Source organism: Diospyros lotus, chromosome 7, assembly GCF_014633365.1.
Source record: "Diospyros lotus cultivar Yz01 chromosome 7, ASM1463336v1, whole genome shotgun sequence".
NCBI lineage: Eukaryota > Viridiplantae > Streptophyta > Magnoliopsida > Ericales > Ebenaceae > Diospyros > Diospyros lotus.
In genome coordinates this window covers 27,666,898-27,738,986 of record NC_068344.1, presented here as the reverse complement: position 1 = coordinate 27,738,986, position 72,089 = coordinate 27,666,898, and the positions used below count along the sequence as shown (strand labels likewise).

General features: G+C 36.9%; 5 protein-coding genes across 7 annotated transcripts in view; 3 read left to right on the top strand and 2 right to left on the bottom strand.

Annotated features, from left to right (window-relative positions):
* Positions 1 to 6,724: 6,724 nt before the first annotated feature.
* On the top strand, positions 6,725 to 11,419 carry LOC127806684 (probable receptor-like serine/threonine-protein kinase At5g57670). The gene is made up of 7 exons (XM_052344123.1): positions 6,725 to 7,076; positions 7,253 to 7,507; positions 7,614 to 7,771; positions 7,925 to 8,004; positions 8,080 to 8,215; positions 8,429 to 8,578; positions 10,911 to 11,419. The coding sequence occupies exons 1-7, from the start codon at positions 6,866 to 6,868 to the stop codon at positions 11,079 to 11,081; spliced, it is 1,161 nt and encodes a 386-aa protein (XP_052200083.1). The 5' UTR covers positions 6,725 to 6,865; the 3' UTR covers positions 11,082 to 11,419.
* A 6,175-nt stretch (positions 11,420 to 17,594) lies between these two features.
* LOC127806683 (uncharacterized) lies at positions 17,595 to 20,818 on the bottom strand. Of its 2 annotated transcripts, none has more exons than XM_052344122.1 (4): positions 20,270 to 20,818; positions 19,693 to 19,796; positions 18,045 to 18,114; positions 17,595 to 17,932 (listed from the first exon to the last, which is right to left on the bottom strand). In XM_052344122.1, exons 1-3 carry the CDS (start codon positions 20,517 to 20,519, stop codon positions 18,061 to 18,063), a joined length of 408 nt encoding a protein of 135 aa, XP_052200082.1. In that variant the 5' UTR covers positions 20,520 to 20,818; the 3' UTR covers positions 17,595 to 17,932; positions 18,045 to 18,060. The 2 variants fall into 2 exon arrangements, with proteins under 2 accessions (XP_052200082.1, XP_052200081.1); XM_052344121.1 differs by having other exon boundaries at positions 18,049 to 18,114; positions 20,270 to 20,817.
* Positions 20,819 to 32,787: 11,969 nt separating this feature from the next.
* On the bottom strand, positions 32,788 to 51,309 carry LOC127806410 (adagio protein 1-like). Its single transcript, XM_052343676.1, has 2 exons — positions 50,731 to 51,309; positions 32,788 to 35,061 (listed from the first exon to the last, which is right to left on the bottom strand). The coding sequence occupies exons 1-2, from the start codon at positions 50,967 to 50,969 to the stop codon at positions 33,453 to 33,455; spliced, it is 1,848 nt and encodes a 615-aa protein (XP_052199636.1). The 5' UTR covers positions 50,970 to 51,309; the 3' UTR covers positions 32,788 to 33,452.
* Positions 51,310 to 55,869: 4,560 nt separating this feature from the next.
* LOC127807005 (pentatricopeptide repeat-containing protein At2g18940, chloroplastic) lies at positions 55,870 to 58,759 on the top strand. Its single transcript, XM_052344665.1, has one exon. The coding sequence runs from the start codon at positions 55,989 to 55,991 to the stop codon at positions 58,467 to 58,469; it is 2,481 nt and encodes an 826-aa protein (XP_052200625.1). The 5' UTR covers positions 55,870 to 55,988; the 3' UTR covers positions 58,470 to 58,759.
* A 10,781-nt stretch (positions 58,760 to 69,540) lies between these two features.
* The window catches only part of LOC127806407 (lysine--tRNA ligase), an 11,457-nt gene continuing 8,908 nt past the window's right edge, over positions 69,541 to 72,089 (top strand). The window contains exons 1-2 of one of the 2 annotated variants that reach the window (XM_052343672.1): positions 69,541 to 69,697; positions 69,797 to 69,872. In XM_052343672.1, the coding sequence (XP_052199632.1) occupies positions 69,618 to 69,697; positions 69,797 to 69,872 (156 nt within the window). In that variant the 5' untranslated portion in view covers positions 69,541 to 69,617. The remainder of the gene's footprint in view (positions 69,698 to 69,796; positions 69,873 to 72,089) is intronic. The other variant, XM_052343673.1, reaches the window with a different exon arrangement.

Genomic DNA, 72,089 nt, shown 5'->3' with positions numbered 1-72,089 from the left:
TTCCTAAACTAATCTAAATTGAATTAATCAAAATTAATTAATTTAATTTGAAAATTTTAGTTTTAACCAAATAATTTTCATCCATAATCAAGCAAGGTTCATTTTGTCACACTTTAACCATCATTAATATCTATATACAACACCTCTCTCAGCTCTCTCTGCATAGCAAACCAACACAACTCTCTCTACTCTCTCTGCACTGCAAACCAAACTACTCGCTCTACTCTTTGCACAACAAACTCAATCTCCCTTCTCAACAAATCAAAATCTGCAGACAACAACCTTGAGAACTAAAGAATTCTGCACAACAGAAAACTCCATGCATAAAACCCAAATTCGAACACACAATCCCAACAACTCTTTCTCTCTATCTCCCTCCCTCTCTCTCTTGTTTCAATTATGCACGTCAAAAAGACAAGGTTGAATTCAATTGGATCGGCATTTGATTTTCTGCACTTGTTCTCCACCACAGTTAGGAACAGTAGTTGGGTGGAAGTAGAGGAATTAGGAGTAGTGATGCTGCTGCTGACAATTGGAGTTGGGACTCTAGATTCTACACAATTGAAATCCACTTTTATGCCATTCTCAAAATTTACAAAACAATATTTATTGAAAAAATTACTAAAAAAATTTGATTTGGGAAAGAGACAATTTTTAGTCAAAAAGGTCAGACTTAGACTGTAGAATTACTTCTTAGAAGTACTTCAATACCCAAACCATGTGAAATTTTACAAGCAAACATTAAATTGGGAAATCATTTTTATACCATTCTTGAGCGCGTAATCAACACGGTCTGGGCAGGGAGGTGTGTGGAGCGACGAATGGCGATTGTGACGATGGGCTAGGTAGCTTCGTTGTAGAGCAGTGAGGGGATAATTTGGCTTCGAGAGATAGGGCTGTGAGGAAAGAAAAATAGAGAAGTCAGCTTCGAAGCAGCGAAGTCGTGACAGAGAAGTGTGCAAGAGAAAGTGAAGAAGAAGGAAGAAGCTATGAGGGAGGAGTGGGCTAGAGAGAGTGAAGAAGAGGGAAAATGAGAGAAGAAGCCACGAGGGAGGAATGGGCTCTGGAGTGTAACATGGGGTTTTTAGCTCAAAACAATATCGTTTGGTTTAGCACTTTCGCTTAAAGACTATTATTAAGACAAAATGAGTTTCAAAATGTTAGGGGTTATTTACTTGTGTAGAATATTTTTTATTTTCTATTTCCAATTTTTATTTTTATCTCTAAATTTTTTTTATACAAAAAATTAGAGAAAAATAAAAAATACCATTTATTTTTATCAAATATAAAATTAGTTTTAGTCTTTAGAAAATGAGAAAATGTGTTTAAAATCAATAAATTCTCTACTTGAAAACATTAATTGAAAATAAACTAATATTGATTTATCTTTAACTTTTATTTTTCTATCCATTTTGCAAAGTGTTTATTGTATTTTTATTAAGTAAACAATAACTCTAATTGGTTCAAAATTGTTTTTCTAAAAAATTCTGGCAATAATTTCATGAATTATATGTGTTTTTCACAAAATAAATCATCAATACAAATCAAAATTAAGTTCAAACAAATCAAAATTTATTTTGTGTTTTTTAAAAAATAAATTATCAATACAAATTGCAAATTGTTTATTTTCTTTCATGAATTAGGCGACGGGTCTGCAACTCACGATGATGGACAACAACAATGGAGGACATTGAAGTTGAAGGGGAAAGCTTGGCGACTCATAGTGGTGACAAATTTGCAACGATTGATGAAGGATCTGCGACAATTGGTAGCAATGAGTCTATGAAGCTAAAAAGGAATTGTAGCTAAAGGAAGTTGAAGGGCTGGCAACTAGTAGTGACGGTCAGTGGCTCACAATGAGGGATCTGCGACGAATGGGGGCAAAGGACCAGCAAATCTGAAGAAGAAAGGTTGATGGAAGAAGAGGAGAGGATGGTGATGGTGTCAGTGGCCAATAAAGACAGAAGCAATGGTCAACGATGCTCGACTTAACGATGGTGGACGTGAAGAAGATCACTGCAAAGAGAAGAAGAAGACTTTTATGTAAGACATTTTCCCTTTGATCTCGAGACAATCCAATTCGACCGTTAAATATTGTGAAGCTAGTTCAATCTCGAGACAATTCCTTGAAAAAACTTTGGAAAACATAGCAAATTTTAACAAAAGAAACATCAAAAACCATCATTTCAATACAATTTTGGAAAACAAAAAACTTGTTTTCTGATTTTGAAAAAATATATATATATATATTTTGAACACAATTTTTAATTTCTATTCATGTGAAAAAAATTTCTGAAAAAATACTCCATTTTTTTGCAACCGAACAGCCCCTCAATTTTTTCAGTTCGTTAGTTAAGCTTTAAAGAAATTTTTATACCTCCACTATGGGCCAAGTTGTTTATTGGGCCTCTTCATGATCTCCTATTTGAAATCTAATTCTCCACAGAACCAACTCTTAGGAAAACCTACTCTGTTGAACTATATTTAAATATATTGAAAGAAATACTTATTTATAGATAATTGATGATGGATCGTACCGACCTAAATCAACTCAGCTCTATCTTGGCCCACGAACTAATTAAGCTCCATCTTGGGTTGATCTCGACCCCCGGCCCAATCTTGGCCCACGAACTATTTATCTTGGATGCAGAATGGCATTTCAGAGAAGTGTGCGATGGACTGGAGGTGGTGGATGCACATGGGGGGGGGGATAAGAGTAGGAAATGAATAACACGTGATGTGTCACTGTACAGGGTTACAAGGAAACATGAAGCAGTTAAAAAGCAAGGAAGGGCAGGCCGTGAGGCTATTCAATGGGGGGGTTGTTTCGTAGCCCTCCCTTCTTAACTCTCTCTCACTGACTCCACGGCTCCACCAACCAACACCACCAGTCCACCACCACCACCACCTCCACCACTACTACTACTGCTAATGCCATCTGCCTTTGTCCTTTTAACACTTCTTCTAAGTTTCCAGCAATTCTCATTGACATGTCCTGTTTTTCCCTAAGTTGAGGGCATTTGATTAACATAACTCAAACCCGTCATCTTAAGGTGATGTTATAACTATACAAGGAGGTTTCGTGTCTCTATCGCATGCACAATTTTAAGACCCACAATCTCACTTTTGTTCACACAAACACAATAAGGCCTCTCCCAGCTCGTCAGTGTCAAACACTGTGGCTGGTTGGAAAACATCTCATTCGGGAGTAGTTGCAAGCTGTTATGAATGAGATGACATACACCTCTCAATTTGTTCACCAAAAAGTATACAATATACAGCAAAGGACCCCCTGATTAATTAATTTGGTTCCTTATTAGCCAACTAATTAAATATGCCGACTGCCTATATTTTAAGTTGCCTATAATAAAAAAGAAAAGAGCGAGTGCACATCGATTCGTATTATTTGTCGAGAGACAGAGGAGGTGGTATGAGGTGGGATGACATACAACAAAAATGTAACAGAGCTTCTTCTCCAACTTGCAAGTTAGAAGGTGAAAAAATGTTAGGAATCAAAGTGACCATTACTAGGTGTAATTCTCAACTAACAAGGTGATTGGGTCGTGCCAAATGAAGATCGCAACCAGGAGGATGGTAGCCGCAGGCGACATTCCAAAAATCTACCATTACGGAGTAGTGGGTTGCCAACCGAATACGAATTAAATTGAAAATCCAACCCCCAAAACATAAGAGTTGTCTAAGTGAAAGATCCAAATTATAGGGGATGCAAGAATAATTTGCTCTTTTTGTATCAATAAAGATAAAAGTGTAATTAATCTTGGAATTATCGCTCTTGTGCGATCCCCCACTGCTCGTATCCTCGATTTTAATAGAGTAGATAAATCGCAAGTAAATGATTTATCTCACTACGTATGATAAGGAATCGAACACATGATCTATTAGTGCGAATCTAGCTTATCATGGTTCAACCACTTAACTTGCGTCCTATAAATAAAGTATAATTAATCCTCAACATTAGACAACTAATTACTCTCTTATTTAAATAACATTGATTATTATTAAATGGTGACCCCCTAATACTTGTTATAGATATTTTTCGAATCCCTTTTTATCTTATCGGTTGAACTCGACCCAGTAGGCCGGCTCAATCTCTTGAAGCCTAACGAGCTCAAGATCGAGCTCGTCAAAACAAGGTCACACTTTGCTGAGGCTCGAATTCAGACTGCGGGAACCAAACGAGCTCCCAATGATGTTCTAGCTTGTTGACCTAGCCGAGCGAGCTCCCATAGATGCTTTTAACTCGCTGGACGAACTATTCAGCTTGCATAGCAAGAAGGCCACGAAATAACAAGAGAGCATGGACTAGGCGTTATTCTAGTTGGGCTGTCTAGGCCCAATCTGGCTCCCCCTCTCAGTCAATTTCTTGGCCCATGACGGTCTCATCTTGGCCCTATATCAGCCTGCAAACAACATCATTGTAGTCTTTTTTGCGAATCCTCGTGCCCACCTCAAATCTCATCTTTATTAATGGCGAATCTCATTCATATTAAAGAGGGTCTCATTTGCACCTTGTTGTCACCTGGATACCTTCATCGACGCCAGATATTCAGTCTCATCACCTGCAGACACACGACGCAGATGTATGGAGGGACATCTCATTCTCTTATTCCAGAGCGAAGATATGTTTTTTCTTTCGGCCAACTTACTGATCCACAAGTTTTCCTCACTCCCTTACTTACTTGAACGTCGGAGTACTTATAGGGACGGACCGATGGGAGGAACGCATACCGAATCACACAACATTCCTTGGAGTGCCTTCTCATCTTCCCTCTTGTGTTCATTTTCTCGGTGCGGCCCAATGAATCACGGTCGAATAATTCTCAACGTCGACAATACTTTAGTCAAATCATTGCTCTGAAAATCTTGGTTACTAAAGTATTAATTATTACCAAAAATCTATGCTTAAAAATGAACAAAGTTACTGAGTTTCCCTAATTCATCCACGTGTTAAGTATTTGATTAATTAGATTTAACATTTAATATTTCATTTTTAACAAGTCAATTAAAAATTTGAACGCATCACGTGAATTTCAAAATAATACTCAATTTTGTGATTGAAATAATTTCCGAAAGCATTTGAATTGGAGAGGGCACGAGTGGTGGGTGATGCATGCCAGCCATGCCTTTTAACTTGCGGTGGTATGCATGAGCCCAATCCTCATTTGAGCAACTTTCTTTTTGTTAAAACGATATACAAAATCTGTTGTCAAAATCAAACCGCTGGCATTGCAGCTACCGCTGCCACCGCTGCTGGCATGTGTGTAGCAGTTGCAGCAGCAGCCTCTGGGGGTGACCGGAAAGTGGTCAAAGGAAGCATAAAAAGCATCAAATAGTGTCATCGGAAAACATGAAAGCCCCTTTGTTTGTTTGGTCTGCTCTTAAATCTTAAAAAAATAAAAAAAAACAAAGCCAATGAGGGGATTGGCTGCTCTCCCTTCAATCCTGCTTCATTCAATTTTTTTTTTTATAACCTAAGGTTCAAATTTCGTTCAATTAATTTTGAAGACGGTGGCTTTATTTCTCTATTTATTCGTTAAGTAAGTTCAAATGCAATCATAATTTATATACACAGAACAAGACATTTAGTTCAGATTTCTATACGGAATAAATTATTACCACAAAAATTTAATTCTCGATACTTTTTATGAAATTTTACATATTTTATCATTGAACCATACCTATAAGGACTTTCAAATTCTTAATCCTCGCATTCAACTCCAACAATAATCAATTAATTAGGACAAGCTCAAGTTAAATTATCGTTCTTATATATTATATAAGTATTATAATTAAATATATTCCATGTTGCTAAATTGAACTTAGTATATAAAACTAAGTCTAAATATAAAGGCTTGTGACGTCATGCAACCTTTATTGAAGATTCAAACCCTCTGCCAATTGGCTGTGTTCGGTCAGAATTAAAGAAAAATAGAAACAAAAAAAAGGTACAAAGCTACCAGAAAACAACATTTCTCATTTAAAAGCTTGACCATATATAATTAAAAGTATTACTTTACCAATCTAAAGAATCGACCGTTTCAATCTAAATTTTACTAAAACTTACACTGACGCTAAAATAATTTTGCCTAAAAATTTAAAATTACAATTATAAAAATTCAAGTTTATAAAATTCCAAATAAGAGATATTGCGATCTATCAGGAATTAGAGATCTTAAATTCAAACGAGACTTGAATAATTATTTTTTGGCCGTTATACTTAAATGGCGCTTAAGATAGAAAGAAAGAAAAAATTAATGATAGTATTGGCGCTAAGTTAATAAAGATTATCCTAATTGATCCAAAATGAGTAATTGTGTATTGCGTGTTGGGTGTGAATTTGATGGGGGTAAGATTCAAATGAAGCAATTTTGCACAAACAAGTACTGAGAATTCCTTCAAACTGAGCTAAGGGATAAAAAATGGAATTAAGAGGAGGGAAAGGAATTTGCAATAGTAGTAGTGTACAATGATTGGCAGGCTTGACGTTGGGTTAAGAAATCATTGCCCAATCAAATCCCACCATCATATGTTCATATATATGACAATGAACAAGGGTACAGGACAGGCCCATGGCCCCCTTGCCCCCATGTTACAAAAGTAAGAATATGAAACTCAATCTCTGCTAAAATTATATATATGCAAACAACCTTTTCATGTGTGTGTATATATACACACACATTTAGGAACCTATTTGACTCTTTCTCTAAGCAACCCCCCCACCCCCCTACGAGAGAGAGAGAGAGAGAGAGAGAGGCATGTACTTTGTTCTGTTCTGAGCATTGTTCTTCTTCCGTGGCGTTCCATACCCATTGGGCATTCTTTGGGTTTGGTGCTCTGGCGGAGAATGAAGTATATTCGAACGGGCAGTCTCAAACGGCTGTTCTCGATCAAACGCCGAAGCTTTGATGAACTCATTCCGAACGAAACCGATTCTCCCGAGGAAGGCAAAGGTGGGATCCCAAACACTTCTCCTGGAACAGAGCCTTTCCAGAGACCCACTTGGAAATGCTTCTCTTACCAAGAAATCTTTGACGCCACCGATAGCTTTCGCTCAGGTTTCCTGGAAAATCTCTAGATTTTCTCGGCTTCTTCTCTCCCGCACAACCTCTGTTTTCTTTATTCTCTCTGTGATTTAGTGTCGAAATAACCACTTCCGCTTATGAACTTCGATTTTTCTTTCCCATTTTTGTGTTTCGGAGTTGTGATTTATGCTCTTCCGTTTGGGAATCAGATAATTTGGTGGGAAAAGGAGGATATGCTGAGGTTTACAAAGGAATTATGGAAGATGGGCAGGCAATCGCCGTGAAGAGGCTGACGACAGCGTCCACCGACGAGAGGAAGGAGAAGGAGTTTCTGACGGAGATCGGAACACTCGGCCATGTCCGCCACCCAAACGTGTCGTCACTGCTCGGCTGCTGCATCGACAATGGCCTCTATCTCATCTTCCAGTTCTCTTTCGGCGGCTCTGTTGCTTCTCTTCTCCATGGTACCAACATATCAAACCTTCATCTCGTTTTCTATGGTTGGCCACTTTAAATTCTGAAACTACTAATTATTTTTTATCTATAACCTTTTTCTTAATGTCTTTGCAGATGAGAATGTGCTGACACTGGATTGGAAAACAAGGTACAAGATAGCAGTAGGAACAGCAAAGGGCTTGCACTATTTGCACAAGGGTTGTCGGAGAAGAATCATTCATAGGGACATCAAGGCTTCCAATATACTGCTGACGGCCGATTATGAACCACAGGTAAGGACCATCGGAAATCAGTTCGTTCCGTACGTCTTAATGATGTGAATTTATTTGCTTCCAATATCCTGCTATACAGAATTCTTCATAATACTTTTGTGAGAAATTGGTCATCGTGTTGAATTTGACAACATTTTTGGTTGAATGTCGAAGATATCTGATTTCGGACTGGCGAAGTGGCTTCCATCTCAGTGGACGCATCATTCGATCATTCCAATCGAAGGAACATTTGGGTATGTGACAATTTTGTGTGATTGGAATTGCTGTAATGCCATGGTTAACCCATGAAAATTGTGCATATCTTTTAGGCATTTGGCACCGGAATATTTTACTCACGGTGTTGTCGACGAGAAGACGGATGTGTTCGCTTTCGGGGTCTTCTTGCTGGAGATCATCTCTGGCAAGAAACCAGTTGACGGGTCTCACCAAAGCTTGCATAGTTGGGTAAGAAGTGCGACCGTTGACATAGTTTAAACAAAACAAAGGTTCTCATTTATGTAAGAAACTCCTATTTGTGGTCGAATCCTAATCACAAAAGAGATCACTACTTATGACCTCTTTATCATCACAACCTTTAATGGTCTCATGTATGGTCTCTAAATAAGCTCTTTCTTGTGCTTTTTTGACGAAATTCTATGCTTATTTTGGTATGGATAGGCTAAACCCATATTGAAACAAGGGGAGATTGAGAAGTTGGTAGACCCTAGGCTTGGAGGGGCCTATGATAGTGCCCAACTTGACCGGCTCTCCTTTGCGGCATCTCTTTGCATTCGGGCATCGTCAGTTTGGCGTCCCACCATGAGCGAGGTGAATATTTCTCCTTTTTTTCAAGAAAAACTTACTTTAAGAGCTTCTAGACGTCATCTGAGCTATAATAATTTTATAAAAGATATGATCATACGTGAAAATTGATTGTTAAAATAAAACTTGTATGATTAACTCAATTAATGACACTAAAAGTTGAAATAGGTTACTGCTGATGCTAAATAAGTCACACTAGGTAATGCACCTATAAAACACCCATTTTTTTCTCACCTCACGAAGCATCTTGAAAAGGACAGAATATGATATTTTGTATGGCGTGTCAATGATTCCAAGATTAACTTGCAAGGAAGTGTGCTCGTGAAGCGAATAGAACCCTTTAATTAGTTGACCTAAGCCCAATTGAAAAAAGACAATTTGAGGTAACATAACCTTTATTTAGAATATTGTTTGGTGTCTAATGTAAAGTACTGTATTGTGTCATTTGTCATCTTCTGCATGGTGGTTGATTTTTCTTAGGATTACTCCTTAAGAGCACATTTGAATTGGTTGTTGTTTTCTGTATTATTTTTATTATTTTAAAAATAAAAAATAGAGAAGGCTTAACAATTTATGTTTTCAAAAAATTAAAATAAAAATCGAATCTGTTCAAAGTATAAAGGCTAGAAAATAGTGTTGTCAGTTATTTCTAAAATAATTTTGTTATTTTTATAATATCTGGTATCATAGTATTATGATGATCTTATTATGCCATTTTTGTTATACAAAGTAATATCATGTCATTACTAATACTATTATAATATTAAAGTATCTATAATTATACTATTAACATGATATATAGTAGGAATTTTTAATATTATAATATCAATAACTTCAATTAACAATAACATCATTGATATTACTGTCATAGTGTGTGTATGTGTGTGTGTGTGTGTGTGTATAATTTATATTATTTTTATAGGACCATTTATATTATTTTTATAGTAGGATCATTTATTTTTAATATTAGACAATTTTAAAATCCATGTTTTATAATTTGAATACAACCAATAACTTGGTAATTAAAAATATTTATAATGGTATCATAGATATTAATTCATTCACTCATTATCTTTCAAAAAAAACTATGTTAACAAGTTACACTTGAAATTACTTTAGATGAAAAATATTAGGTGAATTATTACACATATATATAATCAATATATAAAATAAGATTTTTTTTTTATCAATCTTGTTCTTGGTTTTGTTCAAAATTTTATTAGAAATTTGAATGTAAAAACTGACAACAAATTAAAAATAAACATAAAAAACTGACCACAAATTTAAACGAGTCCTAGGATTTGTTGTTTTGTGGTGGCATAGCTAGTGAGGATTTGGGTTTTATCTCATGTAATCTTGCAATTGTAATTAAGTCAGCTGATGTTCTAGCTCACCTAAACCCAAATCTTTATATTATGCTAAAGAGACAGCATGCACAGGGGCCCCTTTCCCATGTGCTTAGAGGATTAGATCAATGATGGAACATTTAACATAAACTATACATATGAGCATGGGAAAATATGTTTGTTTACTCTACATATTGCTGTCTCTGCTGCAGTACAAGAAAAATGCTCACTGGCACTGATAAAATCATAAAAATAGAGCGATTGATACACCAAATCATCTGCTCCATCCCCGCAAGATTACAAACCTATTGAGATGTAGAGATCAGTTTTCTTGTCCTAAATCAATGATTACAACTTACAGCTTATTTAATATCAGAGACTCTCTAAACACTAAGCTCCTTATTAGAAAAGTTTTCAAATTCAAACTAGATGATGGGGTAAACTCATTCGTAAATAATCTTATATTGAATAAAGAGAGGGGTATGGTAATAGACTTAATTTTTATAGTCGTCTCCTCGAGTAAAGGACAGTGTATGTGCCACAACTCTTTTAAGGGCAGAGGTTTTGTAGGGCCTCCATCTCTTAAAATTTTTTTCATGTATGTTATGGTTTTTATGTGATATTTAGAATTTATTTACAATGTGTGATAAGTGTGATAGTTTTGTAAAAACAAAGAGCTACATATACTTTATGTTATGTTTTTACCATAGTCATTGTATATATTTTGGTTGAGTTTATGCTAATATGCACCAACACTTGTAATATTACTCCCTCAACAATAAAGGTCGACCTCCGCCCACCTCCTGCATCTCAGTAAGATTAATTGCGAACGTTTATAGTTTCATCAATTGTATGTTTGTTGATTGACTAACCTCATCCAATTCTATTATTATAAATCATGAGCATAGGTCTGTTAATTAAGACTGAGCCACACCCACATTAAATTTCAATATGTTTTCTTTCTTAATTTGATCGCGACACTCTGGTGTCAGGTACTAGAGGCAATGCTTGGAGGGGAAATGGGGAGGGACAAGTGGAAGATGCCGGAGGAAGAAGAGGAGGAGGAAGAGTTGTGGGGGTTTGAAGACCTTGAATGTGAATGGGAATGCGAGGAAAGGTCCTCCTCAACCTCTCCACAAGGCTCCACCAGGAGTAGTTCCTAGAGCCAAACTGGCCCGCGCCTGTGTGTGTGTATATATATATATAGACATGCAATGCAAGTGGTGACCAATGCGAAGCCTAGATGATTACAAGCTTTTTGTGAATGGTCAGTCGACTTTGGCAGGCCTGCAGCCAGCTCATTGAATGAATGATCATCCCATCCATCCCCATCCCCATCCCAATCCAACGGGACAAACCAAAGGCCAAGTCCATATATAATGTGTGAGTGTATTGTGTGACAATGCCTTGGGGAAACGTCGGATTTGTTTGGAGGATCTGTAATAATTTTGATGCGTCCTATAATCTATATATATAAATCAATTATAAAATTAAAGTACCATGCGTTGTCTTGCTGGCCCGGCCGGCTATGATCACCCTAGTACTAGTGGCAGTACTATCTTGTTGCATCACATACTGATGAAGAAAGGAACTCCAACTTAACACTCAGTCACAGCTCTCTCTCTCTCTCTCTCTCTCTCTCTGTATTTACATATATATTGAGAGAGGGAGGGGAGTGAGAGAGAGAGATGCGATGAATTAATGAATGCATGTCGATGATGAATAGGAGGGGAGGGGGGGATAGGGCTTCCATGTGGGCGGACTACAGCTGGCACATTAACAAGGATGACAAGGCTATCTCAACCAACCCATCCTAATTACTGAATGACTCCTCTCCTCCCCATGGAAGGGCTGCGGGCACGGTCGCCTTTCTACCTAGCTGTACAGTTGGAAACTAGCAAACTTTGTCCACCCCGTGACTAACGAGCTCGACCCAAGATCAAATGTTTTAGTTCATAATGTCAATTTTAGTGCTAGTTTCCCATGTTTAACTAGTATTTAAAGGCATTTAAGGGCTACTTCACAGTGACCTAGACATTACAATCATGCCTAATTACATGCAACGTGAGAATCAAATTAACCCTGTAAACCTCATAGGTGGAGTAAGAGTGGGACAAGCCTCGTTTTGTACATAAATGTTCCTTGACATTGATTGGAAATTGGAATCTTTAGCTACCGTGGCCTTTACTAAGTACACTTTATCTTAGCTATATTAAAGTTGATAGTATGATAATTGACTTTTAAAAGTTGGGCACTATAAATTCATGTGAGAATAATATAACAATTTATGTTAAATGTTTTTTTTTTTTACGCAACCCTCTAAAAAATAATAAAATAAGGTTTTAGTACTATCTTTATATAAAAAAAAAATTAATGAAGTGAGACCATAAATGAATATAATTTAAGTGATCATGTTCCTATCACACAATTAATATTATATAAAACCAACTTATACGTACAATATGGGCTAAAGAAAAAGACTTTCTTTGGAGGACCATCAGAAAAGCAAAGAAGCCTCCCAGAGTGTCTTTCTTTGCCTACATGGCTTTACACAAGTCTATCCTTAACATTTGTATGTAGGCCAAGGAAGACATGTTACGGCCAACTGGCCTTGGCATTGGCATTTTCTCTATAATAGAGGAGGAGGATCAATGGACCACTTCTTCTGGCAAGCTTGGACCTTTATTAGTTATTGAAGTACAGGGATTCTAGATTCTGGGCAACTGCGGCATGAAACCACCATCAAAACAAAATAATTGACGTGAAGTGGCGGTTGATGATGAACAGGTAGGCTAGGCTATGACATAATGGGGGTTGGCACATTATTCATGCACCAGATGCCACTCTTTTTGTGATCATATGTATATAAAAGTGTGTGGGTGTGCGCGCGCCCCATAAATTGTGTTAGGTGAACTCTGATCAAACCCCTCTCCCATATATATTACCACATAGTTACGATTTATATATGTATATACATGTTTGTATATAGAAAGGAAGGAACAATTGAATTAAAGATGGTAATAATTAACAATCAGTACTGTGTGATTGTGAAGGAGATGGTGAGGCTTTTATGGGTTCAGCACAACAAAGACTAGATGGTTTTGGTGAGCAGATAAAGCTAGCTAGTAGATATGCTTTTCACTTAATTTGCTTCTCATTTTTAATTAGTCAATCCTTCTGCTCTCTTCAATCCAAAATGGGCTCTAGGAAGCCTGCAGATAGGATCATCTGACCACATTATAATATTAATGGGCGCTGCTGCGCGCGTTGTCTATTTAATTACTTATTGAGCTGATGGATTACGGCCATGAATCAGCATGCATGCTTCCTGGACCTAGTTTAGTATCAGTACAATTCTGATAATCATGCTTAAATATGGCTGGTCAAGTGCACACACCCCGGTGGTTCAATACTATGTTGGCACCACATAGGTACATAAAATTTTACGTCAAATGTCTCTTCATAAAGAACGCCCAGCTTTTAATGTTTCTGCTGTGATCACGAACAAATTTGAAATGGAACCGAGCAAGACAAGAACAAATCAACTACCCGAAGAAGACATCACCATCAAAATCCGTATGGAGGCTCGCCGGCGAGTTTAAACCCAAGGTGACAGTCTCGCCGAAAGGATCACAGCTTCTGATCGTTGGGAGCCATACCCAATGAAGGGCTTGTTTGGCTATGCGATTTGACTGCTTATAAATTAGCTACGTAGCTTATAAACTACATAGCATTTTTTTCTTACCCAACAACTCTAAGTTATGTAACTTAAATGTTAGTATAACAGCGTTTAAGAAAAGTTTCTGATCTATAACTTTTTCAAAAAAAGCTATCAACAACTTATTGCGTTGACTGAATCATTTACTATTTTACCCTCCAATATTTTTAATATTTATACCCTTATTCCTACTATCTCTTCTCCCATCTATCCTTTGCATCTGCCATTATCGCCATCGCCCCTCCTCCATTACCATTGTGGTTGTCGCCCAGCTTAGTCGTCGCAAGTCTCCTTCTTCACCGCCATCGCTACCACAAGTCGCCTAGCGTCGTTGTGTCTCATGTCTCCTACTTCACCTCCTCTTGTCATCGCCTTCTACGCTGTTCCCTCCTGCATCGTCGCCCATCTCCTCCTTTGTTGCTGGCCTTTTTCTTCACTTCTTCACTCTATATATGTATATATATATAACATGTAATAATATATATTAATTTTAATAAAACATTATATTAGTATATATTTTAATAATTATACTAATACAATATTAATTTATAATAGTAAAATTGACATATATATTTTTTAACACTAAAAATTTATCAATTAAATATTAATTTATAAACATATAATTGTAAGTATTTTAACAATTAGATATCAATTTAAATTTTTTTATTAAAAAATATATTTTTTAAATTTTATTTATAATACTATGTCTATTTTAATTTTTTTATTAAATTATAACGATTTATCAATTTTTATAAACCAAATATATAATTTTTAACTAATAACTTAAAAACACATTTATTCAAACATATTTTACTCAATATAAATATTATTACACAACTTAAACACTATTTAACTTAAAAACTCTAAAAAAAAAACCTAACCAAACTAAGTGGGAAGTTGGAACCAATCGGCCTGTTCACTGTCATTAGAGAGCCCGTTCGACTTCCTCACTAAAGTCAACAACCCACCCTACGGGTTTCATCCAAGTCCATTCCGTTCGCCACCATTGAAAACATTCAAAACAAGAGCGAACGCAATGGTGTTGGAATCCTCAATTGACAACGTCAAAACCCTTTTCCGACCTGTTTGCAGCCATCGTCGTGTTTGTCTACCACCATCGGAGCCCTAACCGCAACTAGAGCACCGATTCAGTGTTATCACTACTGTTGGATGTCCTTTGCTACTGCGAGTTCAAGCCACAATCTCGCCACAAGTCTGTCGCACCCTTCGCTGCCTGTTGCTGCACTGTGAGTCTACCCCTTTCTCAACTGAAACCCTAACCCAATTTGAGAACCCATTACCCATTGACCCGACTCATTTAACAAAACCCCAAAACTCACGACCCAATTACCCATTGACCTGAATCTTAATTTGGACCCTATAGCTTCCCAAACCCAGTAACCCAGCCCAACTACAACTACACAACCCACTTTGCCGTGAACCCAACCACTAACCGGTCCACAGGCCTACTATAAGAATAATTCCTTCTACGCAAAATTAAATTCAACCTTAGTTAAAGGTATATTCTTTACTTTGAAATTTTGATAGCCAACCAAAAAAAATTGAGAGAAATAAAAAAAAAATCCTTACCTTATTTGTTACATCTTGAGTATTATTATTTTTTTGTTATTGATATTTTCATTTAATTTAAAAAAATTTAGTCCTGCTTGTGCATTTTAATAGGTTTGTTGTTTGATTTAAGTTACAATCTAAATGTTCTCAATGTTCATTTAACCTGTTGCATCACTTCTTAACCTTCGTCGATTACTATTTGTTTACTTGTTCATGGCCTTTAAAAAACCCGAACAACCTTCCTCTACTACATTAACTAATCTCAGTTATTAACAATCTCATAACTCTTTTGAATATAGAGAAAACACTTACTGAATAAATGACACACACCCTGAAAATATTAATAAATTGAAAGATAAGAGATGATTTTATAGTCTCCCCCATTCTAATGAGCCTATACATGGCACACTCAATATTATGAGAATACACATTGTTTCTAATAAAATTTCTTACTTACATTATCTTCATTTACATAAGATTCCTCACTTACATGAGACACTACCTTTTTTCGAACATTGACAATCCCATGATAAAAATTCAAGTCATGAAGCACCTAGATATAACTATACGTGTCTAAACTTTGAAGAATCTATAGATGGCAATTCTAGAGTCGACGCACATTATGAAAGGAATCTTAAAAGAGAATATACACAATTACCTCCAGACCATATGGATAGACAAGAAGACAATAAAAAAAATAATTGGAATGTGAAAAATGGATGTTCAAGAGTATGATGGTAATGTGTTTTTCGATTGGTTGGATGACATGGAAGATTATTTCACTTGGTATAACATGACTAATATTGTGAGACTTCGTTTTGCCAAAATGAAATTGAGTGATTTTACAGAAGAAATATTAGCAAAATATTCTTAGGTAAGCCTCCCAACACCCAATGAGTCATTATGAAGCAAAAGTTTTCTGCCCTCCTTCCATAAGGGTTAGTTACATCAATAACTTCTAAATCTGAAATAATCAAATTTAAGTGTATTGAATATTAACTTAATTTAAAAATCTTTTCATTCAATGTAATTTAAACAAGTATTCTTTCTTTTCAATGCAAAAGTTTATAAATAGATTGAGGGTGGGCATCCGGAAAGAAATTATGTTGCACTCTCCCAAGACTGTAGAGGAAGCCTATTATAAAGCCTCGTAGATAGAAAAACACCTTAAAAGACCCAGTTGTTCGTAAAGTGTCTACACAATTATCTGACTCCCATCTATTAAGGTCCTTTTTTTTTTCTGGCTTCCCCTAGAGATACTAATATGAGTTAGGCAGTCTCTTATTCAGCCTCTAAGGATAGCATTGCTAGGAATATAAATTTTTCCTCTAATAATTCCCAACCTAGTACTTCCCATCCTCATAATCCTTCCATTCAATGCCACCATTGTGGTAAGAAACGTTACATGGCTTCTAGGTGACACCAATGTTTAGTTTCACCACTTAGATACCTGGTATGGCTAATAAGCCAGAAGGTTTAAAGCAATCTCAGCTCCTGAGATCATGAATACAACCAACCATTCCTTCGGTGTCACCTAGTTTGATCTCAACTTGTTCTCATCACAAGCTTTGAGCAAGGATAAGATCGTTGCGTTGATGTTTAGATTGATTCCGAGTGAGACTTGCATTCACCTTGTGTTTATTTCAGCAAACTTTCATATAAATGGTGAGGCTGGCTTCAAGTGCCTAAAGGAGGGTTCTTGGGCGCCGGGATCTCTGCTCCTCCTTCCAGCACTTTCACCACACACAACACTCAGCAGGAGCCTATCCTCTGGCCAGTACTCAAAGCACTTCAAAGAAACCAAACCATCAACACCCTCCTTGCTCTCGCTTTCTTCTTATCTCCAGTATTGCGATTTGCAAATTACCATCACCTCGGAAAGCTCTCCCTTCTCTTCTGGTAAACCACACCTATCTGGAACTGAAATTTAATTTATAGTATAGCTTCATCTCCTTCCCAGAATCCCAAATAGAAACATCTCAAAGCTGTAAAACACCACATATTGCTGATTACAGGAAATGACATCGACACTTTGGAGAGCAGCATACCCGGGAGCAGAATAATGTTTTGGGGTTTTATGTCAATAATATGGACTATCCTCTGGTAGCCAATTAATTCAGGGAACTTTCTCCATGTACTGTTGTCCTTTTCAAAGCAAAACCCATATATTTGAACAAGATTAATATGGTGTATACTCCCCATAGTGCTTGCTTAACATTCAACATATCAACCTCATCAACTCAGATACAGACCGCACAGATTATCAATTAGGAACTATATGAATATGATGCTGTTCAGCTGCTTTTACTTAGCAAGAAAGATAATATTTATCGTGGGAAAATCATATCCTCCTATACGTAAAAACTATAAAGGACCGTGAAGCATATATTATATACTGCTTGTAATTAATATAAAGTCTCAAATACATTATCCATTCAAGACAGGAAGTCCACCACTCTCTGGTAGTCACACTGACCTAATTGTGAACAGAGGACATGAACAAAATGCTCCACAGAAACTAAAGGACCAGAAAAAAGGGGCTAACTTTATAGCCATTACAAGACTAGAATCCTATGACACAGAAAAGCTTCAGATGTTACAACATAATTTGGAGAGAGAATCAACAGCCAGATACCAAAGAAAGCTGGGGAAACGTCCTCGTCAGACATAAATGAATACTTCTCTCAGTATTTCAGCATATATACAAAAGATTCTGCTGGCCACCTGACAAAATTCGTGCATCCCAGTAATTTAGATTTTGAGGACTCCATCACTAACATTGCAGAAAAACCAAAATAAATAAAGGTAGAGGAAAAGGAAGAAATTATGCTTTTACTTGCCCAATATGCATATTACACGTTTTGTACTTTGCCAGATATATTTTTGGCCTTAGCATCCACCTGTTCCTGTAGTCAGCAAAAATTTGAGAGATGTCCATTAATTTTGAAGGAGTCATGAAAATCTAGTTGCATGTGCCACAATCAACACCAAGAAACCAATTCGGGAAAATGATGATCAGGTTTCTAATACCAAGCAGAACATGAAAAGCCAACACAGTTGAGAAGCTTGCATCAGGAAATGCATCATATGTGTGCTGCGATCCATTGTGAAGCGACATCGTTTTTTTCACAATGCAAGCCTTAATCCCACTAGGTGGGGTTTCCTTTCATTTTTCCCCTTCTTTCAACAAAAAGGAAAAAAATAATAATATTGCCTTCAATGAATTAGAGTGAAGAAGGGTTGAAGTGAAATTCCGAGGAAAATGAGAAAGGAGGAGACGGGCGTGCAGTAAAAAACTCTACACTTGGACACACACAAAAGGGATCAACACTCTCACTTTGACAGGAACAGTGAGGTGGCGCTCAATTCATGCCCACTCAAACCCAATGCTAAGGCCTGCTGACAGGTGGTTCACTCTCAAGCTGCAAAAATCCCGACACGCTCTTCAAAGCATGACCACGATCAATTTCATTTAATCCCACCTCCATTGTTGACTCTAGCTTTTCCCTCCCTCCCTCCCATCCATTTTTACTACTATCTCAAGACATCTTTTTATCTTTGATCACAAGCCATGGTGTTTGTGTCTCTTTTTCCCATCCATATACATCAGTGATCAAACGCAGTGCAGAGCCTTCAATTGATGTTTTTGTCTCCTCTTCCATATTGCTTCTATCAGATCAGAGGACTTGTGGGCTTAGTTTCCATGGGGCAGAGTCTTGGGCAAATCAACTCCTAAAGGAGGACGCAGAATAGCTAGAAAGAAAAAACTTGGCAATTACTGCAGCATATAACCACGCTGGTATCCCCAGTTATCACATTCTCCACTTATGGACTTGTGTGTTTTCCCACCTTTTATTGGGTTATCATCTTAGCATTGTTAATGGACGGGAGATGATGTCTCGTTATTAGGGAAGGGCACGGCATGCAATGAGGTCTTGATGAGAAAGGATTTGATGGCATTTACAGAGGGAACGGTCTAAGATGATTTCCATAAACAATAAATAACTAGAGTTGAAAGTAAGAAGGGAATCACTGACTCTATACTCATTTCTGCTACTCTTTAGTTTATCAATTATGCATACAAAACAATGAAAGTAAAAAATGTTTACAACTATGAAATTGACAGTCGAGCAATCTAAAGTAAATCATTGATAAACTAAAAGACAGGAGATGAAATGTGAAGCTTTAATAGGAAGGATAATTAGGTAGAAGGAATAGCTGACAGGCAATTGCTTATAAGCTAAATCAGTTGTTCCTTGAAGAAAACATCACAGATACAATTATGCCCCATTATCACCTCACCAAACAATGAAAATGAGCTAAACCAACAAGATCCACCATCAATTATTCTCAAACCAGAGACAAAAAGCATTTCAAAAATGATAAATGAGAAACCCAAAACCAGGATAACACAGTCAAGACTCTAAATGCAAACATTTTAACGGGAGCAAAATCTTAAGAAGCTGATCGGGTTGAAAGCTCACCGATCCCTTGTTTCCCTGCTCGTAAGAATCATCCAAAGCCCACTGGTACTTTGATTTATTCAACCCGAACCAATGTGCCACGAATTCATCCAAACTCGAATGAGCTATGTTAAAAATCCATAACGAATGAGCAAGTATTGTGGAAACAGAAAAGGGGGCAAAGTAAAAACTTAACCCCTATAAGTTGAAGAAAAAGAAGAAGAAGAACTAGAAACAAACATAGGATTGATCAAGTAAACCAAAAGGGGAGAAAAAGTAAATTTTTGTGGCATGCATCTACCAAGCCAAGAAATAAAAAGCAACAAAAAAGAAAAGGAATTTGTGGACATGCATATTGCCTCCTCTTCTCGTTTTCAATTTCTTCCCTGTCTGTCTCCCAATCTCTCTCGTCTTGTAACTCCGTGGAAACAAGAAACAATTTAATTTCAATCTCTCCATTTTCGTTTGCGTTTTACAAATCCTAGTTCCAAAGACAGTTTTTAGTTTTCCGAGTGTATCCTTTCGTAGAAAAAGACGGCAAAAGGGAGAGTTAGGGAGCATGCAGCCAAATAGATAGAAAGACGACGGCTTTACACACCCTTCTGGACTTCGGCGAAGGCGTTGCGGAAGAACCCCAACCCCAATGCCGAGGCGTGGGGCAGAGAACCGGGTTTCTTAAACTGCTGAGGCGGAGGCTGAACCGGCGGGGCGGGAGGCTGAGGCGGCGCAGGAGGCGGGGGATTAGGAGCGGCGGTGGGGGTGGAGGGAGGAGTGATGAAGACTGTGTAAGGCCCGATCTTGCCGATGATGGGCGGAGGCGTCGATTCTTTGCTTCTTTTGATCGCCATTACTAGAGGGAGAGGGAGAGGGAGAGGGAGAGAGAGAGAGAGAGGGGGAGAGGAGGGGGGTGGGGGTAGCTAAATCCCTTATAGACCAATGGCAATGGGTATCCAAAAGCGGGAAGAGAGTTGAAAGTAAGAAGATTACTGCCTTTCCATGGGAATCGCAGAGAGAAAGAGAAAGAGAGAGAGAGAGAGAGATTAATTTGGCTGTAATGTAAATGATGAGTTTAGAAAATTCTCAAATTTAAGTTTCCAATTTCCATGCAGATGCTGCTGCCTGCCTGCCTGCTGCTCCATCTCTGTCTTCTCTCTTACCTTTTTCCTTTTTTCAAGAATAATATATAGATATATTATTCCCTCATGTTTATTTACCGTTGGCCAACTCCATCCCAAGTCTCTTCCATTTCTTTCTTTGATCCCTCTGCTATTATTAATATATAGATATATATATCAGCAATAAGTGTAAGGGCCCACTCCCGAATGTGCCCGCTAGCATAGGACATTCGAAAGGAGGTCATCACAAGGATGATATAGAACAATACCTCATAATAAACACACACATTTATCTATTTTCACGCAGCGGAATATCAATAACTTTCGTTACAAACCAATGTTGATACATCTAGGCTCTTAGGCCATACAAACCGAATATGAGGCTCTAATGTAAAACAACAATTTAAAATCTCATCAATCTACCTCACCAAAACGCAACTAGGATCTCCGAGTTGAGTGCCTTTGTACACCACTACCCTTGGGTTGTAGTCCCACTGGACTCGCCCTTAATGACTGCTTTACCTTTACCTGGAATGGCATAAGAAGATCAAGTGAGCCACAAGGCTCAGCAAGTTCTAGTACAAAGGAGCAGTATGAAGAAAGAGAAATCATGATGACACCGAGAGGAGTGTACAACGACTTCATATCAATATTCAATTATATGAGTCGGAAATCATATCTCATAGAATTATAAATTTCAAATTTTTGTTCATGTATAATCATACAAGTGCATACATCATAAGTATAAATCCCATAGGCTCATAAGCCACGATGCAAAATATGCGTTAATCATCATATCAGTAAATCAACACATAACGTATTGGGCACAATCTACCGGGCTATGGCCACCTCGTCCCGCGTCAGGCGCTCCTAGGGTACCCTTTATTTCCGCGTAAAATAATAAGTGCGCTAAGAACATATATATATGAGCATCATGTACATGTATGCATCATGTATGCATTTACCAGCAATGTAAAATTTAAATTCTCGTTCTCAATATACATTTAATACCATTGAAGAATGTTATGGCAAAAATTGTTATTTTTCCACCATACAATCGCTCTAATACATTAAGTAAATGTTTAATTAATATTAATAAAAATTTTCGGATGGGTACTGTAGCGGGGTACTATACGGATACGGTATGGTACTGTAGTAAGATACTGTATGTATACTGTACGAATACGATATCATACTATAGCGAGATACTATATGGTATTGTATCGAGATACTGTATAGGTACTGTATGGTACTGTATCGAGATACTGTATTGAGATACTATATAGGTACTGTATGGTACTGTATTGAGATACTGTATAGGTACTGTATCAAGATACTGTATAGGTACTATATTGAGATACTGTATAGGTACTGTATGATACTGTATTGAGATACTGTATATGTACTGTATTGAGATACTGTATAGGTACTATATGGTACTGTAGCATCCGAATTTTTTCACACATTAACTTGATATTTTTCCACAATTTCATGGGACATTCGGGTAGAGACATTAATTATCCAGACATCATTCACATATAAGATATACCAATAAATACACTACAATGAGCAATGAAGGTGAACAAACTCCCATCATAATGGAGGTGAAAAATGCCATTCACAGAATAATATTGGGGTGAATCAAACCCCTTTTGAGACATCAAATAGACTCACAATATTTAGGAATTTTATACTATGTAGATAGAAAAAATTTAATAGAGATACTACACATGGAAGGGGAGAAAAATAAAAGAAGAAGAAGAAAGGATACTTGCCTGAGGATGAATAAATCAAGATGAAGCACCCGCACAGAAGCTCCAATTGCCACGGAAAATTTAACAGAATAGAAGCAGTAGAGAAGAAAAAGAATGCGTATCAGATGAGGAAGAAGAAGAAGAAGAATAGAATAAGAAGAAGAAGAAGAAGAAGTCGGGAGGGAGAAGAAGAAAAGGAGATAAAGAGGAAGAAAAAGAAGGTGTAAAAAAAAGAAGTGAAAGAAGAAAGTAGGAGTAAAAGGAAAAAGAAGAAGTAAAAGGAGGAGTGAAAGAAGAAAGGAGAAGTAAAAGAGGGAGTGAAAAACAATAAAGAAGAAGTGAAAGAAAATGTGAAAGAAGAAAAAGAAATGGGGGTTGGGAAGTAATGATGCGTAGATGGTGGATGTTTTTTTTTTTTTTTTTTTTTTTTTTTTGTATTGGGCTTAAGCCCAAATAAATGGCCCATCTTCTATTTCCTTAAAGGCCCAAGCCCAACTCTTAGCCCATTTGCCTTAAATAAATTGAAGCCCAACTCATTATCCCATCCATTTAATTTAAACCCATACATACAAGCCCATAGATCTATTTCAACATTAAGAATCAAATTTGCTCAACTTATATAATAACTAAAATAAGTTAATATATCATTCTAAAATTCTAAACCCAATAATGGGTCGTTACAGTTTCTCCCCCCCTTCAAAGAATTTGGTCCCCAAATTCCTGTCTGGTCACTCGAATAGCTGGGGGAAAAGACACCTCATCTCCTCCTCGCGCTCCCAGGTAGCCTCATCTAAAGAGTGACGCTACCACTGAATTTTAACAAATGGAATCGATCGATTTCGTAGCACTTTCTCTTTCCGCTCCAAAATACTAACAGGTTTCTCCTCGTATGTGACATCCTCCTTGACTTCTATAGTCTGATAGTCGATGATATGCTGGGGATCCGGCACGTACTTCCTTAACATGGACACATGGAAGACATTATGAACGCCAGCTAACTGTGGTGGCAAGGCCAACCTATAGGCCAAAGGGCCAACTCATTCCAAGATTTCAAACGGTCCAATATAGCGAGGACTAAGCTTCCCCGACACCCCAAATCTGCGTACGCCCTTTATGGGCATCACTCTCAGCCATACGTGGTCCCCAGCTGAGAACTCCAAGTCTCGATGTCTTTTATCCGCATAGCTCTTTTGTCGGTCCTGTGCGACCTTCATTCTAGCCCTGATAATCCGAATCTTTTCTGATGTCTGCTCAACAATCTCTGGCCCCAATAATGCTCTGTCTCCAATCTCCTCCCAACAAATGGGTGATCTACACGGCCTGCCGTAAAGTGCCTCATAAGGCGACATACCAATACTAGAGTGGTGACTGTTGTTGTAAGCGAATTCTACTAGTGGCAGATGATCATCCCAACTACCATGGAAATCCAACACACATGCCCTCAACATGTCCTCTAATGTCTGGATAGTCCTCTCTGACTGTCCATCTGTCTAAGGGTGGAACGCGGTACTAAACTTTAGCTTCGTCCCCAAAGCATCTTGCAACGCTCCCCAAAAGTGTGAAGTAAATCGAGGGTCCCGATCCGACACGATACTAGAGGGAACTCCATGTAATCTCACCACTTCCTCCACATATAACTTCGCAAGGTGGTTCAAACGGTAAGTCTTCTTAATCGGTAGGAAATGGGCTGATTTCGTCAAACGGTCTACTATCACCCAAATAGCATCGCACCCCTTCGTTGTCCTTGGTAGCCCTGACACGAAGTCCATGGATATGTTATCCCACTTCCACTCTGGAATGGGCAACGACCGTAGGAGACCTGCTGGTTTTTGATGTTCTGCCTTAACCTGCTGGCACACTGCACACTGGGATACATATCTTGCCACATCTCTCTTCAGACCATCCCACCAAAACTGCCTCCGTAGATTCTGATACATCTTCGTCGTGCCGGGGTGAATCGTATAGCGGGACTTATGAGCCTCTGCCAAAATCTCATTCCTGATCTCCGCATCATCTGGTACACAAATCCGATCTTGGAATAGTAGCATCCCATCGCCCCTTTGGCTGAAACCCACTGGGGAAAACTTCCCCACATCTGCCAAGATCTGGGCCAACTTCACATCGTGTGATTGTTGCACCCTAATCTGTTCCATCACATCAGGTTGTATCCTTAGGTACGAACAATACCCCGTAGGTCTCTCTTAGGGTCCAGAGATAGATAACTCCCCCATCTGACTCAAAAGCATCCATTCCTGGGTCTTCATAGCCGCCATATAAGCCCCTCGGCGACTCAATGCGTCGGCCACCACGTTGGCCTTCCCCGGATGGTACAAGATCTCACAATCATAGTCCTTCAAAAGCTCCATCCACCTACGTTGCCTCATGTTCAACTCTTTCTGGGAGAAAAGGTACTTTAAACTTTTATGGTCAGTATAAATCTCCACCTTCTCTCCATAAAGGTAATGCCTCCAAATCTTGAGAGCAAACACTACTGCCGCTAACTCCAAGTCATGGGTAGGGTAGTTCACCTCATGTTTCTTCAATTGTCTTGAGGCATAGGCATTCACTCGTCCATCCTGCATCAATACACATCCGAGACCTGAGTGTGACGCATCACTGAAGATGGAAAATGTCTCTCCACTCCTAGGAATAGCCAATACTGGTGCTGAGGTTAGCCTCTTCTTCAACTCCTCAAAGCTACGCTCACAAGCCTCGTTCCATTCGTACTTGACTCCCTTCCGAGTCAACTTTGTCATAGGAGATGAAAGCCTAGAGAAACCCTCAATGAATCTTCTGTAGTAACCTGCTAGCCCCAAAAAGCTCCTGATGCCGGTCACTGTAGTCGGTTGTGGCCACTCAATCACTGCCTTCACTTTTTTAGGGTCTACTGAAATACCCTCACCAGATACTACGTGTCCCAAGAAGCCAACCTGTCGCTGCCAAAAATCACACTTACTGAACTTGGCATACAACTGCCTCTCCCTCAGCCTCTGCAATGCCAGCCTAAGGTGGGTTTCATGGTCCTCCAAACTCGGCGAGTAGATGAGTATGTCATCAATGAACACTATAACAAAGCTATCCAAATACTCTCTAAACACCCTGTTCATCAAATCCATGAAGACTGCCGGGGCATTAGTCAACCCAAATGGCATGACCACAAACTCGTAATGGCCGTACCTAGTGCGAAAAGCAGTCTTCTTTACATCTTCTTCTCTGACCCTCACCTGATGGTATCCAGACCTCAAGTCAATCTTCGAAAAGACGGATGCTCCACGTAACTGGTCCAACAAGTCATCAACACGGGGGAGGGGATACTTGTTCTTCAACGTCACCTGATTCAACTGCCGGTAGTCAATGCATAATCTCATGGATCCATCCTTCTTCCTCACGAATAAAACTGGAGCACCCCAAGATGAGGCACTCGGGAGGATGAATCCCTTCTCAATCAATTCCTCCAACTGCACCTTTAGCTCTTTCAATTCATTTGGAGCCATTCTGTAAGGAGCCCTAGAAACTGGCTGCGTACCTGGTACTAAGTCAATAGAGAACTCAACCTCCCTCGATGGCGGCAATCCTGGCAACTCTTCAGGAAATACATCGGGAAATTCACAGACCACCGGAATATCTGGCAATTCCATCTTGTCCTCATTACCAGTCGTCACTAAAGCCAAATATGCCTCGCAACCATGTCGCATTAATTTCTCCGCCTTCATCACCGAAATCAAGGGTGTGGAGCTCATTGGTTTAATGCCTCTATACACAACAATTGGCTGATGAGGCAACTCAAAATGAATTACCTTGTGCCGACAATCAACCTTAGCATAGTGTTGGGATAGCCAGTCCATGCCCAAAATAAGATCAAAATCTTTTATGTCTAGCACCACCAAATTCCCCGGAAACTCCTTATCGTGCACTATGATTTTACAATCCCTATACACCTCACTACCCACCATTTTCGTATCTCCCGGAGTAGTTACAATCAAATAATATGGTAACAATGTACTGGAAATTGGAATATGACATACCACCCGAGGTGCAACAAAAGAGTGTGTGGATCCCGTATCAAATAAAACACAAACATCAATATCATATAAGGATAAGATACCTTGCACTGTGTCCTTCCCTTGCTCTGCTTCAGCTGTAGTCAAGGCGAACACTCGCCCCTGGATGTGGGGTCTATCAGCATCTGCGGTGCTCTGTCCTGATGGTAGTGCCAATGATGGTGCCATCCCCTGAAGTCTAGGCACTGACTGCCTCTGCCCAGATCTATCACTCTGATACCCCGGCCTTTGGCCTCCTCGCTGGGGTGGCACTGAACAAACGTTGGCCTTATGGCCCTTGCGCCCACATTTAAAACATGTCACCTCCTGGCTGCCTGCTCTACCTGACCCCTGAGGGCAGTCCCTCTGTACGTGCCCCGCCTGACCACAAGTGTAACATGTCACCCCTATGTCGTAGCGGCATGGGTCACGATGCCTCTTTCCACATGTCTTGCATGGGGGGATGTCTGGCGTGCCTCTCGAAGGCCCTGGTGCACCCTTCCTCTTCCTGTCATTGCCCTGTCCCTGGGCTGAGCCTGACCCCCTAGTAGCTGTCAGGGCTGCTCTCAGCTCGCTCCTCTCCCTCTCAATGATGTATGCCCGATGTACCAGTGTAGAATAGTCAGTGAACTGTGCACCTGCCAGCTGAAATCGAATCTCCACTCGCAACCCTTTCAAGAACTTGGTCGCTTTCTTCTCATCAGTGTCTACTAACTCGGGGGGCAAAGCGTGCTAGGGAGGTGAACTCCTCCTCATACTGAGCCACTGACATGTTGCCCTGGGTCAACTCGATGAACTCGTATGTCTTCTGGCTACGAACCCAGGCTGAAAAATAATTGGCGTTGAAGAGCTCCCTAAATTCAGCCCAAGATGACTCCCTGTTCCTAAATCGCAGTCTGGCCGTCTCCCACCACCTCTCAGCTGCTCCTCGAAGTAGGTATGTGGCCAGCTGTACCTTCTGTGCATCAGTGCATCCTATGGTCCGCAGATGTTTCTCTATTGCCATCAACCACTCTTCTGCAACCAGAACGTCATTTCCCCCTCTAAATTCCGATGGCCTGAGTGCCATGAAGTTCCTCACCAACTGACTGCCAGCATTACCATCCATACCCTGAGGCTCGACCTCCTGCTGCACTGGGTTCGACGTCTGACCACTAACATTTTCTTGTAAGACTGGCTCATTCCCTGCTACCGGCAGCGCCTGTCCTGGCCTGCCCTGATGGGCCATGAATTCCTCGAAATGCCTCAACATGGAAGCCATCGTGCCCCTCAACTCACTAACCTCTTGGCGCAACTCTGCCACTGAATCTGTAGGAGTAGGCGATGCTGGGGGTGGTGTAGGGTTAGGTACAGGTGCAGGCTACGGAATGGGATCAGGACCTGGAGCAAGAATTGCCCGGTTGCCTTGGGCGCGTGTCGGCGGCCTTCCTCGACGTCCACTCATTTCCTATACAACCAAAAGACCTTTTAGTACTCCATCTTAACTTAGTCTCACTAGACTACTAAACACACATCTACTCTACCCACCAATCCTAAGTGTACAGAGACTCTCCTCACTCCCATACCTAATCGCTCTGATACCAAAACTGTAAGGGCCCACTCCCGAATGTGCCCGCTAGCATAGGACATTCGAAAGGAGGTCATCACAAGGATGATATAGAACAATACCTCATAATAAACACACACATTTATCTATTTTCACGCAGCGGAATATCAATAACTTTCGTTACAAACCAATGTTGATACATCTAGGCTCTTAGGCCATACAAACCGAATATGAGGCTCTAATGTAAAACAACAATTTAAAATCTCATCAATCTACCTCACCAAAACGCAACTAGGATCTCCGAGTTGAGTGCCTTTGTACACCACTACCCTTGGGTTGTAGTCCCACTGGACTCGCCCTTAATGACTGCTTTACCTTTACCTGGAATGGCATAAGAAGATCAAGTGAGCCACAAGGCTCAGCAAGTTCTAGTACAAAGGAGCAGTATGAAGAAAGAGAAATCATGATGACACCGAGAGGAGTGTACAACGACTTCATATCAATATTCAATTATATGAGTCGGAAATCATATCTCATAGAATTATAAATTTCAAATTTTTGTTCATGTATAATCATACAAGTGCATACATCATAAGTATAAATCCCATAGGCTCATAAGCCACGATGCAAAATATGCGTTAATCATCATATCAGTAAATCAACACATAACGTATCGAGCACAATCTACCGGGCTATGGCCACCTCGTCCCTTGTCAGGCGCTCCTAGGGTACCCTTTATTTCCGCGCAAAATAATAAGTGTGCTAAGAACATATATATATGAGCATCATGTACATGTATGCATCATGTATGCATTTACCAGCAATGTAAAATTTAAATTCTCGTTCTCAATATACATTTAATACCATTGAAGAATGTTATGGCAAAAATTGTTATTTTTCCACCATACAATCGCTCTAATACATTAAGTAAATGTTTAATTAATATTAATAAAAATTTTCGGATAGGTACTGTAGCGGGGTACTATACGGATACGGTATGGTACTGTAGCAAGATACTGTATGTATACTGTACGAATACGGTATCATACTATAGCGAGATACTATATGGTATTGTATCGAGATACTGTATAGGTACTGTATGGTACTGTATCGAGATACTGTATCGAGATACTGTATAGGTACTGTATGGTACTGTATCGAGATACTGTATTGAGATACTATATAGGTACTGTATGGTACTGTATTGAGATACTGTATAGGTACTGTATCAAGATACTGTATAGGTACTATATTGAGATACTGTATAGGTACTGTATGATACTGTATTGAGATACTGTATAGGTACTGTATTGAGATACTGTATAGGTACTGTATTGAGATACTGTATAGGTACTATATGGTACTGTAGCATCCGAATTTTTTCACACATTAACTTGATATTTTTCCACAATTTCATGGGACATTCGGGTAGAGACATTAATTATCCAGACATCATTCACATATAAGATATACCAATAAATACACTACAATGAGCAATGAAGGTGAACAAACTCCCATCATAATGGAGGTGAAAAATGCCATTCACAGAATAATATTGGGGTGAATCAAACCCCTTTTGAGACATCAAATAGACTCACAATATTTAGGAATTTTATACTATGTAGATAGAAAAAATTTAATAGAGATACTACACATGGAAGGGGAGAAAAATAAAAGAAGAAGAAGAAAGGATACTTGCCTGAGGATGAATAAATCAAGATGAAGCACCCGCACAGAAGCTCCACTTGCCACGAAAAATTTAATAGAATAGAAGTAGTAGAGAAGAAAAAGAATGCGTATCAGATGAGGAAGAAGAAGAAGAAGAATAGAATAAGAAGAAGAAGAAGAAGTCGGGAGGGAGAAGAAGAAAATGAGATAAAGAGGAAGAAAAAGAAGGTGTAAAAAAAAGAAGTGAAAGAAGAAAGTAGGAGTAAAAGGAAAAAGAAGAAGTAAAAGGAGGAGTGAAAGAAGAAAGGAGAAGTAAAAGAGGGAGTGAAAAACAATAAAGAAGAAGTGAAAGAAAATGTGAAAGAAGAAAAAGAAATGGGGGTTGGGAAGTAATGATGCGTAGATGGTGGATGTTTTTTTTTTTTTTTGTATTGGGCTTAAGCCCAAATAAATGGCCCATCTTCTATTTCCTTAAAGGCCCAAGCCCAACTCTTAGCCCATTTGCCTTAAATAAATTGAAGCCCAACTCATTATCCCATCCATTTAATTTGAACCCATACATACAAGCCCATAGATCTATTTCAACATTAAGAATCAAATTTGCTCAACTTATATAATAACTAAAATAAGTTAATATATCATTCTAAAATTCTAAACCCAATAATGGGTCGTTACAATAAGACCCCCTTTTGTCCTTCCCAAATTTTAAGATTCCATATAGAAATCTTGATTTTTAATTTTACTAGTTATGTAAAGCTCACCTAAATAGTTAAAAGCAAAATTGTTTTGACAATTTCATCAAGTCAGCCCACCTAATTAGTCAACTTAGTAAAGTCAAATCTCAAATCATTATTCATACATATATACTTCATAACGCTTGCTGCTGCAATGATGCTTAAATCATAATTCATGTATTTTGTTGTTAAGATAAAATGTCTTTATTATATATTTTTTTAATTTTTAAATAATTATATGAATTGATTAAATAATTTAAAATACGATATATTTATCATCAATTAATAAAATTATCTATAAGTGTAAAAATATAATAAATATATATTATTTAAAAATAAAATACATTTATTATTAATAACATTAACATTACATATTCACATTAATGCAATACAAAATACAACACATTAATATATAAATGTTACAAGTAGTGTCATGTTTGTCCAAGTAGCATTTGTGTAATTCATTTCAAGTTGGAATCTTTGAGCATTCAAGTTGTTTAAGTCAAAATAATTATGAAAATTCATATTTTGAGTTAAAGAAATAAATTATTTGAATATTTACTGTAATAAACCCTAATTACCTATTTAAAATTAAAATTAATTTAAAATTTGTATATTAAAAATATAGATATAAAACATATTTTGAACAAGTATTAAATAGACATGCAAATGGGTAAATGAACACCCATTATCATCCCTAATTGTTTAGATTAAGTCTTAACAAAAAATAAATAAATAAATAAATCATCATGTTTCACCCTCCTTTAAAAGGGAAATTAAAAAAAATAAAAAATAAAAAGACAGAACAACCTCGTGTACTTAGGAGGGGCATGAGTAATACTACTTATATATCTAAGTTAACACCTATGTTGACATATTACCAATACACTTCTTATTAAATCATTCAAGTGAGAGGTATATTGATAATTCATTCAAATATTTGCATTTATTGCTTTAGTAAATTATCAATACACTCCTTATTAAATCATTCAAGTGAAGGGTATATTAATAATGAATTAATGAGATGTCAATATGATTACTTGGCACGGCAATATTATGATGAGCTCACTGAATGATTATTTTGTTGATTATTGGCGGTGTTAAATACTGAACTTGAAAGTAGCATGGAATGCTATTGCTACTAGGTAGGATATTAATATTAGAAGAACATTATTTGTTTACTAACAATTAATAAAATCTATTCATTGCTAACAATTGCGTTAAAATCCGAGGACTTGACTTCCCGCCCACGTGTATTCACAAAATTTAGATAAAAAGAAGCTTATATCAGAAAGAATTGCAAAGCCCTCTCTTGCAAAAAGATAAAAAGATAGAAGTGAAGTTGTCATTATCAGAACAACACGCAAATGGACCCCTAATAAAGAAAAGGAGTTGTGGACTGACTGGCACCCCCAGCCTAGAGAAGCTGCTTTAAAAGAAAGAAAGATGCTTTTTCTGTAAATGCTCTCTCTCCACTACAAGTGTTCAATGTACCCTTCTTCTAGCTGTCCTGTTTGAGCCTTCCCAACCACTCTACACCAATTTTGTGCCTTCCCAAAGACTACACCAAATTTGTCAACAGAGTTAGATAAATTAAGTTGAACAAATTCCTCCCCCTCCCCCCTCCATCCCTTAAAAAGACTTATAGTAAATATCACACCATCGAATGAAAGAGAATATGTGTGTGTGTGGTCTTGCCTGATACACATCTAACAGCTATTGCTTTTAAGTTCCCACAAACCGAAGCATGGCTTCAAATCCAACGTCCACGTGCTTCTGCTACTGTGGATACATATAGCTCATCCACAAAGTCAAGTCCATTGCTAAGTCATAAATCACATAACAGTTGGAAAAGTCTCCAAATTTATGCGAAGATAATCAATCATAACTAACAGAATTCAGCGGCCATGCAATGCAATAAAGTGCGTAGGTTACGTTGATAAGAAACATTAAGTCTTAACAGATAAACAGACTGAACATTGGAGCACGGCCGCCCTTGGCAAACAACACGCAGCAACTGCAAGACAAGAAAGCAAAGATCAAAAAGACAAGGCAAGAAAACCAACTTATCTTCTCTTCCCTCATTGAGAAGACTAAAAATAAGTTCATTCAGCCTCGTCTATCTAGTTCACTCCCAATAGCGAGACTTTTATCTGGGCTAAAGAATAGGCAGCAGCACGCGCAACAAAGGAGACATGAATGGCATCTCCACTTTCCACATTTCACATTCCAGCCTGACCTTTCCTTTGTTTCCAAAGGTGACATGATAAGATTCTCTAGATAATAAGCAGGGGAAATTTAGTACAATCGGTTCATCACTTGTTATGCACAAGCAGGACCACTTATCTCCTATTTATCAACCTCCTTTCTTCCAATGGTTTCTCTTCCCTCCTCTTTTTTTTTTTACATTAATCGAAATTGTCAAAGTAGGATTGTACTCACCGAACCTAAACAGCAAGAACATATGGCTAACAACGGAAACTGAACTTACATAAACTTATACCTAACAATTTAATGAAGCACTACTAACCTAGGAAGGTTGATGATCCAATGTGTTATAGAGCAGTTCCATACATATCTCACAAAATTAAACCCTCATGAAAGTTGCTGAGAGAAATACTCATCGCGAACCAGAAGCACCTCATACAAAGGGGCAATGATCCAATGTGTTATAGAGCAGTTTCATACAAATCTCACAAAGTTAAACCCTGATGAAAGTTGCTCAGAGAAATGTTTATCGCGAGCCACAAGTACCTCATACAAGAAACTGCATTATGGGCAACTGGTTACAGAAGAATACCGACCACAGCCATATCTGTCAAAAGCCTTCAATGTAGCACATTTGTCACAAGTTGACATATTGAGACAGTTTTACTTACTGAGGTCAAAATTTGTTGGCAACAGCTTTCTTTCTGTTTTCCTAATCAGATAACTGAACCTGCTAAAGAGAGCTCATGAAGCTCACTTAGCATCCACTCTTCTCCAGTTTGACCACCAATAACTATGGCCCTCGTACCTCCAACAACACATGTACTATGTCCCCAAGCAAATCTTGGAGGTCGCCCGGGTACATTTAATATTCTCCATGTGGGCTTCTCATCGGTAGGGTCCAGAATGTAAAGCTGAGATGCCGAGTGAAGACCAGCCACAGAGCCACCAAACACCAGGATTCTGCCACCTGGGAGGCTCACAGCTACATGATCAAGCCTGGGAGGAGGAGCAATTCCACCTGGATTTCCAGCACCAGGCATTCCACTCCCAGTTACACATCTCCAACAGGGTTCCTCCTCACTCAAATCCATCGTGAAGACATCACTTGAGCGGAAGCGGAGTGGCCCACTCTTAGCAAGACCCCCAAACATCAAAATTTTCCTACCACCATAAACAGACAGTGTGTGACCCAAACGAGAAGGCGGGGTCCATGCTACTGGTATCTCCCTCCAGACAGGCTTCTCCAATGAGAGATCAAGCAGAAAAGTGTCACTAAGCAGTACCCCAGAATCTGCACAGCCACCCGAAACGATCAACTTTGTCCCATCAAGTGTGCAGGAGCTATGCCATGATCGGGGAAGAGGAGGAGCCAGGCTAGAGATTTCACGCCAAGTAGGTTGCTTAGCATCTAGATCTAACACAAAGACATCATTTAGTAAACCTTGCCTTCCACATCCACCAAATACAACCAAATGAGATCCATTCACACAAGAAAGTGTGTGACCCCAGCGGCCAGGAGGCGGGGAGCTGACTTTGATATGTTGCCACTCTGGCTTGCTAGAGTTTAAGTCCAATACAAAGGTATCATTCATTGGTTGCATGTTGACCCCCTCCCCACCAAAAAGAACCACTCGATTTCCTACAGCACATGCACTGAAGTTGCAACGAGATGGTTCCACCACACCTCCAACGGTTAGCTTTCTCCAAGCAGCTGCTTCAAGAGTAGTGAGCTCCCTAGCCAGACAACCCCACCCAAGCCTCTTTGCTCCTGGTACTGTCTCTAATACCCTAGTTGTTTCACAACCCCAAGCATTTTGACAGACCATTCTCCAAAGATCCTCATTCTTTGTTATGTCATAGAATCGCCTACAAACAGAGCCAACAGATGCAATATCTCTTGGAGTCAACCGTGACAGAATCTTGAGAGACAGGACCTCATCGCTCAATTGCAGTATTGCACAAGTCCCTTGAGGGAGACACCGGTTCACATCAGCACTTAGCCGATAAGAGGAAAGACTGGAATGGAACTGGTCAGATACCCTAGCAGACTCCTTTGTCAAAGAGCCTGGAAGTGGACCAAGGTCAAGATTTGTTTCAGTGAAGAACTGGATACCAATAAAATGGGTAACGGCTTCATCATCTCCATATATAGGAGTCAGGCGCAATTTATTCATCAATGGAGATCCATCTTTCCTAAAATTTAACAACTCGCCCTGGAATTCAACACCATCTTCAAGGCATCTTCTTATTTCTGAAACAACAGCAGAATCCACAAGCTGATGCCTTCTTTTAGCAAATGGGCCTCTGCATTGCAAAAATCGACTGCAACAAAATCCATCAGAATTGGCACTAGATTAATTACTTAAACAGAACACTGTTGAACTATATATGAGGGTTACAGAAAGCATAAAAAATTAACAAAGCAATATAGATTCAAAGCTTTCTGAGAAGCCCATAAACAATCAAGGGACATAGATACAACCCATGTTAAATGTTGAATAAAAACTTTTTACACAAAAAAAAAAAAAAAATGTTGAATAAAGTTACAGATAGTACCAAAATAACAACCATAATAGAGTATGATGCTTGCTAAGAAGCAGGATACAGGCATGGATACAAAGAAGGACAGAAGACAATGGGATGTGTACTTTGAACAGCAAATGGCATGTTAAGGAAACACAAATGATTAATATAATCCAACATATATATTACCTGCCATCCTGCACAAGAAATTAATAACTATATTTCAAATTTTTACATCACAAATTCATTTCTTTTTACTATATCAAAATAGTTTTAAAAAAAAAAACATTTTAGTTCCAAAGAAAAGAGATTGATAGATACCAAACCTCACTATTTTACATTATCATTTGTATCTGAGTTATTCATAGGTTATGCTGACCGCACTAAGGTTTTCACTGAACACACACAGGCCACCCATCCTATTATAAAAATTTACTGCTAAACCCTCCTATTTTAAAACTTTTATAATGTCTTCTTTGCTCGGTGAGAACATTACAGAGTATCAAGTTACATTTGAACCTTATGATCCAACCTAAATTATAATTTTTAATGCCACTATAATCTGTGTCCTAACCCCCTTCCCACCTCCTAGCAAATTTGACAAGTTCCCACCCCGTACCTCTGCTGCCACCTGATCACTACTGCTGCACCTCATCACCACCAAACCACCACAAGCAATCTCATCATCCACACTTCTTTCCATCAAGCCCCAAGCCCACCATATCAATCCCAATTATCCCAAACACACCCCCCTCCCCCTAAAAAATAATAAAGAAATAATGAAAACCTGATCCAGCAATGTAGCTAGATGTGCCCCCCACCCACAAAAACCAAGAACCAAATTTGACAAACCCTTTTCCCCTTCTTGCTAAAACTCACCTCCTAACAGCACATAGTCTACCCAGATTGAGCAGCCATCCTCATCTCTCTACCCCATGAGACAAATGGGAACACTATGGTCAAGGCACCATCTTGCCATACAAAATGAAATGATCCACTATCACTAACCCTACCCACTGACACCACTATGCCCATGAAACCCAGGTCCACTTCCACAGACAAACTGACGCAATCCCTCCCTAATCATACACACCCCAAATTCATTCCTGTAGAGGAGGTGCATATATATGCATGTAGTACACAAATATATAACTAGAAAGAAAGAATATATAAATCTAAAAAGACATAAATGTTCGTATATGTGTATATACATCTGTTGTGAGTGTTAACTACTGTAATGAGAATATCTTAGCCCAAACCCAAGGACGATTCCTCAAATCCAACCATCTCATTGGCTTTTGCAGCTTTGTTATTTATGGTGCTAATTTTTGCCTAGAGATGATAGCATAGGTAGTGACTGAGGCTTGGTTACACCAGTGGTGGCAACTGCTGGTAGATATGCTTAGTAGTGGTTCACATGGATCTTCTTTTTGACGTTGGAGTATGAAGCATCAGTTGTACATGTAGATGAAGATGAAGGATATGACTCTGCTTGTATCAAATGTGTGTGGTGTGTGTGACTGCAAACATGTGGATGTATACATAACTACAATTTATAGCGAAAAGCACGCAGGTAATAGAAAATCATGACCTGTTGGGTTGAATGGAAAGTTAGTGCATTAGGTAGAGAAACAATCTAATATCAGGTTTTGATTCTTTTCATTAAATATATTGTCTCAAACTTATCTTTTAACTTGGCATGTAAGTAGGTGCAAGTATCTGAGTTTACTCCAGTAAGGTGGTTCTTATGTGAATTTAGAAGAGGCTCTTGTCCTTGAAATATGCATATATGTATATATCTGAATGAATTGGATGTTAAAATGAAATTTTATAATTTCATTTTGATGGAATCAATTGGTTGACTAACAATAACTTAGCAAAATGGGAACTATTACAAGCTTCAAAAATTAAGGGCAAGTTCAAACCAAGGGCAAGGGTGAATACAAAAATGATTCACTTTGCAAGGATCAAAAAGCCTTGTGCACTGGGGATGCCCTTTATATAGATTTCAAAAATTCATGACTGATGTAGGGAAAATTTACCCTTTTCTTAGGGTAAATTTCACAAACCACCCCTAAGGTTTGCTTAAATTGCACCTACCTCCCTTAAGGTTAATAGACAAAGTACATTTACCATTTCTATATTTAAATTATTTTTCTCCCTCTCTCTCCCCCTCTTCTCCCTCCTCCCATCTTCCTTTATCTCTCATTTCCCACATGTCGATTCCAATGACATCCCCATCCCCATCCCCCATCCCCCATCCGGCAATACTCTTCCTCTCTCCTTCTTGCTGGCTGTCAATGACTGCCTCCCTTTATCTTCCAAAAACCAACCCAAAAGCACCACCATCAAACAAGGTTGGTTTCTTCAGAAATCCCACCATACCCCCCCCCCCCCCCCCCCCGGGTTCTGGGTTCAAATCGAACCTATATCAATCTTGACAAACTCAAAGGGTTGATCGGGGTTCAAATCAATGTTTACCCAAATCAATCTCCTAGGTTTGCTTCTAGGTTCAAAGGAAGATCAATCTAGTTGGGTTCATTTCTAGGTTTGAATACGAACCCAAATTTGATTGTAACCTAGATCCTGGGTTCATTTCTAGATTCGAAGAAAGATCGATTTGGGTTTGGATTTGCTTTGAGCGCAAATTGAAAGATTGATCTTCTCTCTCTCTCTCTATCTCTCCCCCTCTAGTTCGACAGCCATCTCTCTCTTTAACAGTCGTCGATGGTCAAAGATAGACGGTCCACGATGGATTCTTTCAAGATGGTGGTGGTCAACCGATGATGGTCATTGACCATCCCAATATTCTTCTTTTTTTTTTTTAATTTGTGTATAATTACAATGCATGGAGAGAGGTGGGCCATTTTGGGGATTTTGAAAAAGTTTAACAATCATTACTTAACTGGGGGTTTAGTGTTACATAGTATATAAAGTCAAGGGAGGTTAATGGCATATTTGAAAACTCAAGGGTGGTCGATACAATTTAGGTAAACCTCAATGGTGATCTATGAAATTTACCTTTTTTCTTAATATTGAACTATATTTCTTGCTTGTCCAAGTGAGCTACATGCGTGCTCCAAGTGTGTCCATTTTTTAATAGTTGAACAATAGAATAATGGCACAAGGTTACAAATATGGCCATCATATGTCAGCTAATGGAAATAAGACAACTTATTTACATGAACTGGTCTTAAATACCGCAACTTAATTCAGAATAAGCCATAAACGGTATAAAATTATATATTTAATCTTATTAACATGAACTGCTCTAAAAGAGCACAACTTAATCTCATATTAACATAAACAGAATTCCCACGTTATATAAGATTTAAGTCACTGCAATGGCAACTGAACATTGGCTATAATGGAGAGAAATTATCACCAAGCAAGAGAAGGAGAGAGAGAGAAATCATCCAAATCCCCATCTTGTCTGAACCAACTCTATGTTAATTATGAATACATAGTTCAATAAATGCACATTTATACTTGTCAAAAAATATATATGCATATACAAATAATTTGCCAATTATGTAACTTAAATCAGCAGAGTCCATGTATATATATACAAGTTTATACAAATATATTTGTTGATTATGTAACTTAATGGAATTCCAAGTCAAAGTCTCTTTTGTTCAGGGAAGCATCCAGCGCAGCCAGGTTTTAAGGGAGGAAGGCAGATTTTAAACACATAAATATGGACCTAAAGGGAGACTACATTTCTATTAAAATGACCATGAATTTCATAGAATAAAATCACAAATCAAGAAATTTCTTTCTTCTTTTTGGTTTTTTTGATAAGTAGAAATATGTACAGGGGAGAACTTTCCTTAAGTGGCCAATCCCATATAAAAATTCTAGCTGGAATTTGTCTCTTCTTCTCAGTGAAGGCTAAAGTCCCTGTATAGCATGAGTGTGGTGTGTGTTCTTTCTATTCTGTAGACGCATTCTTGGGAAGGGAGGAAGACAGCTGCAGCACACCCTTGGTAAACTATGAAGTTCCATATAACAATTTAACATCATCCTAAAAGGGCATCCCTACAACAAGAGAAGGAGGGTGGAGAAGGGGGTGGTCCCCGGGCACTGCTGTCGCCCGGGGGGGGATTGGGGGTCAACCTCGGGCAGGCCAATTTGATACCTGTAGTTTCTCCCATAATTGGCATCAAATATAATGCATATCAAAAAGAGTAAAGAAGTCATCTTCAATTAACATGCTGCCAAGACAAGCCAAAGCACCACTCACATGTTTGATCGAAACTATCAAAAGATCACATGAATCTGCAGGAACTGTCTAGTGCACTAAAAGATGATTGGTTGTTTCATGATCATACCTTAAATATCTGTTTTGTTTGATTTTTCAGACAATCATTTCTTACCATTAGTCACAGTTTGTTTCTCTGAGCAATATTATGCAGACAAGCAAACTATGCACAGAGAATTGGGATAAAAATAACTCAATCTGACATTTCAGTATTTGTTTCGATGATGGTGAACTCCGCTCGAAGATGTTATCCACTGCTGGTCCCAAGCCCGGATAAAGGAGGAGGGTTGTGTTAGGTAGCCAACAGCCAATGTAAAACCTAGTCGGATGCAAAATATGAACTCTAGACAAACTATAAAAAGTCGTTGGGGCGTAACCCTTCATAGCGACGCACTACACTGCTCACGTGTAGTGTCAAGTGAGCTAGGGCTGCTGCATTGGCGCCCGGATGTAATGACAAATGAACAAGGGTCCTCGCATTTGCTTGGACGGATGCGAGTAAAGAAGCTAGTACAAAAACAAAATCAAATTCAAAGTCAAAGCCAAAATCAAAATCATAGATTAAGGATTGGGTCATGGAACATAAGAACATTAACAGGCAAAGTTATGGAAGTGGTAGATGTGATGATTAGGAGAAAGATTAATATTATGTGCCTTCAAGAGACGAGATGGATAAGGAAAAAAACAAAAACTTTAGCAGAAACTGAATATAAAATATGGTACAAAGGAAATGATTAAGCAAAAAATGGAGTAGAGATTATTATGGATAAAAACTTAGTAGATGAGGTAGTGGATGTAAAGAAAATAGGGGATAGGATTATTATGGTAAAGGTTGGTCTAGGAAGAATGACTATGAATATCTTTAGTACATATGCATCACAAGCGAGGTTAGATGAGGAGATAAAAGCAAAATTCTGAGAGGATCTAGAGGGACTCATACAAATGATACCAAGAGCAGAGAAAGTGATTATAGGAGGTGACTTAAATGGTCACGTGGGTAGAGATGAAAACGGCTATTGAGAGGTGTCATGTCCCTAGGAGGATTAGAAGGGTAATATTGTGATAGGGATATAATAAAAGGATAATATTGTGATAGGCTTATATTAGTTTGTTAGGAGATATTTGGTTGTTTGTTAGGAACACATGGGTACTGTTAGAAATTAGTTAAGGAACTAGCTATGCCTATAAAAAGGCCATTGTAAGAGGAGATGGTCAAGCTTGAATTGAATGAATTCTTAATCTGATTTCCCTCTACGTCTCTCCATTCTCCCTCTTGTTTCTCTCTACTATTTACCCCCATTTCCTCTTAATATCTCTCCATCTTTCTACTGATTTCCCCTTCAATTCTAATTTCTTCCCAATTCCTCTTTTAACCTATCACGAACCCTAGGTTTGTGACAAATGGCATCGGAGTGGTCCTTCTTTAGTTGTGGTTCATGTAATTTTGGTAGTTGATTTCGACAACTCTCATCGGAATTGATTGAGCAGAGCAGGGAGATCGCGATGGAGGTAGTCGGTTATAGAAGTGATCTCTGTGTCAAAATCCGGGTGACGTGGAAGCTACGAAATTAATGGCACACCAACTAATTTCCATAAACCGCAACAGTGAGTCGCAAAGAAGATTCGAGTTTTGAAGACAAAGCGGCTGTTGATTATTGGTTGCGAAATTCAACCGGCGAGGGTTGCGCTAGAGTTGATTTACGTATTAGAGTGGCGCCAACTGAGTAAAAGAACAAATCAAGGAAGGCGAGCAACCCAGGCGTTCGTGAGTAGGCAAAAGTCTGTCGAAGGGCGACGCAAATGAGGAAGGCGTCGCGACCATTATCAAACGCGACCAGTGAGTAGGCAGATCCAGAGGAGGAAGACGCGGTTCTCTCAATTCTGATTAGAGAGGCCAAAAAGTTGGTCGAATAGCAATTTAGACAGAGCTTAAGGCACCGAAGGGAAGCAGATTGGAGCGATCGAAGCCTACCACGATCGTAATTCGATTCTGAGGACTTGTTGATCAAGGCGAACTCAAGGAGGAGGTGGTCCTCCAACCCGTGGTCGGTGATTGGGTGAGAAATAAAAAAAATAGTCGATGGGAGGCGATCATTGACTCTGCAGCAATCGCAAGCAAAGCCAATCTCGGCCATCTAGGCGAGCACCCTCAGTTCAAACTTGGAAGGCGCCACAGGCACTCCTGTTCCGAGTCTTGAAGAGGAAGACAGACAGCTGAGGCCGAAAGAAAAGGCGCGGCTGGGAAGATTGCTGAACCATTTCAATTCCGGCGAGTGGTGAAGGCCAGAAGTAGACCTAGATTTGGGTGATCTGAAAACTATAGCTATCCCAAGCAGATCGCGAGCAAGTCAGGAGGGTGTTATCCCTCGTGTTAGTCGATTCTGATTGGGCGGTGAATTCCCACACTCGCTAGGAAGGGAAGTAGGTCAAGCGAGTCCTCCTACCAATTCTTGGTGGCTCTGAAGGTGGCAAAATAGGTATGGGTCTTGGCTAAGAAGTGCGGCAATTCCGATATCTAATTCCAACCGGGCTCGTAGTAGCTGGGAGTGGAGTTGTGAAGGCATTCCTAAGCCAGTGAGCCTCAGTCATTGAGTGGCAAAAGCGTGACAGCAGCGGAAGTGTGGTGAACCTTGCTAAAAAACCGAGCAATGGATTTTCCGTGTTTGAGATTTAAGTCGAAAGGAAACAAGGTCGATCGGAAATTAACAGCGAGCAGTCCAGGCTGTCTAAAGTGCATTTAAATCGATTATTGGCTATGATCTCTATTCAGAATTTGAAGGAGACTCCTAAAGCAGTTCCGGTGAGTCTCAATTGCTGCGATTTCTATTGTGATTCTCAGCTGACAGTTGGACGATCTAGAGGACTCTAGAAGGCCGATCAAGTCGTTGTAAGTGTGCAATTTCTTCTGTTGTTACAATAGACTTGATCTTGAAGCATAACAGTGGCTGTAATTTGCCACTTATTGGATCAATTTTAGAGGTGATTGGGTGAGGCAGTTACATAAGCGAATTAGGATGGAAAGAGCTGTTGTTTCTTGGGCTATTGCTTTTCCAGCCAACGAGATTTCGGCCAGGAGGAGTAGTGCACGAAGGAGTCCAATGGAGTCTCAACTGCAGCAGAAGAATACTTCATTTTCAGTTAGAATGGAGCCTCAATGGCAGCCAAAGAAGGCTGCATTTTTAGTTGGCAACAACAGGGACAAAGGAACAAGAAATGGGATACATAATACGAGCAAGGAATTTGGCCTTATGATACCCGAGAAGCTGCAAGAGTTTGCGATGATACTTATTAGGAAGTATCATTACAACTTCCCGGTGGAATACTTTGATAATTATCACGGAAGTTTTAACAAGAAGGAACTCCTTGGAGTGGAGCAACCGAAGAAGGAGACAGTGATTACGAACGACCGATTCACTGCCTATTCTAGACTTTGGGCAAAAAAAGAAGCATTATGATGAAGGCAGCAGTGACCAAAAGGATGGCTGCAATATTGGGAGTAATTTTGGTGGTGAAAAGTATTATCTAAAGGGAAGCTATAACAATCCGATGGCTAGGACAACAGTCCATCAGATGACAAGAATGACAAAAGGCCACAAGGAATTGCTGGAATTCGGGATGAATTATGCAGCAACGCTTGAGAAGTTTGACAAAAAAAATAAGACCCCAAGATGCACCTATTGAAAGGTTGCAAGAGGAAAATGGGGTAGCATTTGATGAAGTGACTGAGGAAGCCAAGGCCAATTCGTTACCTCTGTTGACTAGTGCAGGGATTGAAGGATTGGAGGGTGTCCAAGATCAGAATTCTATAAGAAAGGGAATGGGTGGTGGAGTTCCTAATGATAAGGTTCCATTACCTATGGTTTTGGATAATGTTGAGGATTCCTTAGCTAATGATAAGGCGAAGATAGCACCAGCAAGAGGAAGTCTCGCTGATCCTAAATGGTGTCACCATGCTGCTGTCGAGAGTTTGGCCGGAAAGAACAAAGCTGTTGCTGCTTTGTTCGTTGTTACTACAGCTGGCCGATTAGAATTTATGTCACCCTTGTTGAAGGGAGGATTGAAGACTGGAATTGATGTTGCAGCCCAGCAGGTTGTAAGTGGTGCCATGCAAGGAATTAATAGTACAGTGTTTGCTTATGGGGTTACTAGCAACGAGAAGACTCATACCATGCATGGAGAGCAAAAGTCACCTGGGATCATTCCATTGGCAGTGAAGGATATCTTCAAAATTTCTCCATCTAAGCTGTGGAAGAGAAGGGAAGAAAAAAAAAAAGGCCTAATGGAAGTTGTGAAGGTTTGGCATGTCTTGGAGACAAGACATGCTTCAAGGCGGGAAAATTGTCATGTCCCTAAGAGGATTAGAAAGGTAATATTGTGATGGGGATATAATAAAGGGATAATATTGTAATAGGCATATATTAGTTTGTTAGGAGATATTTGGTTATTTGTTAGGAGCACATGGGTGTTGTTAGAAATTAGTTAAGGAATTAGCTATGCCTATAAAAAGGCAATTGTAAGAGGTGATGATCAAGCTTGAATTGAATGAATTCTTAATCTGATTTCCCTCTATGTCTCTCCATTCTCTCCCTCTTTTTATTGATTTCCCCTTCCTTCAATTCTGATTTCTTCCCCAATTCCTCTTTTAACCTATCACGAACCCTAGGTTTGTGACAAGAGGTACATGGAAGGTATGGATTCGAGGAAATTAATAATGAGGGTAAGTTTATTCTAGATTTTGTTATGGCATATGGGCTCATCATAACTAATACTAGGTTCAAAAAACAGGACGAACACTTAATCACATATAAAAATGTCACATCAAGCACCCAAATAGATTACTTCCTCATGATACAAGAGGATCGGTTATGTTGTAGGGATTGTAAGGTGATACCGAAGGAGTGTTTGACTACTCAACATAGACTTTTGGTACTTGACGTCCAAGTAAGAAATTGAAAGAGAAAAATCACATAAAACAAAATCCAAAAATTAGGTGGCGGGATTTAAAAGGGGAAAAATAATTAATCTTCAAAGAAAAATTAAGGGGTAGAAGGGAATGGAATGAAGAAAGACAGGCAAACCAAATGTGGAGGGAAATGACTACTGCCCTGAGAAGCACAGCAAATGTAGTTCTTGGAGAGAAAAATAGTAAAGCCCCAAACCTTAAAGGAGTTTTGATGGTGGAATGAAGATGTACAATTGAAAATTAGAAATAAGAAAACTTGCTATGAGGCTATATATCAATGCAGCAATGAAGAAAACCTAAAAAATTATAAAGAAGCGAAAAAGGCACCAAAAACAGCTGTTAGTGAAGCAAGGTCAAAAGCATATGAGAATCTATATAAACGACTTGATACAAAAGATGGAGAAAGGGATATATATAAATTAGCTAAAGCAAGAGAAAGAAAAACAAGGGATTTAAACCAAGTGAAATGCATAAAAGATGAAAACCAAAATGTATTAGTGAATGAAGGAGAAATGGAATGAGTATTTCACAAAATTATTCAATGATGGTGGGGACACAAGAGTTAGGTTGGGACATCTTAGTAACTCCGAAGGGAACGCGAGCTATATATTTTATTGACACATAAGTTCAAAAGAAATCAGGCAAGCATTAAAAAAGATGAAAAATCATAAGGCAGTGGGATCGGATAATATACCAATAGAAGCATGGAAATGCATGGGAGAATAGGGTATCTCCTAGCTAACGAAATTATTTAACGCGATCCTTAAATCAAAAAATATGCCAAAAGAGTTGAGGAAGAGTACTTTGGTTTCTATATACAAGAACAAAGAAGATGTTCAAAACTGTGAAAATCACTGAGGAATTAAGTTAATGAGCTATACCATGAAACTCTTGGAGTAATAGAGCAGAGGCTCAAAAAAGACACAAACATCTCGGAAAATTAGTTTGGTTTCATGCCTAGTAGGTCAACAATTGAAGCTATATATCTACTAAGGCACCTAATGGAAAGGTATCGAGATCATCAGAAGGACCTGCATATAGTGTTTATAGATCTAAAAAATGCCTATAATAGGATCCCTGGAGAAGTATTATGGAGGGTTTTAGAGAAGAAAGGAGTCCGAATAACACGGTGCAGAGACAAAGGTCAGAACATGCGGAGGGAATACTGAATCATTTAAAATTACAATAGAACTGCATCAAGGTTCTGCACTAAGTCCATACTTATTTTCTTTAGTAATGGATGAACTTACTAAATAGTAAATACATTCAGACAAAGGTGCCATGGTGTATGCTATTTGTAGATAACATAGTGTTGGTGGATGAAACAAAAGAGGAAGTGAACACTAAACTTGAGTTGTGGAGAAACAATTTAGAATCTAAGAGATTTAAATTAAGTAGAAGGAAAACAGAATATATAGAATGTAAATTTAGTAAGAATGCAAGAGTGGAGAATGTTATAATAAAATTGAAAGACCAAATCATACAAAGAAAATACTATTTTCGATATTTGGGATCAGTGAGTCAAAAAGATGAAGAAATTCATGAGGATGTCACGCATAGAATTAAGGTAGATTGGCTAAAATTGAGAAATGCATCAAGGGTGTTATGTGATGGTAAAATCCCATTAAAACCGGAAGGAAAATTCTATAGGACAACTATAAGACCAGTTTTGTTGTATGGCTCAGAATGTTGGGCAGTCAAATACCAGTATGAGCAAAAGACGAGTAGCGGAGATGAGGATGCTAAGATGGATATGAGGCCATACAAGAAAAGATAAAATTAGAAATGAGGTTATTCGTAATAAGGTAGAAATAGTGCCAATCGAGGAGAAGATGAGAGAGACTAGACTAAAATAGTTTGGTCATGTGAGAAGAACATCAAGAGACACCCTTGTGAGAAGAGTTGATGAAATGAAATAATTAGTTAAAAAAAGAGATAGAGGCAGACCCAAGAAAACTTTGGGAGAGACATTAAAGTTTGATATGAAGTGTATGAACTTAAATAAAGATATGACAAAAGACAGAAATACATGAAAGTCTAGAATTCATGTAGCCGACCCCACATAGTGGGATAAAGACTGGATATGTTGTTGTTGTTGTTGTTATTGTTTTTCGATGATGGTGATTTGGAAAGGGAGATTTGCAGAGAACCAGTCATTAGAGTTCTAATAACATGTATGCATTTGAGGCTTTCAGGTGCCACAATATTGCCAAAAGATTAAATAAAAGGGCATTATGTAAAATTGTAAATGTGTTTTAGGCTTCAGCAACACAAGTCTTAATCCCATTAGGTGGGGCCATCATCTTTATCTAACATTATATCTTTTATAAGCCCATAATGTCTAAAGATTTTCTACCATTTTTTTTATTACCTCTTTTGGTACAAATTTCTTCCATCCCATCCATTTGCCTCACAAATGCATCAATTGGTCTTCTTATAATATGATTAAATTATCTTAATCATGTTTTGCCACTCGAACCTTATTATAAATAATTTTATTTTTAATTCTATCTTGAATAATTTTATTTTTAATTCTATCTTTTCTTATATGACCGCATGTTCACTGTAACATCCCCATATCAATTATGTTCATATTTTGCATTTATTGATAGTCAACTACTCAACATTTCCAACTATACCACAAAAATAATTTTAAAACCATCCAAAAAAACTCTCTTTAGCTTTAAAGGGATTTTATGACTACATAAAATAGTGAGCACACTTCTCCATTTTAACCATTAAACTTAATTGGAAGAGCAAAACCTTTCTTTAAGAATTGATCAAACTTTTTTAATTTAAACTAATTTGATCATCAAGTCTCACCAAAATATCATTCACATTTCTATTTTTACTAAACTTACATTCAATATATAGGTTTTTGACATGCTGGATTTGAAGCTTTGGTTTCAAACATATCTGCCATAATTTGAGTAGTATTTATGCTTCTTTTGACTCATCCATTAGGAGAATACTGTCTACAAATAACACACATCATAACAGTACATCTTTGATTTATTATTAACCACAAGAGCAAAACGGTAAGAGTTTGACGCAAATTCTTGATATAATCAAAATGTAACTAAAAAAATGCCTTAACATCTCTTTCACAAGTGCTAAAACACATCTATCTATTTCTATTCTATTATATAAGCAAAGACCCCATTTTGGTGCTTGAAGCCTTGCCAATAAAGTGATTTCCTAAAATGCCCTTCATATATTTTGTTTAAGAAAATTAAAATTAACTATCAGAAAATTTTGAATGCATGACATCCAAATTATAATTAATTTCAGAACAATTTTACCACTATACTCTTCATATATATTTTGCTTGTCAAGTGCCAGCCAGTGAGCCTTCATTTGAAATCCTCTACATTTTCTACTTGCGCATGCATAGCACAGGCCACCCATCTCGTGTTTAATAATACATATCCATAGTAACTTGTACATTAAGTAATTCAATCTTTCATCTCTAAAACCCTCCACAACACTTCTTAAAGGACTTTGTTATAAGTTTTTCCCAAGTCTATAAGTACTATATGCCAGATCTTTCTGTTCATCTTTGAACATTTCCATTAAACATGTTCGTAAATAGATAACTTCCATCATTGACCAACTACGCAAGAAACCAAATTGTTTTTTGAATAACTTGGATTTCTTTTAAACCTTTGCTTACAATCACCCAAAATTTCAGAACTAGGGTTTAAACATTGTCACTCTTGTAAATGGGAACTAGAATGTTCTTTTTTCACTCTAGAAACATACATCCCGATTTAAGTAACATATAAACAATTATCTTTTGCCAACTTCTGAAATGTACATCCCGATTTAAGGGACATATATACAATTCAATTATCCATAAAATGCCTTCTTCTCCTAGACTAAAAGAATTATAAGGATGAAAAAAGGGTTGCTACGTCTAGCCTATAATCAATCATCAATGCGATAGTCAACTAAAACATTGACTACTGGAAGCAGGCTAAAAACTCAGGTAAGCAGCTGACTTTGAGGCCAATTTTGAGGGCTTAAATGGAAGAATAATTAAGTACATGGATATATTATAAGGCATAGTGAGAGGATTCTAATGGTACAAAAAAAAAAAGTGAGAATACAGAAGAAGTGCATTTCATCACTTTCTTACATGTGACATATTGTGTGATAGGTCATAAGTGCATGGAAATGGTTATTGCATGATGGTATTTTGCATGAAAGCATGGAAGTGTGCATGATATGTTTGAAGGCATTGTGAGCATTCTAAATAATTATGCGAGTTAAGCATGCAGTGGATGTACGACCCCTCTTGGTTTATGAAATGCATTGAAGGTCAAGGGCGAGCCTTTGGGGCCTTAGGTCATAAGAATGAGGTTGCCAAGTGTGGGGTATGAGCTTGAACCTAGGATGCACCTTGTGGAGAGAGAATGTGGAAAACTAAATGCTGTCATCAACTCATCATTGTAGTGTGTGCTTATGCATTGAGTATGTTCATGAATGCCATAGATGCCTTTACTAAGTAGTAGGACTTGTGCCATGTGCGTATTATCATCCTGAGCAAAGATGGACCTAGGCAGCAAGACATGCATGTTGTTGGATGGTGCAATTATGTTTGAAGATATAGACTTCCATTATGGCTTATAGTTACTTTGTTATCAAAATGTGTTGCATCTCAAAAGCATGTATAAGCAGGACATTTTGCTAGTTGCTACCAATCATGTTGTATATGTTAAAAGGAATTGAAGTAATGAAATGACAACATGTATATTCATGGGCTTTTGTGCAAATTGCATGAAGTTGTATGTAAAGTAGCATAATATGTGGTTGATACAGTTATAATGATTCAAGAGCCTAGAATGAATGTTAATTAAATGTGTTGAGCTCGCAAAGAGCAAAGGGTACTCTGGAACCAAATTAAGCCTACTAAAGGGTCAGCCACAAGAAAAAAGTAAGCAATAATCTATGAGACAGTTGATTGTCAAACATCAGTAAGCCGGGGAGGTCTCAACTTAAGGGACAAACAGTCAAATGTGAGTGGACATAGTCCGGAAGACAGACTGAAGGCAGGGATAACCGACTATTTTCAACAGTTCAAACCAGAAAGCTGAGGGATCAGCTGAGAGGAAAGACAGTTGACTCTGTGCTGGACAGCCAACTATGAGATCAACTGTTGAAGGAAACAGTTGACAGTTAGTCAACAATCAGTGATAGAATGCAATATTGATGGTTGTTTAAGGGAGAGTCAACTAAAATGGCCATTGAACAGGAAACAAGGAAAAGTGAGGTAGAAGAGGCTAAGGTATGTTTTGGTGCGCACACTCTAAATAAGTATGAGATACATTAAATGAAGTCCCTGATTCTCAATTGAAGGATTAACTTATAACTGGCTAAGTAATGCAAGGATTCTAAGGAAGGTCTCATGGACCTCATGTCTCAAGGCGATCTAATGACCATGGGTGATCAAAGATACGTTGTATTGCCCTTTGAATAGGGGTACGCCCCAGTTTCTCAGCGGGGCACCGCAAGTGATAACAGAGAAAATAAGGGAGACACGCTTAAAGAAGAATGATTAAAATATGAGTCAAAAAGTAAATAACTTATACACGATCAATGGGAACAGTTGGCTGTGTTAGAATGAAGGCAGCAAAGAACTGCCAGGGCTAGAAGAGTCAATACTATGAGAGAGATGGACCACAAAGATGAGATTAAGTATCTGGTAGAATAACGGAGTGCAAGAATAGTTGAATAGATGAAGAAATAAGCTAGAGTATTTACATACTTTTATCGAAACATCATCCAGCCGTCCAAGTGCTTCTCTTTTCTTCATCAATTACATAGTTTACTTCATTTCATTCAAATAAATATTTTTAACTTCTTCAAAATCACCAAGACACTCGAAAGTAACATTTATTTCTCCGCATTTATTAAATAGTTCAAATAAATACTCCTCTCATGTCCTTTAACGGCAGCTTTTTAATTTTCTGTCACTATGCACTTTACTACTATAACTGGATTACGAGTAGCAGGCTAGTAGCCACAAAACTGGGATAGCGAAAAAGTGGGAACAACATGCTATAACTACAGTATCAATCTGAAAACGAGAAACACACCAATTCCCGTCGTAATAAACCAAAAATGTAATCTTTAATCCCAAAGAACTGTGAATTTAATCTCTGTTTCGTAGAACTAAAATACCAACCGACGTACCGAACTCGAACCAAAACAAAACGAGTTGATCTGCAGAAACAGTACGTACCAATTCCGGCCGAGGACCTCCTCGGCGCGATAGCCCGTGACAATTTCGAAAACCGAATTGACGTAAATAATCGGATGGTCGGGCTCCAAGGCGTCGGTGACGGCGAACCCGCAAGGCGCCGGCTGGAGCAAGCCGTCGACCGGGAAGGGCAAGGGCCCGCCATGGTTCAACAGGAAGCCCTCCTCTTCCTCCTCCTCCTCCTCACCGCCGCTCAGATCAGAATTACTGTCCCACTCCATCAATTCCTCGGGAACGTTGTTCTCTTCACCCCATCGCCTCAAAATTCGGAGAGAAACGGAGACAAGTCGGGGCACGTACGGAATGTAAAGCAAGAAGAAAAGGGTGGGGAGAGGGAGAAAGAGGGATTAGGGTTTTGGGAACTCCGTTGGGTGCGGGAAAATTAGGAACTGGAGAGAGCTAGAGGTGGAGAGAGAGGGACGGAATGGCCATAAAAGGAGGATGCAGCAGCAGCATGTGCGAAATCGGACAACTCTCAAGGGACCGATTTGGGCTCCAACTGCACAGCAACAGCGCCTTGTTTGGGTGTCGCCAAGTCAAAAAAATCTGCCTGCACTTCTTGCAAATATCCATGGACTTTATCATGCTTAATGTTGCATAATGCATATATATACACATCATCCTTAAAATGTAACAAATATACATTACTTGTGCATTTGCAAAACATCACTATTTATCATAAATTAATAAAATTATTTTATAACAAAAAATATATCTTAATAAATGCATATCATTTTAATAAAAAAACATACTTATTACACCTTATTCATTATCTCATGATAATGGCAATTTAACATTACTTTTATATATATAATTTGAATTATAATCTATAAATGAAAGGATTTAATATTCAATTTGAAGTAAAATAATATTTTTCTTATTTTATTTTTCAGCTCAATTAAGTAAGAGAAAACTTGTAAGTTAAAAAATTTTGGTCATTTGCTTTGAATATGATTGAAGTCTTCTATTGAGTTTTTGCATGAATAATTATTTCTAAAAGATGAAGAAGAGAACCTATTAAAGTAAAGATGAAGTGCGACTAAATTTACTCTAAATTAGATTAGTTAACTTAGTTGTTATATTATAAGGGATACATTAATATTTTTGTATAGGTTAAACAGTTAGTCTTATAATTATTTTCCCTGTGATTTATAAATAGAATACGAGAGGTTGAAAGTCACATATAACAAATCATTTTATTGATTTCTCTTAATGCAAACGAGAGAGAGATAAAGTTTGTCTTGATATTCTCTTGTATAGAAAGCAATAAACTTGTGTGAGAGAGAATGAGAGTTTTTGTAATATTATTTAAATGGTTTCTAGTGGATTTGGCTCTCCGGATCAAGCAGTAGGATTGCATATTGTAATCCGAATCAAGTTAAATCAGCACATCTTGAATGGTTTGATTGTTGTTTTATTTTATTTTCTTTGTTGTTTTCATTTCTAGTTTTATATACTCTGTTGTGGGTTTGATTTTCGGATGAGGAGTAAAAAAAGATTGACAAAATAAAGTGGGTTTCTAAGAGCTCATAATCATAACATTTTCCTCTAATAACGACTTGAAATAAATATCAAAAGGTACTAAGACTTCAAATAAAAACCAAGATAATAAAAGTATAACACAATTACTTTAATATGTTTCAAATAAAATAATTATATGTTATCCACTTAGTACCTTAGTTACAATCCTAAGAAAATAAGATATCAAATAAACCTTGAATCTGATGTTATTGTTACTATAGATGGAAGATAAATTCAAAAATATGGAAAGTTAAAGGAAGTGGAGATCAAAGTCTTTTTCATGTTATGTATCTCAACCTCTATGATGTTAGGTCAAAATAACAATTATCAACTTGATAACTATAATAATTTAATTTTATCCTGAATTCATGTAATAAGAAAAAATATACCAATCATTTGTAGTATAGCCAATCTCATCCATTCTTATCATTGATTAATTTTTATATAACGCCTTCAAGAGATATTCGCCACCTGTTCTTGCCATTTGAGCCATCCATAAGGTATAGTAAATACCTTATTTTGGTATTATGAATTTCTCTTAATAGATAATTTTTTAAAAATATTATTTATATATTTTGCTTAATAAAATAAAAATTGATTATGTAAATAATATTTGAACTCACACTCTCTAACATCAAATATAGAATTCACTTAAATATATTATCTAAAAAACTAAATTTTAACGGTCAAAAATACATTTTTCAATTTTCACATATATGTCACAACCATATCTCTCCGGCATCAAATTAGCAGCGGTCGCGGGTAGCGGGTCGCCCACAGCGCGGTCGAATCGGATCCTTGGTAAAAACCCGACCCGAACCCTCATTAAAAATTGAAATTAAAACAAACGCGGTGCAAGGGGCGTTGGTGTCCATTAATATGGGGCCGAGCGCCAACTCGGCGGCATCTCGTACATATGCTTTTAAATCGGATAATGTAAGCGGACTGCACCACCACTGGTTCAATTTTTCTTGGGAATTTGCTTTGGAACCCAATTTGACAATATCTCTTTTTATTTTTTTAATTTTTTCTTTCTTCAATTAAAATGATACAAACTTAAAGTGTTCTTTAATTTTATATTTGGTTTTATCTATTCTTATATTGTATATTTTTATTTTTCTCAACTATCTAAATAATAATAGTACCGAGATATGTGGTATGGTATTTTCTTAATTCTTAAGCTTAATATTTTGTTTCATGTCTTGTCTCATATCTTAACATGACAAGAGTTTTCATCTCGTACCACATTTCAAGAAGACGTGAAGGGGGTACTCTCAAACCGAATGTATTTTTTTGCTAAAAAAATTTCAAATACCATGTTATATATATGTAAATAGTTTTTAAAACGATTTAAACATTAGGGGTATATCCCTTGTTATGATGCACAAATGAAAAAATGCACTTCAAATCATATTGGGGCGGGAGATGATAAATATCATCCCTTCCCTTAGTTCAATTAAAAAATAATTTGAGATTGTACTTTGATATTAGTTAAATAACCTTTAATTCTATCTCAACCGAGATGAGAAAATATGAATTTTTTAAGTTTAAGTCATTTTGTCAACCTTATTTCTAAATTACTATACACTTAAAACTACTCAAACTATAGCTTAATAATTTGAACGATTATAAAAAAGTATAACATAATGATAATTAATGTGTCTAAATTTTTTCAAGCTCACCCTTAATGTCGATCGTCAACAAATTTGTTTTTTCTATAAATGATCGTCAACAAGTTAAAAGTGATACAAGTTTTGTTAAAAAGTGATCTTCAATTTATTTTTTTTTAACCTCTTCAAATGTTTCACTTTAACTTTTGTGTCGATTTAAATGAAAAATAATTTATAAAAAAAATATTATTTGTAAGTATTTTTAACATTTGAATGAAACTTAAAATCATCTACTTAACATTGCAATAAAAAAGTACAAATATAATAAATTTTTAATAAATATTTTAAACGATCACAAAAAATTAAGCAATCACAAAGAACAGATAAAACCCTTACTATAATTGGCATTTTGAGATTTAAATATTTAAATCGAACTCATTTCTAAAGTTATTCGAACTTTAAAGATATAAAAGATCATTATAGTCTCTTATATTAAACAAACTCAAGGTCTACATTTATTGAAAAAAAAAATAACATAAATGTTTTTAAGGGAAGACTTACGAATTTAAAAAAATATAATAAATAAAAGACTTATATTATTGTTAAGCGTCTTTGCATGAGAATTTTTGTACTTAAGGAAAGAAGAATCTCAATTAACTAAAAACACAGGTTTTTACTTTGTTAGTTAATAAATGTTAACATCATTTGAGATGTGTATAAATATCTTATAAAGAGTCATCTGAAACAATTTTATTAATATCTTTTGGGATCAAAAATTGAAATTTCTTACCTTAAGGGCTTTCCGCAACTCAGCTTCAAGATTTTTGCAGAAGAGGTAAATCACGAAATCAAATAATGAGATTCAAACACGGAATCTGTGACCGACTATATAGCGGTTATAATTAAAAATTTGTTGAGATCAACATATATACGGTCTCAACCGCTGAACTATGTCGTGAAGCTTATTAATATCCTTAATCTTACATTTGCGAATCAATTTATTAATATCCTTAATCTTACATTTGCACATCATATGATATTATATAATAATCAAAACAATCATTGACACCGGAATATAACTTAAGATCTAAAATCTCAGTGCTGTAAAAATAATCACTAGCAAAACTAACACGAGCAATCTTATTATTTTTTATAAAAATAATATAATTAGAAATTATATTGATTTAATTATTTCGAATAGCAAAAAAAATGAAAAAATAAAGTAACACTCGTAAATGGCTTTATTAACATTAATAAAATTTACAAATTCTTTTGAATTATTTAAATATTAAAATTTTATTTTAATAAGAAAAATAAAAGACACTCATGAAATGAATTTATTTACGATGAAATGACATTCATTAAATAAATTTATTTTAAAAATTAAAATGATAAAATGAAATAATATTCATTAGATGAATTTATTTTCATTAATAAAATTTTAATAATCTATTAAAATTATTTAACCTTAATAAAAAGTAAGAAAAATATTATTTTTAATATAAATTATATGAAACCCCTCTACTTAAAATCATATAAAACTTATTCTCTGTACTTTCAATTGTATCAAAAAAACTCTTTATACTTTCAAAATATTGCAATCAACCACCATATATTATTATTATACAGAAATTTATGCAATTTATTAGTTGATCAATGTAAAATTTTATATTTTAGTATGTAAAATTATGTATTTTGTATGTAGATTATTACATAAAATTCTATATAATAAAATTAGATGGTGGCTGATTATAATATTTTGAAAGTGTAAAAGAATTTTTTGATGTGAAAAATACAAGAAAATAAGTTATACATAATCTTTTAAGTGCAAGAGAATTTTATTTTTATATAATTTAACTTTATTTTTATGCATAAAAAGGGCTCCCCCACCATTTTTTTTTGCCTCACACTTGGTTTTTACATTTTCAATTTTACCCAAATCCAAATTAACCCAAAAACTTGCTTTAATCGGTTGGAATCGGGTCCCAAACAGCTGCTGCTCCAACGCTCCACACTGATCCTAACAAAGACCAACCATCCATCCGTCCTACATTACTCTTTCTCCCTCTCCTTCTCCCTCTCAATCATCATCCTATCTCTGCAACTGCAATGGAAGGCACGCTCTTCCCAAACCGGCCCGCCTTCCCCAACACCCCAGCCAAGCCGAAGCAACAATCCAATGTGCGTTTGAAGTTCAACTCTTCAACCCTGCCTCTCCCACCTCCACCCCCTTCTCCTCCTTCCTTACCTCTGGATTCTCTCCTCCAACATCTTCTCCATCTCTCTTCCCAGTCTCCCAATTCTATCCCCATGCCCAAACCCATAAAATTTGGCAAACCCCAATACCGTCTCAAGAATCCCAACTCGAGTTCTGTCCCTGTTCTTGAGAGTCGCCGTGAAGAAGCTGCTCAATTTGTTGATGGCCAGTTTGATTTTCTGCCAAGAAGATGTATGTTCATGCTTAAGTCTATTATCGAGCAGCCTGTTTCGGGTTTGAATGCTTTCTTTGATTCTGTTAAGTTTGAGTTGGTTGAAGTTGATTTGGTGAGTCTTTTGAAGGGTTTGGATCTTTCTGGGAATTGGGAAAAGGCTGTGCTTTTGTTTGAATGGGTTGTCTTGAACTTACAGAACAGTAGATTGGACGACCAAGCTATTGAACTAATGGTGAGGATTCTAGGGAGAGAGTCACAGCATTCGATTGCAGCCCAACTGTTCGATGTAATTCCCGTTAAGGACTATTCTCTTGATGTTCGAGCGTATACGACTCTTCTTCACGCGTATTCTCGTACCGGGAAGTACGAGAGGGCGATTTCTCTGTTCGAACATATGAATGAGATTGGTCTTTGTCCAACTTTGGTAACTTACAATGTCATGCTAGATGTTTATGGGAAGATGGGTCGTTCTTGGAGCCAAATTTTGAACCTCTTGGACGAGATGAGAAGCAGAGGTCTTGAGTTTGATGAGTTCACTTGCAGCACTGTCATATCTGCTTGCGGGAGAGAGGGAATGTTGGAGGAGGCCAAGAAGTTTTTTGCTGACTTGAAGTCTCAGGGTTATGTACCGGGAACTGTTTGCTACAATTCTTTACTCCAAGTGTTTGGGAAAGCTGGGATTTATTCAGAGGCTTTAAGTGTTTTGAAAGAAATGGAGGAAAATAACTGCTCGCCTGATTCAGTTACTTACAATGAGCTTGTGGCGGCATATGTCAGGGCAGGGTTCCGTGAAGAAGGAGCTGCTCTCATTGACACAATGACCCTTAAGGGTATACAGCCAAACGCTATTACATATACGACTGTAATAGATGCCTATGGCAAAGCTGGGAAGGAGGACGAGGCATTGAGTCTGTTCAACAAGATGAAGGAATCAGGTTGTGTTCCAAATGTGTGTACTTACAACGCTATCCTTGGGATGCTAGGGAAGAAATCACGATCAGAAGAAATGATGCGGATTCTCTCTGATATGAAATCAAATGGATGTGTTCCAAATCGTATTACTTGGAATACCATGCTTGCCATGTGTGGTAATAGAGGAATGCACAAATATGTGAACCAGGTTTTCCGTGAGATGAAGAGTTGTGGTTTTGATCCTGATAGAGACACATTTAATACTTTGATAAGTGCATATGGCAGGTGCGGGGCAAGAATTGATGCTGCAAAAATGTATGACGAGATGATTAAAGCAGGGTTTTCTCCATGTGTTACAACCTACAATGCACTTTTAAATGCACTGGCTCGGCGAGGGGATTGGAAAGCAGCTGAATCTGTCACTATAGACATGAGGAACAAGGGCTTCAAGCTCAGTGAGACCTCATTCTCATTGATGCTCCATTGTTATGCGAAGGGAGGAAATGTGAGGGGAATAGAGGGGATAGCAAAACAAATTTATGATGGTCGTATATTTCCTAGTTGGATGCTTTTGAGAACCCTAGTTCTAGCAAATTTTAAATGTAGATCACTAATGGGCATGGAGAGGGCATTTCTAGAATTACAAAAAGGTGGATACAGACCTGATTTGGTTTTATTTAATTCGATGCTTTCAATTTTCGCAAGGAACAAGATGTATGACCGTGCCCAAGAGATACTGCACCTGATCCATGAGAGTGGACTGCAGCCAGATATTGTGACTTACAACAGCTTGATTGACATGTATGCCACAGCCGGAGAGTGTTGGAAAGCAGAAGAGATCCTCAAAGGAATACAAAAAGGTGGTGGAAAACCAGACCTCGTGTCTTACAACACCGTCATTAAAGGGTTTTGCAGGCAAGGCCTCATGCAGGAGGCTATAAGAACTCTCTCAGAGATGACAGCTCGGGGAATTAGGCCATGTATTGTCACCTATAATACGTTTGTGGCAGGGTATGCAGGACAGGGATCATTCACTGAAGTACATGAAGTGATCAGCTACATGATTCAGCATAACTGCAGGCCTAACGAGCTAACCTACAAGACCGTTGTGGATGGTTATTGCAAAGCCAAAAAGTACAAAGAAGCCATGGATTTTGTAACAAGAATCAGGGAAATAGATGACTCCTTTGATGATTTCTCTTTGCAAAGACTGGTATCGTGTGTTAGGACGAATATGGAGTCATAAATTTCCCTTTTTGATTGATGCGAGTAGTTACTCGGCAGCTTTGGTTAGGATTGACCATGGCATGATTCTAATCTGCTTCCAGCTCCAGCTTGAGATTTACTTCCTGCAAACCTTCTGGTTATGGCTGTTCATCAATCACCAACAGGACTTTGGCCTCCTGCTTTTGTGCTGTTTTTAAGGATTAGGAAATCTGATCTCCCCGAGTGATATTTTGTGCCTGTTTTCGATGCCAACTCTTCTTGTTTGAAGTGGTGAGAAGCGAGAACACAAAGGAGAGCAGGATTTTGATCTTTATGTCCACATTGGCCTTTGATAGTTTGTGGTTGATGGTTTGCAGATGTTGCAAGGTTTTTCCTGCCTGAAAAGGCGCATGCAATGATCTCAAGAATCACTCCAGGTTATTATCATTCAAAGTAACTGCTGGAATTTTCTGAGTCTGTGGCATGTCATCTCAAAAGAAGGTAAATAAGGTGTCAACGCAAGGTTTTCTTTTATAGGAGACTAAAAACAACATGCTTTGTGATTGTTTTTATTATTGCTCCAAATTGATTGGAGACAGAATACCATATGAGTATATAAGGTCTTTAGGCAAACATATCTAATAATAATCGCCTTTGTGACGTGACTCTGACAAAATAGTTGCCTGAGTGGGTGGGTATAAGTGATGTTTTTATCTACCCTTGTCCATGCTCTCAAAGATACCAAAGTCGAGATATACTACTTAAACTAGATGGGTTCATCCACTGATTAGGGAAATAAGACGTAGTATGTCATGTGATTGTGCAAAAAGAATGTTACATCTCACATTGGTTAAGACATCGAGTATTATTGCATGTCTAAATCAGTGATCGTTCATTATCTGACTTAAGAGCATTCAGGAGATAGCGCCTAATTATAACTTTTCAAAAATAGAAAAGAAAATTGGAGATGGAAAACCTTTTCATTTCCATCAAATATAAAATCAATTTTAGATTTCAAAAATTGAGAAAATACGTTCAAAATTAGAATATTTTTTTTACTTGAACAAAAATTGAAAATAAATTAACATTGATTTATTTGTAATTTTTATTTTTTGTAAAAATATTTTATTAAGTAAATAATAACTATAATTGGTTTGAAATGACCTTGATAAAAAAATAAATTAAATCGGTCTCTCTTGAATTGGGTGTTCGAAATAGCCTTGGTTCTAATTGGTTCGAAATAGTCTTTCTCCAATTGGGTGTTTTTTACAAAATAAATTGTCAATACAAACCAAAATTAAATTGAAATAAATTTATAAAACAAATGTTACCTAATTTTCACCATTAACAAAATCATCTAAGGATCAACTCTCAAGTACAAATTATTTTTTTCAATACAACACAAATTGAAAATAAACTAATATTGAAAATAATGTAGTCATTTCATAATTAATCCGTAATGACCTTTTTTTAGTGCAAAAGGTAAAATTTCTTATCTTAAGGGTCCCCCACACACTGTCTCACGCACATAGAAGGGGTTAATCACGATACATGACAATGCATCAGATAAGAAGTACAGTACATGATACTTACAAGGAGCCACCACCACAGGAGAGTAAAACTCTCACACTACGACTGTCATGACTTAAATCTGTATTTTTGGATGCAATATGTTACCTAAAAATCAACTATGCTACGCCCGTGAAGGCTCACAATGACATTTCTTACAATGCTCATTTGTTGTTGGTGAGATATATCTATCAAAAAAAAACTTTCTTGTATTACTTCATGCCCCGTTTCATTAGGCATCTCCAAACCTTTTTTTTTTCATAAAATATAAATAAATTATTAACTCTATTTTCTTCTCCAATAAAATTATGAAATGGACAACATGCAATAGGAATCAATTTTTGTTGACTCAACAGGTAGTTTATTTTTTATTTTAAAATGTGAAATTGAATTTTCAACACACTAAAGACTCTTTCCAAAACATAACATTACATAGAGATAAATATTGATTGTTAAATAATTCATCTTTTCCACAAAGTCTTGCTTGGCCAAAAAAATCATTTAAATGGTATCTCTCATTGCGATATGGAACTAAAAATCCAAGAATATCTGAATAATTTGAATTAACAATCTAATAATAACCTATAAAATAATATATACTATTACTTGACAAAAACAGTAGCTAAAATTTTTATGATATTAACTCTTACCATTGCTAGGAAATGAAAAATTATTCATTTCTCTTGATCTAAAAATACACGAGAATCATTAGCGATCCCTTCTTATCTAACATGTACAAAAGTGATGATACTGGACCGATCATCGAGGTCTGCCTCGAACCGAGTACCTGCAGGGGCGGGGCTGTAATCCCCCGGGAGAACTCCGACGCTCAAGTCAGTAGAAGAAATATGCCCAAAATGGAAAATGAACTAAGAGTCAGATGATCCGTACCTATAGAAGTCGATATCTATTTAAAGATGGGGTAAAACACACATTGAAGAGATAAGATAAGTCTTGAACCGGACGTTGGAGAGAATCTCGGTTGACTGGATCAACCTCGTTCAAAATCAAATATGAGATGAATGATGAAGATATAGGTGACACGTGGCACTTATTGGGGCAGGCACATGGCGGCACCACATTGGAGATCTCCAAGGGTAGTATAGTATTTTTGCCCTTAGTAAAATATTCTCTCATCACTTGCCCCCCAACTCCTTGAGCTGCGAGGGAGAGGAGCTCGGGCAGCTGAAGGAGTAGTCTTCTCAGTTTTCCTGAAAAAAGAGATTTTACAAAAAAGATAAATGAATAAGATTAAAGAGCTCTATTATTGGTTTTGTTGGCTCGCTTCCCAACTAAACATCCCATCCCCACTCCCCATGGCCCTCCAAGAATTCTATAAAAAGGGGGGTGGGGATGGTCCCCTCCTCACAAACACTATTGGAGTGAAAACATACTTGGGGTGAAGCAAAAAGGTAAGAGATCTCTCATCTTCCTTTTTTTTTTTTTTAATACGGTTTCTCATTTGCGTGGCCGAGACTAGAGGTCTCGGCCACGTTTGGAGCAGGCTGCGCAGGCCGAGGCCGCGCGCCTCGGCTACGCGGTAGCGCGGCTTACCCGCGCGGGCGGTCCGAGGCCGCGCTGGCCGAGCCCTCGCGCCTCGGCCGCACGAGGGCTTGCGAGCCCGCACGGCCTGCCTGAGCTCCTCTCCCTCGCAGCTCAAGGAGTTGGGGGGGCAAGTGATGAGGGAATATTTTACTACTAAGGGCAAAAATACTATACTACCCTTGGAGATCTCCAATGTGGTGCCGCCACGTGCCTGCCCCAATAAGTGCCACGTGTCACCTATATCTTCATCATTCATCTCATATTTGATTTTGAACGAGGTTGACCCAGTCAACCGAGATTCTCTCCAACGTCCGGTTCAAGACTTATCTTATCTTTTCAATGTGTGCTTTACCCCATCTTTAAATAGATATCGACTTCTATAGGTACGGATCATCTGACTCCTAGTTCATTTTCCATTTTGGGCATATTTCTTCTACTGACTTGAGCGTCGGAGTTCTCCCGGGGGATTACAGCCCCGCCCCTGCAGGTACTCGGTTCGAGGCAGACCTCGGTGATCGGTCCAGTATCATCAAAAAGTAAACATCATATCATGAAAACAAATGTATAACATCATGCATCGAGTGATAGAAAGATCCGGGACAACTTACCTTGATAGGCCTATGCAAACTTTTCAGTGAGGTCACCCATCCTTGGATTACCCAAGGTCAAGCACACTTAACTTGATAGTTCTTTGCCAACATTCAGTCCAAAAAGTATCCAGCTAGTGTTGTTTTCTTCCTTACCTATTCTCGATATATACTATTCTCCTTTGGACTCTCGGGGTATTACATTCTCCCCCCTTGAGTACATGACGTCCTCGTCATGCGACCTTACAACTGGTCCCAGATCTTCTCCCTTTGGGGGCTGCCATCCTAGAAGCCGACCAAAAGCCGCTCCTTGTATAGGCCCTCGAGCCCTGGTGTCACTCTTCGCCCTCATCGGACCGCCTTCACCAAGGGTTGGCTCTTATAACACCTGTAACATCCAGCATCGGGCAATAGGAAGGTTCGAAACAACTTACCCTGATGGGCTTACGTGAACTTCCCAGGGAGTCACCCATCCTTGGATTACCCCAGATCAAGCATGCTTAACTTTGGAGTTCTTTGCCAACATTTAACCCAAAATGTATCTAGCTGGTGTTGTTTGCTTACTTATCTATTCTCGATATATACTATTTTTCTCTAGACTCTCGAGGTATTACAAAATGATGATAACATTTTATGTCACCAATGCTAATTTTCTACCATGAAAAGTTTTCTATTTCGGTGATGAGCCCATGCTGCCACATAAATACCATCTATAGCACTTAGACATATCTGGAACATGTAATTTTTTATTAGATAATAACATAAATAAAAATATAATAGTCCATATAATATAATTTAGAATATAAACTTCATACCTCAAAGTACATAAATCACTTTGAATTTCTAGTTGAACAACACCTCTTTTAATTCTTTTAATCAAATCAGTTGATAAATATGCAAATGCTCTTGTCACATTTTTACTGCATTTATGCACTATACCAAAAGAATGTTGAAACATTTAAGCTATAACTCTTTGTGTAGTCCCATGATATAGAATTGTTAATCCCATAGTTACCCCTTTCTCCACATTTACGTGTCTACCATTTTGCAACAAATTTCTCATTTTTAATATATCTTATATATAAGTTTTTAAATATATGGGGTTTCATGCGAAATTCCTCATAATATTTCATAAGATTTCCTAATAAGACTCCGAGTATGTATTCCTTGCCCCTAAGCACAAAAGTTCTACAAAGAATTCGTTCAACAAATAATCTTTCACTCTCCATGAAGAATTTTACCATCATTGAATCTATTCTCATCATTGCTAGAACTAGAATTTTTATTGCTTAATGAGAAAAAAGTTGAAATAGTAATTAAATTGTGTGCCATCACCACTTGCATAATTAACAAGTTAACGTGCGCTCAGGGTACAAGTGGTTGGAACATGATAAGTTGGACTTCTCACTAATAAATCATGAGTTCAATTCTTTGCCTTGCGCAATGAGACAAAGTCTCCACCTATGATTTATTTCTTATGCTGAAATCAAGAGCACGAGCGACGGGGGACCGCACAAGAGTGGTAATCCCAAATTAACGAGAAATGAATAAGATACTAAAAAAAATCCACATCACATAAAAAAATAGTTTGTACAAATGACTCAATGCAATAAACAAACAATCTATACAAATATAAGTGTTCAAAACAAATACGGCTCACTCCAAGCTCTTCAACCAAGTTTTTTTTTTTTTTTTAACCATCGATATTAACATAAAAATTTACTACACTCTAATGATGTAAATATCGTAATAGCTTTGTTGTATAATGCATCAGATACATCATCCATACTCTCTAAAACATCTATGCACACCATAAAACAAGACAGGTTAGATACACGACTACTCCTTGCTTCATTGCTTTGAGCTTTATACTTCTCAGTATTTGCATTCTTTTTTTCAGCTCTAACGTTTAGTACAAATGCCCACAATTCTAAGCACGAGCCCACCTTGTCTAACTTTGATTGTTTCTTAACCCTCTATAAATCATATGGGGTACTAAGAAACTCTCAAAACCTAATCTATCATCCTCGTGTGCCTAGACACCTTTGGGAAGAAATTCCTCTTCAGTATCTCACTTCTTGTCTAAGTTTGGAAGTGATTGAGTAGAGTGGAAGCATGATGAAAATGTCTTGTAGTTGTTGACTTCCCAAAAACTTAACGAAGTATAACTCAAAATTCTTGCAACTAAGTATTTCAAAAGCTTTTAAATTTTAGCTTTTCTACGAGACAAGGTAAAATATATGTCAAAAAATGAAAAGTAAAATAATTTTTTAAATGAGAAAGTAATATACATGTAAGATAGCATACATACTACATATAAATGTTGCCATTTAGTTTCAGTTACAAACATTGTGTTTATTGTTAGGTCATAGGTAACAGAGGTGCATTCTAACAATTTGCAAAAATCAAGAGGCTTTCTTCAAAGATGATTATACTTCCCGGCCGATTAGTTTGTTTGGCGCTTATCTCTCACTTCTATTTTTTTTAAAATGCTTCTCCATCCATACTAATTCATAGTGTCACCCGTGAGAGGGCTAAGAAATTTTGAGTAAATTAAATATGTTTGAGGATTTGGAAATTTGAGAATTTAAATTTTTGGGAATCAAGAGGATTTTCGGCCATGGAAAATAATTTTTGAGTAATTTAAATTTTTAAGAAGATGAAATATCATTATTTGAATTTTTGGGATTTTTATTAGAATAAAGATTTTTGGGAGGAATTGAATTAATTGATTAAGGGCATATATGGAAGGAGGAGAGCAAAAGAATTAAGTGATTTAATTTAATAAAAACTAAGAGTTAATTTTGAGTTAGGACTTTGACGTACAGGGTTTCAAGACCTCTATATATAAATTACATGGCTTGCAATGTGGCTTCATGCCCCTGGAAAGATTGAAGGAGGCAGAGAGAGTTTTCGAGAAGAGAGAAAGAAGGAGAGGAAAAGCAGAAGCTCTACAAATTGATTTTGCAAACAGAGAGTTTGGTTTTGCTTTGGTAGGCAAGTTCTCTCTTTTTCTTCTCTTTTGTTCTCATTATGTGGATTTAAACCTCTTAATCAATGATTTTCTTGAAGTTCTTCACGCCAATAACCTTCCCATTGGCTCTCTGTTCAAGTTCCTCTACCTACATGTACATATAGATATAAATATTTGTATAACTTTTATCACAGCAACGTTTGACCCTATTGTTGATAAACTGAGAATTCGATCCTTCTTTATTATGATTTGTTCATCATAATTTTCCCTTTGGAATGGTGTAGCTTATAAGATTGATGGATATATATATATATATATTTGTATGTAGGGAGTTCTTGGATATATATATATGTATATGAGTTGCAGAGAATAAGTTGTTTGAATTCGATTGCATTTCTTTTGAAAAATTATTGTTGATTGATTGTGAATTCGTTCCCTTCAATGCGGTATAAGTCCTCTTAAATTACTTTTCTCAATAGGTGTAGATGGTGGTCTGATTTTGGAAGTAATATACATATATATAGAATTATAGAGGCTTTGCGTAAGATTTCAATTTATAAGCAGGAAGTAACTGTAGCAATTTACTGTAGCATCGTTACTGTAGCGCTGTTACTGTAGCACAGAAAAAATATATTTTTTTTTCTTTTTTCATCCTAATATGAGTTTAGTACAAGTAGAAATCTCTTTAATTAAGTTTTAAATTAAATTTAAATTATCTTAAATAAATATTGATAAGATTTAAAAAAATCTTATGCTATAAAAATAATAGTAAGCAAGTCTTATTCATCTAGCATATCCTTGAACTCATAAGGCTTGAGGTTTAATATTTATCTTTTGATTGAACTTTAATTAAAATAATTACATTATTGGGATAGTTTGGAAGTGAGAAGAGAAGGCACCAATTTAAAAAATTAATATTTAATTTCATGCCTCCATATAAAACTTAAAAGACAAATATTGGATGCCTCAATATTTAGCAAAAGTATTCGAAGTCTTAAACCCTTATGATATGAAATTGGAGTTCATTGTTGTTTTTCAAGATACATAAGAGGGTTAAGTTAATCTCATAGGTTGAGGAGTAGTAACTAAATTGAGGAAGGGTAAGAAAAATCTATGTTTTCATAATTAATCCAAAGCATCAAGTCTCCAATACAATGAGAATTAAGACACATGCATTGCATAAGATTATTTGAGTTTATGTGCATTCATGTTGTATGAGCATGGAGCATGAGATTACTTGGAGCACTTCATATTGTGTGTTAGCACGTATTTGAGCATTTGGCATTTAAGGCGGCTTAGTCCGCGAAAGGATCTCATGAGCTCAGTTCTTTTGAGATTACCCACTACCGGTAGTGAGGGATGACAGTCCTAGTAATACTATTGAGATGATATTTCTTTTTTGTTCGTTCCCAGATATGGAGTAGGGGTGTTTGACCCTAGTGAGTATTTGTTTGATGTATATGGTTGTAGGTTCAACAATAGACAAGTATGAGACTTCTTCTTTATATATATGGGCTTTGTCCAGTTTTGCATATATACTTGCATGAGTGATGTTTATTTATTCCACATCTATACGAGAACTTACGCAACCATATAAGACATGCCAATATATTAATTCCCTCAAATTCATATCAGTTATCCATTAGTTTATGACCGGTTATCTATGAGTTTTGAGATGAGTTAGTCTTGACGAGTTTAGCTTTTCTTTGTCTTAGCTTTAAATTTTCTTTTATTGTTTATGACTTGCCGAGTCTTGTGACTCACCTTGTACTCTTCACCATTCCAGGTCATAGCGAGGTAGCTCTTGAGGCGGGTTCTAGTAATAACAGTGGGGGACACTAGCAGTGTGTACGTGGAGGCCACTCGATGCCTATAAGATTTCTGGGTCATTGTTGACTAGTTTAGAGATTGTTATACATTTTATTTTCAGCATTGAGGGATATTTCATTTAAATTTACATTTTGTTGGTTGAGTTTTGCTTGCCTTGAGTTATGGCACAATTAAATAATTTTATTTCTAATTTATGAGAACTAATTATTATTTTTAGTATAGGTTTTCTCTTATTAATTATCGTAGCACTTGGGGTGCTACACATAGCATCCTCATTATCTTCATTCTTTCCCTATTTGTGTACAAAATAAAAAAATAAGTTCAAACAAAAATATTTTATTTTGATAAACACAAAAAGGTTTTATCAAGCCAATCCATAGCATCCCTCTAAATAAATTTAGTTACTAAGTGTTCTTTCATTTGTTTTATTTTTTTGCTATTGAATGGAAATTATAAAATTTAAATAAATTCAATAGAATTTTTAAGAATTTTATTAATATAAATAAATGTATTTGATGAGTGTCCTTTCATTTTTTTTTTATTTTTGTTATTGAACGGAAGAGTCAAAAAGTTTAAATAAATTTAATAGAATTTTTAAATTTGTATTAATATAAAGAAATGTATTCATTGAGTTTCCTTTTTTTATTTTTGTTATTGGAAATATGTCAATTGATAAAATAAATGGGTAATTAATTTTTTAAATAGATAAAATACACTTTATATATAGGTATATAGTAAGGGTGTGTAAATAATTGGTTTAGTTATCGAATCGACTAAAATTTACTAACCGATTAAATCGAATTTAGGAGTAAAATCAAATTTAACCAACCAACTAAGTTGAAAAATCGAACTAACTAATAATAAAAAAAAATCAAATTCAAACTGTATAAATCGAACATAATTGATTAAATCGAAAAAACGTAAAAAAATCAAAGAAAACTAAAGTAACATATAAAAAATACACAAAATTGAATAAAAAGATATCATTTTATAAATATTAAAACAACAATATTTTAAAATTTGGTCGATTTAGTTATTCCAACTAAAAAATTGAACTTTTGAGAAAAATTAACTGAACCAAACTGATACAAAAAAAAAAAATCAAATCGAACCCACAAGTTCGGTTGGTTCAATTTAATTAGTTCAAATAAATCAAACTTTTACTCTTTCCCAATCTATAGATAGATAAATAGATAGATATATGCAATTAATATGTTATAAAAACTCTAGAGTTGAGCTCCATATATATATAGGTATTTTTATATATTATTATTTAAATTATATTAACTATATTAAATTTGGATTACATTAAAATCATTTAAATTATTAAAATAAGTAGTTAATGTTCCCGAATGTTAAATAAAAAAAAAAAAAATACTAAGACTCTAATATATAAAATATAATTAATGTTCATCTTAGTTTTACAGATAAGTTATATTAAAATTATTTAAACTAATTTTCTTTTTATTATCTTGTTATTGAAAAATTTCACTAAATCACATTAAAAACTATTAAATGGCAAAAAAGAAATTTGTAGGGCTTGAATAAATTTTAAAAAAATTATAAAGTTTTTAAAGAACTTCAAATGAATAAATGAAATATGTTTTGGAAAATTTATACATTGTGTCGGCTTACTACCTTGAAAATTTCAAATCAATTTCCCAATATTTGCTTTGTTGACAAGCACTTAGTCGGCTTTGCTTGGTTGACAAGCACTTGCAGTCACTGCTCACTAAGTCTTTATATAAATATATATATATAATATTGAATTTGAATTATTTTCCCATCCACTAGGTAACGGAGTAAGTTTTGGAGTCATGTTAATTTGAGTTGAAAGGCTGATTGCTGAGTGTATACCTTTGTGAGTAATTAAAGTTGATGACGGATACATTTACGGGTAATTTTAATGGTAAGAATAAGTGGTGAATATGTCTGATATTTTAGGTTCGAAATCTTTTAAAGACGTTATATGAAGATTAAATCATAATTTATTTGGGAGCGGGTTGGGATGAGGCCTATCTCTTCTAAGAATATTATGGCGTAAGTTCTGATGCTTGAGTTATTAAAAAAAAAAAAACGATACATAAATATCCAAAATAGTACCAAAATAAACTTAAAATAGTTTAATATACTTTCTCTCATTTTCTTTTTATAATGTCGTTAGACATCTAGAATTCGCTGATAAATTTATTTCTGTCTAATTTTTTTTTTCTTTATTGTGAGTTTTGATTAAAACCATTGTATATGGGGTTCCAATTCTTTTTCTTCTTCTTTTCAAGTCTTTTCGTTTGTTGATGACATTTATTATTGACTGTTACAAACGTTTATTATCATTTTTTAATGATGATGTAAATGTTAAAATAATTTTATTTTTTCGTGGTTTAAGAAGTAAGAAAAAGCGAGTATAAGAGGCAAAGGTATTTTGGATTTTTTTTTTAAATTTAACTTGTAATCACTTAAGAAAAGAAGTATGTGTTGTGAATAATTAACCTAAAAAAAAAATAGTGGCATTTTAAAAACAAAAGGGTAATCTGTGAAATTTAATAGAACTATAGGGTAATATGCGAAATTTATCCCATTTCTTTCTTCGTGTATGTATATAAAGAAGCACTCAAAAACCCTACTCTCTGTTAAAGCCCAGAGTCTATCTCCGCTTCAATTTCTCTTTTCCGGCTGTATTGCCATGGAAGGCCCAGCTGATGAAATAGCAAATCCGATGGCAGATCTATCTGTGACGGGCACTCCTTCCCAGCCTAGCAAAAGGTGAGACTTCTTTCCCAATATTGCCTTTCATATATGTGCGTACATATGGTAGACAGCGGAGTTTCGTTCAGTTTTTCATTGTTTTGATTTAATGAATAGTGCCCAGAAGAGAGAGCTAAAGAACAAGCAGAAGGAAGAGGAACGGAGGCGTAAAGAAGAGGAGAAGGCTAAGAAGGTAACCGCCCCTGCCTTCGTTTAATTCGTCTTCTTTCTCGTGCTTTCTTTAGGCAAGCGGAATGGGAAATGTTGATGAATTTTGAGATTTGATCTTATCGATAGAGTTGATTTTGGAGATTTTGTTGTCATGCTTGTGGGTTTTGCTGAGTTCTTGTGGTTGTTCAACTTCTGTTTCTTTGTTACTTTGCTTGGCATGGAGAATGCATTTGGTGAAATAGTTTCTGAAATCATTTATTTATTTTTTCTGAAATTGACAACTAGAACAATGAAAATGGGGAACAGAAAGGAGTAAAATGACAAGAAGTGGGCCTTTGCAATTAGCCTATCGTCTGGCATTTAGATTAACTCTAAAATTCCTTAAGTTATTCCCTGAAGCATCCGCTACCAGTAAAAGCCTTGAGACTTTATTCTATCATATTGGACACTAATCCTGTGTACCTTTTTGTCATCATACCCCTCCATAAAAATAATAGTATGCAGTGGTTGAGCAAAGAGTCCCAAAAATTTATTCTACACCAAAATATTTTTTCCCCCTTTATGAATGGCCCTAATGCTATGTTTGGGAGTTTTGAGGGGAGAGGAAGGAAGGGTTTATATAAGAAAGGAAAGGGAAGGGAGGGAGGGGGAAGGAAAAGTAGTTAGCTTTCTCTTGATTGGATGTTTAATGAGGTCAGGGAAGGGAATTGCCTTCCCCTTGTTTGTGAGTTAAAGAGAAAATGAAAGGGGAGGAAAGGTTTATAACGTTAAATTTTCAATATAAATAACCCTTATGGTTTTAATGAAGCTGTTTTAGAAGAAAGAGGGAAAAGGGCAAAACAATTAAATTAACGTGAAATTATTGAAATAGGTTTCTTTCCTCTCTCTTACCCCCCCACTGATTTGGAGGCGACAAAAATTTAAAAGAATGAGGGGGAGGGAGGGGGATTATGGTCCCTCTCATACCCTTCCCCTCTTCTCCTTAAATTTCTTCCAAACGAAGGGTTTGTTTCCCCTTCCTTTTCTTCTTTTTCCTTCCCCCTCAATCCAAACATAGTGTAAGATAAAATTATATCTGCATTACATTTAGTTTAGTTTGATAATCTGAGTCCAGCTTAGGCGAGTTTTGATGTCAGCTTGGAATAAGTTTTCTATTCCAAGCATGCAAATTTGGTGTTTTATTTAAATAATGCCAAAAGAATCTATTACCAGTAAAATTCCTTGACACTTTATTCTACCATATTTTCCCAATCCCACTTACCTGTTTGTTATTCTAATCCACCATAAAGATAATAATATGAAGTGGTTTATCATAGCTTTACAAAAAGTTTGTCCTATACCAAATATTCCTTATGAAGGCCCTAAAAATAACATTGTATATGTTTTTAGTTCTGTTTGATAATTGGTGTACATCTTAGCTGGGTTTAGATGTTAACTCCAAACAAGTCAATTCCAACTATACAAATGTGGTGATCTCATAAATTATTACCAAAAGCATCCATTACTAGTACAATCCCTAGAGGCTTGATCTATGGCATTACGCACTAATCCCACTTACCTTTTCATAATTCTACTCCACTATAAAAAAAAAGGGTGATTTGGTTTATCAAAGCTTCCCAAAACATATGTTCTACACCAGATATTCTTTATGAATGGGCCTATAAATAAATAAAATTCTATATATGTGGGTGTGTATATACACACACGCACACATAAACACACTTTTTAGTTTAGTTTGATAATTGGCGTCCAGTTTAGGCAAGTGTGTGTTAACTCTAATTAAGTTTCAATTCCAACTACTCAAATGTTTGGATTATGGTCCCTCTTATACCCTTCCCCTCTTCTCCTTAAATTTATTCCAAACAAAGGGTTTGTTTCCCCTTCCCTTTCTTCTTTTTCCTTCCCCCTCAATCCAAACATATTGTAAGATAAAATTATATCTGCATTACATTTAGTTTAGTTTGATAATCTGAGTCCAGCTTAGGCGAGTTTTGATGTCAGCTTGGAATAAGTTTTCTATTCCAAGCATGCAAATTTGGTGTTTTCTTTAATCAATCCCAAAAGAATCTATTACCAATAAAATTCCTTGACACTTTATTCTACCACATTTTCCCAAGCTCACTTACCTGTTTGTTATTCTAATCCACCATAAAGATAATTATATGAAGTGGTTTATCATAGCTTTACAAAAAGTTTGTCCAACACCAAATATTCTTTATGAATGGGCCTATAAATAATT

What these genes read in the sequence shown, in the direction of transcription:
- LOC127806684 (XM_052344123.1), top strand. Translation starts at nt 6,866, where the DNA reads ATGAAGTATATTCGAACGGGCAGTCTCAAACGGCTGTTCTCGATCAAA. An exon ending in CGGCCGATTATGAACCACAG is followed by an intron (nt 7,772 to 7,924) that starts GTAAGGACCATC and finishes TGAATGTCGAAG; the next exon opens with ATATCTGATTTCGGACTGGC. An exon ending in GGCGTCCCACCATGAGCGAG is followed by an intron (nt 8,579 to 10,910) that starts GTGAATATTTCT and finishes CTCTGGTGTCAG; the next exon opens with GTACTAGAGGCAATGCTTGG.
- LOC127806683 (XM_052344122.1), bottom strand. Translation starts at nt 20,519, where the DNA reads ATGGCGATCAAAAGAAGCAAAGAATCGACGCCTCCGCCCATCATCGGC. An exon ending in CTTCGCCGAAGTCCAGAAGG is followed by an intron (nt 19,797 to 20,269) that starts GTGTGTAAAGCC and finishes TTTTTAACATAG; the next exon opens with CTCATTCGAGTTTGGATGAA. An exon ending in AGCAGGGAAACAAGGGATCG is followed by an intron (nt 18,115 to 19,692) that starts GTGAGCTTTCAA and finishes TGCTGACTACAG; the next exon opens with GAACAGGTGGATGCTAAGGC.
- LOC127806410 (XM_052343676.1), bottom strand. Translation starts at nt 50,969, where the DNA reads ATGGAGTGGGACAGTAATTCTGATCTGAGCGGCGGTGAGGAGGAGGAG. An exon ending in GAGGTCCTCGGCCGGAATTG is followed by an intron (nt 35,062 to 50,730) that starts GTACGTACTGTT and finishes ATTTTGTTGCAG; the next exon opens with TCGATTTTTGCAATGCAGAG.
- LOC127807005 (XM_052344665.1), top strand. Translation starts at nt 55,989, where the DNA reads ATGGAAGGCACGCTCTTCCCAAACCGGCCCGCCTTCCCCAACACCCCA.